Here is a 72,089-nt window from a genome sequence, read left to right as displayed (position 1 = left end):
CGCTGTTGCCTCAATTACATATATATATATGTATATATATATATATACACATTATTTGTTACAAAGTTAATATTTGCATGTATCATGCACTTAGATACACATGTACGGATCAGTAATATGAGATTTTTCCCATGGTTCAGCTGTCGTGTGAAAATAGTATCTACTTTAATAATTAAAAAAATAGTCGTGTGAAAATAGTATCTACTTTAATAATTAAAAATATTAAATAGTATCTACATTGATACTTAAAATATTAAATAGCCTCTATTATAATAATTAAAAATATTAAACGGTATGCACATTAAAAATATTAAGTATCTACTTGAATAATTAAAATATTATCTAATTGAGAGGAACTTTATGGTAAGTTTTGATTTCGGGTTAATTATATTTCCGTGCGCACACAGACATCACTGCGCAAACACTGCTGTTTTTCACAAAATTGTTGGCTCTTATTGGAATATGAAGAATGTTTAATCTTTTTCATTTGCTCTTCTCATTCACCTGGATTTTTTTTATAGGGATGCCTTCAATTTGCATATTTGTGTTTTGGTAAAATTAAATATTCAATATTAATAATTAAATTAATATTAAATATTCAAATCCAAGTCAATGGACTATGTCTCTAAACGCTCAGGGTTGGTTTTCTGTACCTAGGATGTTACAGATTTCTGCGTATGCGTTCTAAACCTTGCCTATTCAACTTATTTGTATGAACTGATCATTATCAACATTATTAGAAGTTGGTAGCTTTTGGGTTTTTTTTTTTTTTCAGTGTTTTCTGGGAGATTATCACCATAGCAGAGAAACAAAAATATTGATTTATGGGGACGGCTAGGTGGCTCAGTGGTCGATCATCTGCGTTTGGCCGGGGCATGACCCTTGGGTCCTGGGATCGAGTCCCACATCAGGCTCCCCGCAAGGAGCCGGCTTCTCCCTCTGCCTGTATCTCTGCCTCTCTCTCTGGGTCTCTCATGAATAAATGAATACAATCTTAAAAAAAATTGATTTGTGTATTTAACTTGTATTGACGTTATTTTAGCTGCTTAAGATTTACTTAATTTCAGATTGCTTGTACTCCTCTCAAGTAGACTGCAAATAGCAATAATTTTGTCTCATGTTCTCATATTAAAAGAAGATTTTAGCAACTTCTTTTGTGTTTTATTATCTAAAGTAGACAAAAGGAGTTTAACAATAGCGATGAAAGCTCATTTCATCATCCTGTACTAATTGGAATAGACGTTTTCCAGAATCACTATTACACTTCATTGTTATTTTAGGTCAATAATATTTATCACTTATAAGCAGTTTCTTTCTCCATCTGTTTCATTTAGATTTTTTGGGTTTTGTTTGTTTGTTTTTCAAGTAGTCTCCATGCCCTGTGTGAAACCCAACATGGGGCTTCATTCAGATGTTTAACAGACTGAGCCACCCAGGTGCCCCTAGGTTTTATTTCTAAGGGCTGTGATATTTGTCAGCTATCTACATGACGTCAATAGATATCCAGTTACATCCACGTTGCTCATTTTCAATATTTATGGTCATTAAATATAGTGATATCATTCCCGAAGTTGAGACTTTGAAAAATGAAATTTTACTCAATTGTATTATTCTTTGCAGCTATACCTATAAAATACCTGCCAACACTTTATATAAAATGTGGTCCATGAAGAAACGTGGTCCATAAAGGACACTTTTCTATTTTGTCGTTTTAAATTTCACGATCCACTTCTTTAAATTAGTGTTAAACTCGTGTGTAAAATGGCAGGGACAATTTGCATATTTTCTGTTGGAGGGTAGCATATTGGGCAACCCCAAAACATGCCACTTTGACATAAGGATTGTTTTAAATTGAAGGTGACTGAGAAGGAGCTCCCTTCGATCCCCTATTAGGGTAAAAGTAGGACATGAATATGCAAAGACAAAGGCTTATCCCTGTAGAGGCCACTGGCCTGAAGAAAGCACCAGAGGAGAAATCTCTAGAAGCTGAAGCCCTGAACGCAGTTTCTCCTTTGCCAGGCTGGCCGGTCCTCCACGAGACACGCTCTTTGTTGAAGATGCTACACGGCTGGAGTCCTAAGTGACCTGAGGGGGAACTCATTTTCCCTCGGTATCTCCCCTGTACACGGGAGCTGTACGTGTTAATAGACTTTTTGTTTTGTTTTGTTTTCCTCTTTTGATCTGCCTTTTGTTTCAGGGGTCGGAAGGGGAGGCAGAGAGGAAATTATTTTTCCTCCCCTACACTGCTGTCTGCAATATTTTAAACGGGAGCCTCTCTAACTTGAACGTGGGTTAAAGCATCACTTGGAAGGCTTCTTAAATTATAGATTCCTCTTTGCCGCATCTCTGCACCAAATGTGTTCCGTTCAGTAAGACCGATGGGGACCCATTTCTAACAAGCTTCCAGGTGGAGCCCACAGAGCCCATCCCCACTCTTAGAAATGCCGTAGATGGCCCTGGAATTGTTAAACGTATAAATATAAATTAGCCATTAAGCCCATTAACTGCAATTTTTAATAGATCAAATTTTTTTTTTAAATTCATGAAAGTTACCTACATTGTCCACATCAATTTTGAAAGTTTACATCTTCTCAGAAATAATCCATTTCGCCTGTATTCTCCAGTAAGTGGCACTTAATCTTGTCCTGCAATTCACTGAACTCGTGAGATTTTCTTGAATTAACGCACATCTCTGCATTTCCATGATTTTCCAAATGGTTTGGAAGGTCTGTGCTACTTCAGACAGTTCAAAGAAAATTTGGAGGGTTTCTTTTTCTTCCATTTTGCCTTTTTCAATGATTAAAGACTGTATTTCCCAATCAGTTAAGTCATCGGTTATTATAGAATTATTATTATTATCTGGATAGATGCCACATTCAAGAGTTGGGGAGAGATTTCTCACTGTTCATTAGTAAAAAGGGAATCCATTATTTTCGCAAAGCATGTTTTCAGTCCCAAGAATGATGAGATACAAATAGATGCATTAAAACCAGAACACCGTTGACTGGAAAATAACGGCACGAGTTTTGTGCTACCAGAGTCCGATGTGGAATCTCATGTCTGGATACTACGATAGAACATCGTCAAATCCTTCACGTCATGAGCCATCAAATGCATCCTGGCGTCACCCCCACTGGCAGAGCTTACCCCCCAACAATCTTCTGCAGAGAGTAGGGACTGTGACGGCCTGGTGCTCTGCAGCAACACCACTCAGACGCCTGCTCAGGTTCTGAAATTGAGCATCAACCCAGCCACAGCAGGTGGATTTGCCAGACGTGGTTCGTAGCCTCATCATCGTGAACCGTGTCCCGCTATTTTCTTGCAGGTTAAAACTGGATGCAAACTGTTTCTGTGGATCTTACCAACAACGTTCCATGAAATACGCTGTTCTGGGCTTTTCAATGAAATACGCTTCCATGACAAAATGTGGCAAGAGACCACACAGGTGGTTTCCATGAGAAGTTCACCATGAAAATATACTGCGGTTAATGACGCGCATTTTAAGACGACTCTGGAGCCATTCGCACCCGTCAACATCACCCTGATTAACACCTACCTGCAAATGCATTTCCTGATTAGTTTGTGAGAAACCGCCAGTCAAGATTTCCTTTGTTTGCTTCTAACTGGTGAGTGTTCCAAATTGTACGGAACACGTGGGTTCAGGAATTGACAATCCCTGCCTTGCAGCTTTAAAAAAACGAAATGGCTCCAGAATCTGCTCCAATTTACCCAAGATGTCCACTGACTTTGCTTCTGTCTCTACAGAGAGGTCGTCAAGATGGCTTTTCGGTGCGATGCCGACTGTTGTCTTTGTTAAAAAAAATAATAATAATTACATGGCAGGATGTCTGGGTGGCTCAGTTGGCTGAGTGTCCCACTCTGGTTTCCAGCTCAGGTCACGCACGCTCTCAGGGTCATGGGATCGAGCCAGGAGTCTGGCTCCACAGTCAGCGAGGAGTCTGCTTGAGGATTTTCTCTCTCCCACTGCCCCTCTTCCCCTACCCTCCTCTCTCTCTGAAATAAATAAATCTCTTTTAAAATCAGAATGCCAATTTGACCCATTTCCTTCTCCTCTTCAGACCTAAAATCCCTCAAATCACTGCTGAAACGATATAACTTGCACCCTCTATTTCCTTTTGTTACTGAATGTGTGATACAAACCCCGATTTTTACCTCTTAATTTGTTTCTGTCACTAACTGCTCCTTGTCTAGGACCCTTTGTTCTTAGTTCCCTGAGAAAATGCTACTTTATGATCAACATTTTATAGGACATTTCTAACTGTGCCTGTCTCCAGCTATCTGACGCTGGACTTGAACTTCTTGAAAAAATAAGAAAGCCACAGTCTATACATCTTTTTGTCATAATCATGAGGCAGCTCAAAATTTTTTTGAATCAAATTGACCCTTGGGGGATTTTTTTTTTCCAGGATGTATTTCTGTTTCTCAAAGATCCTTCATTACAAATCTTTTCCTCTGGAATTATACCTGAATCATGCTACCAAGTTCTCACGCCACCACGATTCACCATTATTTCACAGCCTTTTTCTAGATTATGAAGCGGACTATCGGTATATGCTCACTTCTCAACTTTCACAGTTTCACGTTAAAGACAAATAACATAGGAATTACAAAGAAATTATGTCTTTTAAACTGTATTCCATGTTTCCTTTAATTGAAATGACAGATTTTAACAAGCTGTTCTTGTTTACTTGCAACTAGTTTGGTAAATAAGAACATTTGTGTTTCACGCCTGGCTGAGTAAACTGAATGCAGACCAAAACAGGAAAAGAGAGAGAGAGAATAAAAAAGAAAAGCATTTTATATTCCGAGCATTTGATCCAAGCAACAGGATTGCAAGCCCACAGAAAACATGTGCCATAACATAAAAGACTGATTTCTACAGTTGAAAACATAACTTAGCAACCAAGACCCACGCAAGAGCAATGACCGGGCACATACAGGTTCCCAAAACACAACCATGCCCACTTCTATTTGTCAATCAAAAAACCAGTAGGGGTAGAAAACAAATTGTCGCTTCATTTGAGATTTCAACACATGCCTGGTGCAGGATGTGATTTCAATTTTACCTGCAGAGTTGATCACACACGAACCCTAGTTAACTCACTGACCATCACTGGAGTGAAGACCATGACCCAGAAGTAGAGTGTTGAGGAGATGTGGCCCCAGAGTCCATAGGTGTGAAACTCTCCAGCTGATTTTCATAAATATCTTACGTTTCAGGAACACCTCAAAGGGGCGGTTCTCAAACTCATGGCCCCAGGGTTCCTTTATTCTTAAGAGACTACGGAGGATTCCCAGGGAGTAGGCCTCTTGTCATTTCCCAGACTGGAAATTAAAACTGAGACCTTTTCCTACTATTTACTTAGTAATGATGCTATGTCAAAACATCAGTAACAGATTTGTAGAAAATAAGCATATTTTAGAAAACATAAAGTTAGAAGGGGGTCATTGTTTTTACAATTGTAAAACAGTTGTTTTGCCTGGCCTTTGTAAATGGCTGGATTCTAGTATCTGCCCCCGTTTTCAATCTGTGATCATATGTTGTTTTCCTTGGAGTGTCTGAAAAAATCTACTCTTGTATAGCTATGTGGCTGGAAAACAGAGGAGGTATTTTAATAGCTTTTTCAGATAACTGTGTACATTTTTTCCTTGACGTATCATCCACATTCTATGAAGAGTAGTTTCTTAAGGATTACTTGAAATTTGGAATCTGTAGTCAGTAAATGTTTCATATGCTGTTACATATATTAAAATCCATGGGCATATCTTGCATTTTATTTTATTTTTTTTAAGATTTTTATTTATTTATTTTTCTTTTTTATCCTTTTTTTTTATTTTTTATTGGTGTTCAATTTACCAACATACAGAATAACTTGCATTTTAAAAGGATCTTTTAGCCATGCATGATTTTGTAACATGATGCATTATTCATATACAAAATATTGCTTCAGTACGTTTTGCACATCTTCTAAATATTTGCACATTGTACTCTATAGCATTAAAAACCTCAATTGTTAAAATCACTGATGTCCTCAGAAGAGTGTCTAAGCACTGGAAAGCTGTCAAAGATTCTTGTCACTTGCTGTTCTTCTTGAGAGTGTCTAGGTCACTTTGGTCACTTAAAAAAAAAAAATCTTCCAAACTGTGCAGTCCAAAGTGTATCTAGCAGCCATTCCTTCAAGTAGAACTGACGTTCCGCTTGAGAAACGTGTCCCAATTAGCACAAAACCCACATAATGGGACGAGTGCTTACCCTCACGAAAGCCACGACATTCTATTACCAGGAGAACCAGTTTACGCACGCTTCCCATTTTATCACACTGACTATTGATAAGACTTAATACCCTAGTATTGAGATTTAGTGTCATTAAGACTGTTCCCCCACTTTGTCAAGGGCATCAAGTGAAACAGGATTGTCATAAACCAGCAACGTGTATCACAGGCGAACAATGTGACAATTCACTGCCATTATTTGCACCAAGGTGCCAGCAGTTTTGCCCTGCACTCCTTTTTGTATTATCAGTACAAAGTCGATCCAGCAAAAAAAGGCGAGCAGCATTGTCAGTAGAGTAGTTCTGACAACCCTTTGAATTTGGAGATGCCCATGGGTCTGAGAATCACACTTCAAGAGCCCACAGTTTAGTATCTTAGGGGACGTTGGTTTCCACCAATATTTTTTCACTTTATTATATAAGGTGTGTGTGTATGTGTTTTTTTTTTTTCTTTAAAATTACTACCAAATAATTGTTCTTGATTTAACAGATTTTTAAAGGTCCCTGTCTGATGTGTGGAAAGCTGTCTTCAGTTATGCCTGGTCTCCTGCCATGTATGAAACATCTGTATTTGCAAAATGTGCTACAATCCCTTCAGGCCAAGAGGAATCTTGGGAAAGCAACACGGTGAGTGCAAAACTGTTGCAACGTATAATCATCTTCCACTCTCCAGAGTGAACAGTGGTAAGCTCTCATGAATTGTTGAGTCATGAATTATAACAAAATGATTGATCTAGAGGAGGTGCTAGGTAGAAAAATTGCTTGCCTGGTGAAATTGAATTAAGTTGGGTTCAGGAAAGCACAGAATGAAGAGAGGCAGTGTTCATGCCAATCCATCACTAGACGTCTGCACGGAGGCCGATGGTGCCAGGAGAAAATCTTAGAATCAAGTTCTTAAGAGGAATTCAAAAGGCAAGAGAAAAGAAAAGAGGTTCAGAAAAGAGAAAAATGCAGAGCTAATAACTTGATCTCAGATCGCAGGTCAGAACAGCCAATTGACAACTTGCAAGACACACCTATGAAGGCAAGGGAAACAAAAGCAAAAATGAACTATCGGGACTTAATCAGGATTAAAAAGCTTCTGCACAGCAAAAGAAACAGTCAACAAAACTAAAAGACAACAAAACTAAAAGACAACTAAAAGACAAAACTAAAAGACAACAAAACTAAAAGACAAAGGGAGAACATATTTGCAAATGACATATCAGATTTTTGCTGGTGACAAGGAATGCCTGAAAAGAACATTTCCTACTTCCCCATCCCAACGGGAATGTGTGTAGCCAGACTACATCCCCTCCACTTCCCCACTCTCTTGGGGAATAGACCCCACAGAATGCTTCCCACCTCGAAACGTCATCCCGTATTGAAGACATAAGCTGGACTGCAAACAAACTTGTAGAGATTGCATGTGCTCTTGGGGGGTCTTTTGTGCTGACCATACTATGCTGGTATCTTCTACCTCTAGAAGCCCCTTGGAATAAAAGATCTCATTGGAATAGGGGTGGGTTCTTCCTTCCAAAGAAATAAATTCCTTTGAGAATTTTAGTGCATTGCTTCTTTAAATGCACACCTACATGCACATAATTTTACACCTATCAAGGGATTCTTAGACCCTCCACAGTTTATCCATGATGTCAAGTTAAAAAAAACAACAACAACAAAAAACCTATATAAGGGCTATCAAATTGAGGTTTATTCCAAAGTTTGATGTCCTTAGAACATTTTCAAAGCATCTTTAATAGAATCATCCTTAACTGATGATTGTCGAGATACCGCAGCCCTCTCTTGAGTGCATGAGGATGTTACTTTCAGCTCCTTAAGCTACAATATGTATCCTTCAAATTCTGGAAATTTCAACTTGGAATACCTAATGTAGTTGCTGTGAACTATAGTTTAATCAGAAGGGGCAGCCAAAGCAACTCTGAAGTAGCTCAGCACCTCATTTTCCCTGCCAGTCTTCAGCTCATAATTATGCAAATGAAACCTTGCCTTTTGCTAGAACTCATAATTCACATCCTAAGGGCTATTGGTCGACAACTGTTTATTGAAAAACTGCCATGCATCCAGAGCTCCGCCAGGCTCTCCCAATCCATGGCGTGGTGTACTATCGAGGAACATGCAATGCAAATGAAAAATCAAGGCTCATACCAGAAAGGATTAGTGAAAAGGAAAAGACTAGGTGTAATCAAGTCCTGAGCCAGGAATATCAGTTGGAAGTGCCACAGAGTTCAGGGAAGAGGGATGTTTGAGTAAGGCACGTCACTCCGCTGCAAAATTGGGTCTAGGGTAAATGGTTGGAGACAGAGTTATGTAACTGGCTAATTTCCATGTCCGGTCCTTTTGGGTGAAGTCGTGCACCATCCTGGACCTCTACATAGATACACCATCTAGGGTCTACAGATCATAAGCTTGGTAAATTCAAGGACGTTTGGCATTTCCCCCAAAGTGTGCATTCTGATAAGGGCAACAGGAAATTCAAGATGAAAAATAACAGAATGGCAAGGAAGTTATCTTAAAACTAAGGAATTACCTTACAGATAGCTCTTTTTCTCTGCATCTTTCCCACTGCTCATCCAGACTCAGCAAGAGATAAGGCATATTTACACACCTAGCTGGGCCTGTTATGGTCTACTGCTCTTATATCAGATCATAGATAAACATCCAGAGGAAGGGCCACACTCTCTGTCCCTGCCATTATCCAATGGTTACTGGGTGTCTTCTACTAGTGGAGAAATGCAGTCAGTATGTATGCAGATTTGTGTATAGGGGCTTGGGGGAAAACAGATGGGAGCAGAAGATGCAAGAATAAATATCCTATGCTCGATTCCCATGCCTAGTTCACAGGCTAGCCAACAGAGAGCTGCAGAGACGAACCATCATGAAACAGCATCCTTAGGCTACGACGGAGCCATGTTGAAAATGCTGAAGGAGCACGGATACGCCGTGCGGAAGTGCCAAGCACCCTACTGACACGCTACAAATGAGAATTTAATGAAAAAGAAGCGCAGATTGAGAGCCAAAACGCATTCCTGCACTGCAGAAAGTACCACATCAAGTGGAAATCAATACGGAAGACAATACTGACAAGTTGACGGTGATATAACACTTAACTGACCCTCCGACGAGTCCAACTGCTAATGAACGTGTGTGTGGCGTGTTCCAGGAACGCAGAGTGCTATACTTTCTTCTTTAATGGCCTCTGTAATTTGGGGAGTACGATATGTCAGTCAATAATAGAAAATAGGCAAAATACTGCAAGTGCTAACAAAACAAGTATAAAATCTGTAAGGCTTTAAACTGACAGCAAGAACAAAACCTAACATATATGAAATAAGTAAAGGGTTCCATTTAAAAGGCAAATTAAGCCACACACAGCAAACCAACAGACACATCTTTTTAACTCATTACACACATAGGATACAAGCATTACCTTCCATAACTAGCAGTATGATCTCAAGAGTTGATTTCGCCCCTGCGCTATTGCACGGATATGCAGTGCGCCGTGTTGTTCCCATCTCTAGGTTTCTTGGTGGAAATGCCCTCACGACTATACACCTTGGTCAATACGTAATCCCACTGGAGAGATCATGACTAATGATTCCGTAGCTCTACTGTACAGCTGACTTGTATTGCTGACCCCATATGCTTATTTAAGGACAATTTTAATGGGATAGTCACTGAAATCAACAGAACATGAAAATGTTCTTGGTGTACAGAAAGTGCTGGAAAAGTGTAGTGGCTAGTGGTTCTCTATACTGTCATTCTGTGAAAGACCAAAGGGCTGAGTTAGTAGAAAATTCCTTTGATCCAGGAAGTAAGTGGGGTTCATGCATTTTTTATTAGCGAATAACTAAAATCCAGCACTTTTTTTATCCCCCCACAAAGTCACTTATGGAATAATGTAACCCAGTCAAAATAAATTCACTCTAAAAAATAAATAAATAAATAAATTCACTCTACATCTGAGTTTTTAAACTTGTTAATTTCAAGTTTCTCATTAAGGCCCTTCTTACTCTCCAAGATCTGAGTCTGCCATAACCTCAATTTCCACTAAAATAGCATCCTTCTTTCTCCGTTCATTGTCGTCGTCTCTGCCTGTTTTCCTGCCTGGAATGACACAGGATGGCACAGCACGTGAGTGGCACAGTTGTGGCTAATTCGTAATGTTGACGGTTAGCATAATGCTTGTTCTCTTGTAATACAGAATTCCTGTATTTTATGCCTCCTCATCTACAAAGTCCAGACTTTATGACTCTGAAATCCAGGCTTCCCACAAGTTCATTGTGCTCATCTTAGGTCTTGGTTTTCATCCTCATGCATCCCGATTGACAAGCCGCATACCTAATTGGCTTAGGAGAGCTCTGCCTTAATGCCCTTCCTCATGACTTTCTCAAACACAGGATGCATTTATCTCGTAGACAGAATGAACCAAATGGGCCTTGTCACTCCCTGGGACCGACACCGCGTCCCCTCTTCTCTCCGGATTTCAGCACTCCGGTAGTGGACAGCCCCACACCCGCCATCATCCTAGCCCGCTCTATGGTCTCAGTGCACTCCAAGCACCGAGGTTCCTGCCACAAAGTCAACACCCCTCAAATACAGGACTGTGGGAATCACTGGATCAAGTTCCCTCCACTTCAGATCCTGGTATACCAAAAAATTTTACCAGAAATGTCTCAATGAGCTCTTGTGAGAGGTTGAACAAGCGCCCCCCGCCTCTTTTTTTCTGTTCCACGTTTAATATGAAATGGTAATAAGATGGTTAGCTACATGGATACAGGCCTAATGTCCTACAGGCATTTCTTTTTATAAAGAAACACGAGATTAGTGTGTTTCAGAGATACCTTTTCTGTAAGCAGTGTTTCAAAGTCAATAGCTGAAGATTTGGGGTGACTTTATATCCAGAGACTGGTTAAATAGGAAAGCAAGCTCCACTATAATCTTGTCTGAAAAAGTGGTTGAAACAGAAATGGAAATTGCCATCAAACACAGAAGATTGCTTTCGTGCAATTTCCCTGTTTTATGTTCAAACACATTTATTTTCAGAAACATTGTCTCTTCCTTTCCAAGGGATCAAATTCACAACTTATTCTTGAGTCTCTTTGCTTAAATGGCCTCAGAATTAAGCTGTACAATGCCTTGCTTTCTTCAAAGCACCCACATCCTGCTCCAGTGAAATTCCTGGAGAGACCACAGGGTGTCTCTTAGAACAGACAACACCAAAGAGGCTTCAGAGTTCCTCAGTGAAGCCTGGATGGCAGAGCAACATCACACATGTCTAACCGAAATGCTTCATCTTCTATTCCCTTTCTTACAAACGCCCATAGGTAAGAAAACCATATTATACAGAGAGAGCCTTCAGAGGTCTGTGCCTAGGATCACAGAATGCAGTAGGATAAAAACCCAGATCAAACAACCTCACAGAAAGAACTCCTGGAGTTAACTACGCTGGATCTTCCATTGGCTTCGCTTAGATGTAGCAAATTGCAGAGAAAAACGTCTATTCAGCTCTACCTACTTTCCCTGAATCTCATCCTTTCTCCAAAACCATCCGATAAATTGCCTTCCAATTGCTCCAATCTCCTCTGCTATCACAGATCACTCTCAGGGTTTGTTTCTACACAAAAATCAACCCTTAAAATGACGGATCATCCACTTCCTGCTTTCCCCTCCAATTCTCAGTATTCAGAACTTGTGTTTACGCTTTGCCTTGTTGACACAAGTTCGGATATGCCAGAGAAAAACAGCAACAGTGAAAACCCACCATGATGGGCTTCCTGGGAAAGTGGCTCTCAATTATTAATAAGAAGCAAACAAAATGCAACATCACTCTAGTGTTCTTTGAGAAGTTAGCATGGATTCTTCTCATTTTTCACCAAATAGAAACATCTACAGCACAAAACGGAAATAAACTTGCGTCAACTACAATGATGGGGATGTGTTCAGCTTGCACCCACGGCATCTACCTATATTAGAAGCCGTATCAAGCTGGTTGGAAATAAACAAAGACGTCCTCCCCTTCCTCAGGTGAAGGCAACCAGAGGCTGTTTATTCACAACTTGCTATAGATAGGGAGTCAGTCACCACTACTTCTGACATAGACCCCAAGGCAGGCTTCAGATGCGCAGTGACTGCAGGCTATTGGCCAGGGGACCTAGAAGTACTCTAAATACAAGTCCTCAGTTTGGGGAGCATATTTCACTTTCTCTAGTTGGTCCTGAACTAGAAGAGAGGCCAAAGCATCCTGAGGTGACTGCTAAAAAGCCTGGAGTTTGGGCTCTAGAGGCAGTTGCTGAAGAGGTGAAGGTCTGGGTATTATGGCCATATATGGTCTGTCCACTGTCCATCTGTACATCCCATCTCTCCACTTCATTTGCAAAGCCCCACTACTTTAAAAAAATGTCCAAGGGCACTTGGGTGGCTCAGTTGGTTAAGCTTCTGCCTTCAGCTGAGGTCATGATCTCAGGATCCTGGGATCAAGCCCCAGGTTGGGCTCCCTGCTCAGCAGGGAGTCTGTGTCTCCCTCTGCCTCTCCTTGTCCACCCCACATCCTCTTGTGACATCTCTCTCTCAAACAAATAAATATTTTTTTAAATGTCCAGTTAGGATTAGTCATGAAAGATTTATTTATAAGAACAAAACAGCATTAAAGAAATTATAAATTGCAAATCATTTGAAGGCCAAACCAACAGAATTTTATAATGATCATGAATATAAGTTACTAACATGATTTTTATGTATTTTTTTAAAGATTTTATTTATTCATGAGAGACACAGAAAGGGAGGCAGACACATAGAGGGAGAAGCAGGCTCCGGGCAGGGAGCCCAATGTGAGACTCGATCCCAGGAATCTGGGATCATAGCCTGAGCCGAAGGCAGGCACTCAACTGCTGAGCCACCTGGGTATCCTGATTTTTATGTATTTTTTAAAGATTTTGTTTATTTATTTGCCAGAGAGAGAGACTGAGTACATACAAGCAGGGGGAACAGCAGGAGAGGGAGAGGCAGGGAAAGTGCCGCAGGGCTCCATCCAAGGACCCTGGGATCATGACCTGAGCTGAAGGCAGATGCTTAAATGAGCCACCCACGTGCACGCTAACATGAATTTTATTTTATTTATTATTATTATTATTTTTTTTTTTACTAAGATGATTTTTAAAGGCTTGTAGGCATTGGAAAGGATCCCAACAGTACTTGGGCCCATTCTTTTTCTAAATCAAGAAACTGAAGAATAGAATGACAACTAGTCCAAGGCCATACAACTGATAAAAGTCATGGTCTGGACCAAGCATTTGATGCTCAGACTGCATCAATGACCATGCGACCTCGAAAGTATTTTCCTGCAGGGTGTTTTGGGGGTGCTTTTGCTTGGCACTTGTTCACTTCACATAAGCTATTTCACTCCTGAAGTAAAATGGCAATGTCCGATTCTACACGAACCCACGTTAGAATGGGCCATTCAACAAACGCACAAACAGGACTTCTTATATGATCAATAACAACACATCTTGACAGGTGTATCGAATGTGCCTGCAAGGCCCCAACATCAATATTCAATGAAGAGGCTAACAAAGAAAGTATGAATCTGTTATAGCTCATACTTTGAGAAAATTAAGGTGAGCCTGTCTTACAATTACAGACAAGAGCATCTTCAGGTAATTGTCTCTGTGAGGGCGATTCTGTGATTTTTGTCTTAAGCATGATTGCTGCACTGCAGTTTTTTCTTCCCCATCCTTTGATTTAGTGTGCATTTTCAAAGAAGTGAAGTCTATTTCTAGAGAGGGAATCTTGCAAACAATGATCAAAGTGTAAATGTATGCAAATTCAGTGTTTCACCTTAATTACCTCACTAGTGCCTGTCAGCAGCCACTTCCAAGGTTTTGCTGATTAGCAAATGATCCTAAATAATTATTATTTCATCTACAAGTACAATGATTCTGAGCCCTGGCTTCCAGCCCAGCAACTGTACTGCCTTCCTCCCCTCCGTCTGCTCCTCTGGAACTAAGCCACATCATATAGCCCAAATTAGCAGCGACCCTACCCCATTTTAAATAAATCTCCACACGCTCGTTCCTTTATGATATTGTAAGCCAGGATCTCTTAGGGAGCGCTACAGGTCATGATGGTGCGCAGAAGTGGCAAATGGGTTTCATGATGTGGCGATAAAGACCTTCTATGTCCCTGTTTGAATTCCACTCCCCACCAAATATACGTTTTCCAAAATATAAATTTTTCCAATGCATGCATGTGTTGGCTTTCAAAACTCACATTTGCTGACGAAAACTGGAATTTTCAAAAACACTCGACGCAGTGTTTCAAGAAAATAATTTCAACTTAATTACACGTTGGAAGTGGCTGGATACACATGATCCGTGTACTGTTAGCTACGAGGAGGACTGCACTTCTATCTCATACTTGAGAGGAGTAATTCCTAATAGCAGAAACAATATGGCATGTGATTTAAGACCTCGGACACTAATATCAACTAATAATATCAACTAAACGCAGTGAGGTGTACCAGTGTAGCAGAGAATGGGACGTCTTCCATTTAAGGAAAATCTCCCTTCTTTAAAAAATAGATTTATTTTTTCATGAGAGACACACACAGAGGCAGAGACACAGGCAGAGGGAGAAGCAGGCTCCATGTAGGGAGCCCGACATGGGACTCGATCCCGGGTCTCCAGGATCACACCCTGGGCTGAAGGCAGTGCCAAACCGCTGAGCCACCCGGGATGCCCAGAAAAATCTCCATTTTTAAAAGAAATCCTTGGGATACCTGGGTGGCTCCATTGGTTGAGCATGTGTCTTTGGCTCAGGTCATGATCCCGGGGTCCTGGGATCCAGCCCCAAGTCAGGCTCCCTGCTCAGAGGGAAGCCTGCTTTTCCTTCTGCCTCTCCCCCTGCTCCGCGGTCTCCATCTCTCACTTACTCTCTCTCAAATAAACAAAATGTTTAAAAAAAAAATCAAAGAAATTGTTGTCTCTATTGCGCTGCCGAAAGACAAAGCTCCTGGGAAGTACACGTTACACATTTGTTGAATGAGGAATGAATGAAGGGTTGCATGCATGCATGAATGGCTCCAATGAGCCTGGAGAAGAAATCCATAAATACCAGACGAATGAGCGGGTCACCAAAAGGAAGGGGTATCTGCATTGGTAACTTCTGTCGGCCAGGTTGTGGTCAAATTTAGAAATCCTTCCACCAACTGTCAAGGATTCAAGTGGTCTATATCCACAACTGACCTTCCCTAAAGCACGTCTCCCTGGACAAGGGGTGCTTCATATAAGTGGCCACAGAAAACGCCAACAGATGATGTGCGGAGGGTCTTGGGTGAACACCTGCCACTTGCCAGCCCTGCAGCAAATGCCTTCTGTAATGTGAGCATCCATTTTCTTTTGTAAAATTATGCGGTTCAGATTCACCTTGCAGAATACCTGTTAAGGATTTACAGACAATTTTGGTTGAGTCTCTCAGACACAGTGGCTTGCCAACAAAAAAATGGCTTTTGGCATTAACACTGTAGGAATAAATGCCCTTTCTGTTGGCATAGGTGACTTCATGAATCTTGACATCTAGTCTAGGAATCTGCTCTATCTCTTCCACTTAAATGAATAAGTGGTTGATAGATAGCACACTCTGAGTCTTGTTTGCCTTATCCAATTATAGAGCTAAAATATTTTGAGTCACTCTTGAGAATGCACATGAAGCACTTTTTGAATGCGTGAAACATAAATTTTCTGCATTTAATACACTGCTCTATTTATTCTATTGTTATATGGACAACTTACATGTTTATGAATAGAAAAGTACAAGAACGGTTTCATGTCTCCCCATGCAATTGTAGTTTTGGAAATGTTGAATGCTCATCAGTATTCTTACATTTGTTTCCAAGGAAGAATTTTTTTTTAAGATTTTATTTATTTATTCATGAGAGACACACAGAGAGAGAGAGAGACAGAGACATAGGCAGAGAGAGAAGCAGGCCCCATGCAGGGAGGCCGACGTGGGACTCGATCCCAGGACTCTGGGATCACGCCCTGAACCAAAGGCAGATGTTCAACCGCTGAGCCACCCAAGCGTCCCTCCATGAAAGAATTTATTAAGACAGAAAGTATCAAATAAACACAGAGTAGGAGATTTCAGGTCACGGAGCAACTTGATTTATAAAATAGACTTTCAGGAATTTCCTTTAAACATTTAAAAAATATTATTTAATGTAAAATTCCAGAGGTTAAATAAGATTATTGACCAAGAAAGTGGACTATGTCCTGGGATAATAGGAAATTATTGATTTCAAAATGATTAAACAAGATTTTTAACTAATTACTTATGGAGCTGCTTAAAACAAATCGATCCCATATACGTGCCTCGAGCAGGCTCTAAATGTGGTGCATGAGTCTACTGGAGCTAGCACCTAGGCACGGAAACATGTTTATATTAGCCAAAAATTTTCCTCAGTTCAGAGTTTAGGGGGGAAAAGAAAGTCGCTTGTAGTTTTCGAGGCCTTAATTTTACAGATGAGGAGGTACGCTGAAGAGATCGTGTCTCGCCTGAGGTTCTAATAAGGAATGGAAGACTCTAAATGAGAATCCAAATTATACGAGAAATCCAGGTTCACTTATGACTTGTGTGTCTTTTAATAAGCTATGAGTAGGAAGAAGAGGCACCATAATTAAAACCACTAGACATGAGAATAGGGTTTGGAATCTTTTTCCAACCAAGCTTCGGTGTGGAGCTTTGCTCCCCACCATATGGCATCAAACATTTTATTGTTGTTCCATGGGCTCTGAGCACCAGCCTTGCTCTACTCAGAGCTGAATTTAGATGCAGGCAAGCTCCTAACCCATTAACTTCTGATCCAAATTATGCTCTTATTTCAGTTCAAAGTAGATTAGTTCCATTCTTTGCTAGATGAGGTATACTGAACTAATTCAAGAAAGTCATAATTTGGGTGAAATGCCTTTTCTGCTAGCACTACCCATTGGCAAAAACTACTTATAGTTGTTGAAGACCACCGGTGAGTACATCTTCAAGCGCTGACATCCTAGGTTAAATTAATTCAGAATATTCATCGATGATGGAATAGTTAATAAAGTATTTCTCTTATTGAAATAGTGCCATTTCTAAGAAACTACCATAGTTTCAATATAGTCTATATTTTGCTATTTTTGGGGAAATGCTCTTACTAAGTGGCCATTTACATAAAATGAGATGTGCTTTTAAAGCACTTTTATGAAGATGAATTTGCTTCCAGCTTCATGCCACCTCATAAATGTAATAGGAAAACCTCCTTATACTGTAAATGTCTGCCCTTTTATCTATTTCAAAGTTTCCTAACAAAACTAGGAAATCCAACTGTGAGAAATAGCTCAACATGACAAAGCCATGTTCTTCGTTAAGTGTGAGGAAGGGTAAGAACTTGCAAATGAAGTGATGTTTACGGCATGTTCATTAGTGGAAACAGAATCTGCCCGAACATAACACTTAGGCTTCCTGAGAAAGACAAGGTCGATCGGCTGCTAATAATAATTACACACACCCTGTGTGCATAGTTGGGCTGGTAAAAGAGAGAAAAAAAAAAGTGAGGTGGAAGGGAAAAAAAGAAATGACAGAGAAAGATTAGTAAAATATTTGAAAGCACAATCTCAGGGTCAGGAGGTCAAAGACTATATTCTAAAATCGAAGTCAGAATGGAATTGGATGAAGGTCAAACTTCTAAAGACGTAAAAAGCACTGAGAAACCTGGCCATTTTCCAATGTGGTCAAACGTGTTTGGGGGCCAACAGATACAAACGTTGTTCGACCACACAGAAAATGTAAAAATCACAAAACAATCTCTGTAAATCTGGGATATTAAATAATCTCTGATCATCTAGTTAATGATAAACATTTTATTTTATTTTATTTTATTTATTTATTTATTTTTTTGATAAACATTTTATAAAGGAAATTTTAAGAAGCTATATACTGTTTGGCCAGTCTGGAAGTTAGCTAATAACTTGCAGATGGAATTTCTAGTTCAATACAGTGTCTTAAGCCACACATTAGCCTGCCTCCCTCCTTTCCCAGGATGCTACTGAAATGACAGTCAAGTCATAAAAGATATATGCTAACTCCATGATAGGGTCAGAAAGAAGACAGGGTATCTCTAACCCTTTGGAACATTTTTAAATGGAAATGAGACTATCTGAGTCTAAAAAATGATAATTGGAGCTTGGAAATTGATGTGTGTTTGATCTGTAGACGGTATGCATCAAAAATCACGGGGGTAACAGACACACATGTATATGCAGGTCTACCAGATAGCCCCTCACACCAATGTGGTTATGGATCAGCTGCTGAATCTGGGCCCAGCCAAAGGCCTCAAGGTCTTGCTTTCTAAATAGGGAGAGATTTTCATGGAAGAGCCCTTCATATAGCCATGGAATTGAAAAGAGAGAAGATGGACAGAAACCAAGGAGATCTGAGGTCATTCTTTGATGGAAAAAATGAAATGAAAGGAAGGCCTGCCAAGGGACGAAAAGGTCAGGGTCCTCACTTTGCAGGATGAAGGCATCCCTTGGTTTCATTGAGACCCTAAGAGTGCCATTGTGAACCCCACATGTCCTCTCAGAAAAACCCATCTGTGGACAGGACCTGTCATCCCCACATCTATGAAGAAAGCCGGTTAGCAACAGAGTCATGTGGCTGGGAGGCATTCGCTCCACCTACCTTAGTCTACTCACTCTTGTATTCAGCACTAGAAACATTTGAACAAAGACAACCAGCTGGTAGAAAAACAAGCACATAAGCCAAATAAAAAACACCCATAAGTCATCACCAAGATGTCAAAGAACAACTAAAAATAGATGAGACAGGTAGAACAGAAGAAAGAAAATCCTCTTAAAGTCCAATTAGTATCTTAACAGACACTCAAGTGGATGTTCAGTAAGGAAAATGACTTTATGTCACCAAAAGGACGGTACAGGAAACGATAGCTACTAGAAATAAATAAAGTTCATGGAAAACCTCAGGACAGAATGAAGACAGCTGAAGAATAAATTTGTGATCTATAGGATAAAACTAAGCAAATCTTCCAGAACGTAGAACAAAAATTACAGAGAAACAGAAAGTAAATTGAAGAGGGACAGAGAGGTGAGTAAGGAAGTAAATTAATAAGCTCGGAGGATTTCTAGGAGGTGGGAACCCAGAGCAGAGAGAGGCAATATATTAGATGGAGTAATTTAATCATTTGTAGGAGAAATTATTGTACCTTCAGAGTGAATGGCAGTAAGGCAGCCTAATGAAGCCACAGCCACCCCACCCCACATGCCGGTGGATGCCCAGAACCACAGGAGGACAAGGAAAAATTCTGAAAGCTTAAAGAGAAGGAGGGGGTGGGTGGTGACCATATTTTTGAAAAACACAGATCTCATCACATCCTTGGAGACTGGAAGGCCTACAGCTCGGACTTCAAAGTTCTGAAAGAAACTGTGTTTGCACCAGGATCTTGTTTAAAGCAAGCTTTACGCCCATCTTGGGGCTGGAACTCATGACACCGAGATCAAGGGTCGTAGGCTCTACCGACCGAGCCGGCCAGGCGCCCCTGGCACCAGGATTTTACGTCCACAAACTACTGCACCGCATGAAGGGCTTTTTTTGAATAATCAAGGTCTCACAATGCTCACGGCACACATGCTTCTTCTTTGAAAAACGAATCCTTAGGATACATTGGGCCAAAGAATTAAGGGGAGAGACAAAAGATCCAAAGAACTACGCAGTGGATATGCAGTGAAGCGCTTCACAGCAATAAAAGCAGATGGTCTGCAGGTGTATTGACCACGGATGAAGCTCAGCCACACCACGCCGCGTGGAAGCAGCCAGGCCCCCACACACCAGACACACCAAGACTCCTTCCCACATGGGTCCGCTTTAATAGAAACACGCAGAAGGAATGCACCTTGGTGGTGACGACCCACGTCGGTTCATTTTGTGAAAATCCACGAAGCCGGACACGGGCTGCTTGTGCTCCCTTCTGTGTGTTCTTCTCCGAGAAGCAGCTTCACTCCAAATAGCAGTAAGTAAAGTGATTGCCTCTTACGTGCCACGAAATCTCTGAGGCTGTCGGGGTTCACGGTGCTCGTTTTACAGGGAGAAGGCCAACCACTCAGGCGTGAAGGAAAAGGCGGGCCCAGCACGCACAGCAGCTTTCCCTTCCCTGGTCTACAGGCTGGAAGCCCACTGGGGATGGCCAAAGGCTACTGGCCAACACGCAACTGTGCCCCGGCAGCGGGAGAGGGCAAGCTACATGGTCATCGTGCTGCTCTCTTGGCCCACAGAAAACCCCCCGAAATCAAAAACAAGCACGTTCCAGGCAAAGAAAGGGACACGCTGGCAAGAAGGCTGGCATCGAATCCCGCTGTCGGAGGAGATACCTGGCTGAGACCTGTTCCACGGGCTGGGGGGCTGGGGCGCCAGGGGCTGGGTGCTGAGACAAGCGGGGGGCTCACCTCGTTCCTGCCAGGCTTCAGCTCTGCTAGGACAGGGAATCTTCCTGATCTGCATGATGTCACAAACGTTGGGCCAGACCCCAGACATGGGGTCTCCGGAGGCGGACCCCTCAGGAGGGCCGTCACAGGAGCTGGAGTCTGCCCTCCAGAGTCGGCAGGGCCGCATTTCACCACCTCGTATTACCTGGACAGGGATGATGCTTTAGATCCGGAGTCTAGTCACTTGGTTATAATAGTCTCGGACTTTTCCTTTTTTTTTTTTTTTTTTTAAGATTTTATTTATTTATTAATGAGAGACATACAGAGAGAGAGAGAGAGGCAGAGACCCAGGCAGAGGGAGAAGCAGGCTCCATGCGGGTAGCCCGACGCGGGACTTGATCCCGGGTCTCCAGGATCATGCCCTGGATGGAAGGTGACGACAAACCGCTGAGTCACCCGGGGATCCCAAGTCTCATACTCTTCCGACGGGCAGATGAGGAGAGAGCCTGTTGTTGTAGGTACGTCTGACACGTGGGCAAAATGTGCCTGATGGAGTTGGAGTTGCTTAGAGCAGGTATCTGACCCGGGCACGAGGACTCCGGAGCCCAGTGTCATGAAGGGTCATGATGCGCTGAGTCTGGATGAGAGAAAAGGAAGGGGGCGCGTGGCCAGTGTGCGGGTCTCTAGTTCTCTGCACTGAGGAACAGCCCTCATTCTATTCTACATTGCTCAGGTGAGGCCGTCAGGTGTACGTATCCACCTGTCCTCCAGGATAGCCTATCAGCCCCTGCAGGACTCTTGAGCCAAGATATCCCCCCATCTGAGCCCTAACGGGGCTCTCGGGCACAGGTATGCACCTGTCTCCCCCACATAAGGATGCTCCGAAGAGCTGGCCCTGGCCCATGCTAGTCTCATTCATCAGATACATTCATCTGTCCCGGGGTGAACTGTCACCTAGCAGGTCTGGTCAGTGTCCTTCGGAGTTTTGTGTAAAACTCGGTGATGAACTAAACCAGAATCCGCCAAAAAAAATGGGCCTCTTTGGAAAGAGGAATTTTTTGAGCTGATTATTCTGAGCAACAGCAGGTGCCGGAGCAGCTCTGAAAACACAGCGGAAGTTACTTTGTTGAAAGGGAATTTACATTTATAAAGGAAACTTCATTTGTGAAGGTGCATTCATCTCAGCACCAAGGAAAGCAGGTGAGCTAACAAGAGAGTCTCACCGTGGAAAAGACGCCAACTTAAATCTGCATTTAAAAAAAAAAAACAAAAAACGCATCCTGGGAAGCCTGGGTGGCTCACTGGTTGAGCAGCTACCTCTGGCTCAGGTCGGGATCCTGGGGTCCTGGGATCCAGTCTCCCACCCCCACCTCTTTTGTTAGAAAGTATCAGAGAGGGTAACTGTGACCTGCCAGTGGCCGTCTTTCCAACCAAGTGCAAGAGTTGTGTCTACCGGGGACAGACTGACCAACAGCCTGCAGGTGCAGGACGCAGAAGGGGAAGTCAACACCTGTCGGAGCCACCTGGCCGAGTAATCTGGCCCTGGGAGCACACCTCTCCATTTCTGGGTAAGCCGCCTTGTGCTAGGTATCCATCCCTGCCCCCCCCCAACACCCCCCCCTCTACTGGCCAGGCCGCGGTAATGTAAATATGACAAATGAGAACGGGCTACCGCTTGCTGCGTACCCTGGAGGCCTGTTTGAGTAGCCACGTCCTAATCCCACTTTCGATCGCGGAAATCACATTTCTCTCTCACAGGGGATACATCTTATTTACTAATCCCACGGAGATATGGAAATTTGAAACTAAAGAAAAACAGTAGAGGGAAAAGAAGATTCAAAGCAGATTCTGAAGCCTGAGCAGGAATTAACACATGAAAGGAAAGCTGTGGTTACAAGTGTCTACAAGCGTCCTGATGAACCCGGGTCAGGGCAGAGCCGCCAAGTAGCTACACACACACAAAAGTCATTTGTGATTATAATCTGTCCCTCTGTGAATAAGATCCTCCTCCACAAACGCACAGCGGTATTAGGTCTGGGAGGGATTTTTATCTCCATGTGTGTGATGCACAGTCCCGTGCGTCTACTCACGTAGTAGGTGCTCAATAAAGGTCACGTCGATGGCATGAATCCTATAGGATTCTCCATGTATTCCATTTGCCATCCAGTAATTCCCACACTCTACTTACAAGCCCCCATACTTTGAGTTGTAGGGCCCTACAACACCCAAATATTGTCATATAGATTATTTGCCATGACAGCAATTCCCCCCCATTTTCTAAAGGAATTTGATAAAGGAAATTTCCATTTGTAAGGATGGAAATCATTCATCAGATATGTTCATCTGTCCCAAAAAGAGAGCCAGTCGGGGAGACACCAGGTGACCACCGGAGAGGCTTATCTGCGTCACAAGGCAGCGGCTACATATCTTGGATTTCCTCCCTTCCCCGTCCCCCAACTTGCCGTCCCCCAAGTCCCCCAACTTGCCTCCCGTGCCAGAAGCCTCAACCCCTTTCTTTCTTTAAGATGGGAAATAACTCACAAACACGTGGCCACTTCTTGTGCTGCGTCCATGCTTATGCATGCAATTAAAACCAGACTTTGTCCCGTTAATCTGCTCCATGGACAGGAACCACGTGTCCTGAAGGGGTCTGCTTCACACACGGGCAACGAGGCACACGTCAGTGGCAGCATTTACGCATTTAATCATGCACAGGGTCACCTAGACAAGGCCTTAAAAGCAAGGAGGGAAAAAAAAAAGCAAGGAGGGCCTGGTGTGATCCAGCATGGAAGGATTCAGTCTCCAGCCCAAAGAACCCTATCTGCTGTGTTCTCAGAGAGGATGGATTTATGCGGGGGTGGGGGGTGGGGGGGGAGGAGTGTAAAGTAAAGCCCTGGATGAAAATTTACAATAACAGTAACAGGGAGGACATGACAAAGCAGGAAGGAGGGCAGGAGGAAGAAGCAGCAAGAGAAGGAAGGGGAGGAGGAGGAGAAAAGGAGAAAGGGGAGCTGGAGAAGCAGGTGCACTGAGGAAGGTGTGGGAAGATAAGATGTATTAGGGGAAGAGTGGGAGGAGGAGCAAGAGGAGAAAAAGGAGGAGAAGGAGGAAAAGAACAAAGGAGAAGGAAGAGGAGGAGGTGGAGATGCAGAAGGAGAGATGTGTAGGAGGAGGAAGAAGAGAAGCAGGAGGAAGAGGAGGCAGGAGGGGAGAGGCAGGAGTTAGAAGACTAGGGGAGAAGAAGTAGATGAGGAAGAGGAGGAAGAAGAGAAGGAGGGGAGGAAGAGAAGCAGGAGGTAGAAGATGAAGAAGGAAGAAGAGGTAGAAGAAGAGGAAGGGAGAAGGAGGAGTAGAAGAGGAACTGAAGGGGAGAAGGAGTGGAAGAGGAAGAGAAGGAGAAGGAGTGGAAGAGGAAGAGGAGAAGGACTGGAAGAGGAGGAGGAGTGGAAGAGGAAGAGGAGGAGGAGTGGAAGAGGAAGAGGAGAAGGAGTGGAAGAGGAGGAGGAGGAGTGGAAGAGGAGGAGGAGGAGTGGAAGAGGAAGAGGAGGAGGAGGAGGAGTGGAAGAGGAGGAGGAGGAGTGGAAGAGGAAGAGGAGGAGTGGAAGAGGAAGAGGAGGAGGAGGAGTGGAAGAGGAGGAGGAGGAGTGGAAGAGGAGGAGGAGGAGTGGAAGAGGAAGAGGAGGAGGAGTGGAAGAGGAGGAGGAGGAGTGGAAGAGGAAGAGGAGGAGGAGTGGAAGAGGAGGAGGAGGAGTGGAAAAGAGGAGGAGGAGGAAGAGTGGAAGGGGAGGAGGAGGAATGGAAGAGGAAGAGGAGGAGGAGGAGTGGAAGAGGAAGAGGAGGAGGAAGGGAGGAGGAGTGGATGAGACAGAGGAAGAGGAGGAGGATGAGTGGAGGAGGAGGCAGAAGGGGACTAGTGGATGAGGAAGAGGAGGAGGAGTGGAAGAGGAAGAGGAGGAGGAGGAGTGGAAGAGGAGGAGGAGGAGTGGAAGAGGAAGAGGAGGAGGAGGAGGAGTGGAAGAGGAAGAGGAGGAGGAGGAGGAAGGGAGGAGGAGTGGATGAGGCAGAGGAAGAGGAGGAGGAGGAGTGGAAGAGGAGGAAGGGGAGTAGTGGATGAGGAAGAGGGGGAGGAGTGGAGGAGGAAGAGGAAGTGCAGGAGGAGGCAGCGAGAAGGAAGCGGGGACGAAGGCAGACTTGTAGGCTCCGTCGCCCGAGGGGGACAGCAGGGCACGCGGCCGGCGTGTCGGGACACCCGCCCAGGGCCGCAGGAACCCAAGGAGCGCAGCCCCCGGGCAGGGGCACCGGGTGTGACCGGGGCGGGCACCGTGGTACTTAGCACGAGTCGCGGAGAGGCCTCCGTGTCCTGCACCCGGCTCCTGTCCTCAGGGCCCCCGGCGGCCGGGAGAGGGGGCTTGGGGCGCCACGGGCCTGGACAAGGAACAGCCCCAAATATCCACAGCAGAGTTGCACACTGTCCTGTCACTAGAAGGTCACAGCGGAGACGCTGGGCGGCGGGCGGGCCGCGATGTCGGAGCACAGGGCCGGCCCGGCCCCCGGGAGCCCCGGCCGCTGCACCTGCCCGGGGTGGGCACCCTCGGGCCCGATCCGCTGGGAGGGCAGCTCGGGAGCAGCGGGGCCAGGGCGCAACCCTCCCAGGACGCCAGGCCAGCACCACCGGCCGCGGCCCCTCTGTGCGCCCTTGGTCCCCCGGGGTGAGCGCACCCACACGGAACCAGCACACTGCCGGGTGCACCCTGCACGCCGAAGGGCTGCAGCGCCCCAGGGCACCCTGGTGGACAGTGCGCTGGGTGCCACCTGGGGTCACCCGGGCCTGCGGCCTTCACTCCTCTGCGAGCTCGGTGACCCTTCTCGACGCTGTCAACGCACAGCTTAGACACGACCCAAAACGACAGAAAATTCATTTCCCTAACAGCCCTTTTTTGTTTTAGAAAGTTACTTCTACACTTGCCATCTTGGCCGCGTACGTAAGAATCAACCTAGACCACGGATTATCTCAAGGGCTTCACAGACCTTGGGGAACACACGGCTTTCAGTCACGTATTTAGATCAGATATTCGTGTGTTCGCACACACACAAGCATGGAAAGCATTATACAACGGGACGCCCGGCCGGTGATGCATGTGACCCCTGACCCCGGGGTTGTGAGTTCAAGCCCCATAGTTTGACGTAGAGATTACTTAAAAATAAAAAAAATCTTGGGGCACCTGCGTGACTCAGTTGGTTGAGCATCTGCCTTCAGCTCAGGTGATGATCTCCAGGTCCTGGGCTCAAGCTCCGCGTCGTGGAGTCTGCTTCTCCCCGTCCCTCTGCCTGTGCCTGCTGCTCCCCCTCCTTGTGCTCTTTGTGTCAAATAAATAAATAAATGAAATAATAAAAAAAAAATTTAGGGATGCCCGGCGGGCTCAGCGGTTGAGTGTCTGCCTTTCGTTCAGGGTGTGACCCCGGGGTCCTGGGATTGAGTTCCGCACTGAGCTCCCTGCATGGAGCCTGCTTCTCCCTCTGCCTGTGCCTCTGCCTCTCTCTCTCCATGTCTCTCATGAATAAATAGATAAAATCTTAAAAAAAAAAAAAAAACAAACAAGTTTGAGAATTTCTCTAAGCAGCTGAAAGAGGTTTACCTTCCATTATTCTCTGTACACAGAACCAGTATCTTGTTCTCAGCACTTTGCTAATGGAAGTCACAAAAATGAAGACAAAAATCTAATAAAAATGTCTTCTTTTTACTTTATTGTTTTGGTACTTCTACACTGCAGAAAACTTTAAATCCTCTCCGAAGCACAAGAAATGCTCTGCAGTGGCCTTCCCTGACCTCATCCCCGCCCCCCTTCCCCCCAGTGCTTTCCTTGTTGGATCTGAACAAGCAGAGTTGATACTCTGCACCAAGGAAAAAAAGAAAAAAAGAAAGCAATTTATTCATCTTCCTTGTTCTAAGGACATTCGATGAAATCTCTGGACAAGTTTTAAAAGATTCATATATCCTCGAGGAAGACCTGCTCCTGACAAAATGAAGCAGAGACTTTTTTTTTTTAAGTGAGGAGAGAAGAAAACACAAGCCAGTAAAATTATGTAAATTATGCAAATATCTGTTAAGATTCAGGCAGAGTGAATTCACATTGTGGATTACTGCGGCTTGAACGTCTAAGGTCTGCAGCCCAATGGGGAGGAAAACCGCTTTTCCTTCCAGGCTGCTAGTTTCAGAGCAGATCCCGAAGCCTTCCATCAGCGGGACTCTGCTGGGCAGCTCTTGGTAAGCTGAGAGATATCTGGACGGGAAGTTTCCACGGAAAGCCAAGGCCAGGGAGTGGCCGCCACATGCCTTTGTCACGCTCCGTCCACAGCTCTAGGGGAAGTCTGCATCCTGAGTGTGCTTCCTCCAGACCGATGAGGGAGGCGCTGTATCTCCGTCACTTCCCTGATGAGACCTGGCTCACCATTTCCCATGGACGAGATGCAAAGGGTAGCGGGCATTTTCAGTGGGGTCTTCTCCCTGGATGCCCCCGTAATTTCGTCATTAATGCTCAGGTTTACCTGAAATGATCATATTTGCTCGTCTGCTTGCCTGTCAACTAAAGCCGACTCCCCCCGTAGGAGGAATCGGCTTTGGTTTCCATGACCCAGTCTGACCCTCGCTCCAAGGAGTGACCTCGACGTTGGCATCCCACCCGTTCTTTTCTCACCAGCAAGTCAGCTCTGGATTCCGATCCTGGCCACACGTACACTCCCTCTGTAAATCGAAAAACTAACACTTAGCGGGCTCTGGCCCCACGTCCAGGATCGTTCTGTCGGCCATACAACTCCTGTTGCGCGCTTCGGCATCCCCATGACACAGCTGCACCATTTGCACTGATGCCCAAGAGCAGAAACGCAGAGGTTGAGATGGTAAACTGAAGTTGTTGGCTGCTGCTAAATTTGTGATAATTTGGTCTCTCACGGAAGCAACAGAAATGGGACAATCTTAGACAAACTAGAAGCGGAATGATTGCTTGTTGACATGGAAGGTTCTCTGACCTGCCCTTGAAATTGAGAAACACTGAACTTGGCAGGATCACGGTACTCACCTCTCACCTCCTGTCTTTGCTGCAAACTCCCAGCCCTTCTGGGATTCACCCCCTCACCCTCACACACGTCCGTCCCCCTTCTACTTCCCGCCTTTCCTAAGGCCAACCCTTTCGGTTCAATGTTTGCAGAGCAAAAGGGAACGTCTAAATTCTGAACCCGAGTTGCGATCTTGCTTCCCTTCATCAAGGTGAAGATTAAAACCCTGCACTCAATCATCTTGTCTTCCTGGCCTCTTTGTCCTTGATATTACCAAAACTGATATATTCCACCGTGAATTTTTATGTTGGTCTTTCAACTGAATCATAACCCAGTGACTCCATTGTCTGAGCATCTCTCCCTTTCTCCGGCTGACGGTTTCTTCCAGTTTTGTGAACAAAACAGAAACACTGGAGATAAATACATAAGAAAAGTTGACAGGGGGATAAATGTATGTGGATCTTATTTCATAGCAGATTCTCCTTCAATTTGTACTAAACTTCAAGCTCCTCACCATGACCCTAGGGCTCCCCAGAAACCTGCCCCTGCTAATGCCCACCACATCATTCTTGACCCTCTCCCTTTTATCCACCGTCTTCTACACAGAGGACTGGCTTTCCTGGTTAGCCAGTCAACAGCAGCACCCTATAATTATGGAATTAATTCACTAACATAGGAGGGGCACTCCTGGGAATTCCTCACCTCTCCCCCTGGGACTCTACTGGTCTTACGAGGTTCTTGTATTTTCCTAATAGGGTCAAAGATGAAATGGGGCCATTATAATATGACACTACTGGGGCTAATACCATGGTCATCAACATTTGAGCCACAGGCATGCAATATCTGTGCACTAGGAGAGTTTTAGTAGGGCTAGCTGGGTCATCTCCATTTATGTACCAACGTGGGAATTTTTTTGAAGATTCTATATTTATTTGAGAGAGAGAGAGAGAGAGAACGAGTGGGGGTGGGGGGCTGACACCCCGCTAAGCAGGGAGCCCCATGTGGGGCTTGATCCCACAACGCTGGGATCATGGCCTGAGCTGAAGGCACACGCTTAACCGACTGAGTCACCCAGGTGCCCCAACATGGGCATGTGTCAAGAAAAATTTTAAAATACCTGGGGAAGAAATCAGTCTGTGAACTGGGTGTAGCAGTTTAACAATGAAATTTTAAGAGTAAACCTACAGGCATACTTCAAGGAAACTATCAATGCCTTTTGACCAGCGTTCGGTCTTTATTCTGGGGACTTGGGCTCTCCCCGCTCTGGATCCAGAGACCCAGTCATGTGAGTTTTCCGTGTAGGGCAAAGGTGAGGTGGTACCTGGATGATGATGTGAACTGCTGTCAAAAGATCCCGCGTCCAAGTGCCCTGGCATGACACGGTTTGACATCTAATGAAATCTAAACAGTAATGGTTTCTACCTCTACATCATACCTTTTGTTACCTTTTCATCATATTTAGTATTCAGGCTAGGTTTACCATAGAGTCTGTGAGAATTACAGTTAATATAATCAAATTAAATAATAGCTGTGATGTTCATTTGCAATTATCATCGCAGATTATTAGAACAAGGTCAGTTGTGGATAAAGTAGTTGTTCTTCAACCAACCTCCACTTATCTGGCTCCCCAGGGGTTGATTGTTGGCTCTTTTTCTCTGTTAAACGTGCCAGTTTTAGATACATTGACAAAATCTAGTCTCTGACCTGCTGGCTGAAGACCCTGGCAGGAGAGGGTAATTATATCATGAGATCACCAATCTCAAGGCCCCTTCTTAAGACCCAGACCACTGCATTTTTGTTTATCTTCACATTGGCCCTATAGCTTACATATTCTACGGCGCCTATGCCACTAGTTCAGTGACAAATCAACCCTATATCCCAGTTAAGCGCTGACCACCAAATGCCAAGGAGCGTTAGTCAGAAAATAACTAGCTAAGGAAATGTTCCAGATAAAAGGAAATCTAAATACAATGAGTCATCTTTGGTTGCTGATTGGGAAAGAGAAGTAACATTGGGGGAACTGACAAAAATGCGAATGCAGAAGTAGATTAGGGAAGGGCATTGGATGAAGGTCAAATTTCTTTTTTTAAAAAAGATACCATTTCAAAAATAAAAAAATAAAAATAAATTAAAAAAAGATTTTATTTCATTTTTGGGGAAAGGGAGAGAGACAAACAGAGCAGAGGGAGGAGGAGAATCTCAAGCAGACCCCGTGCTGAGCACAGAGCCTCAGGTGGAGTTCAATGTCATAACCCTGAGCTCACAACCTGAGCCAAAATCAAGAGTGAGATGCTTAACTGATGGAGCCACCCAGGTGCCCCGTGAAGGTCAAATTTCTTGATTGTGAGCAAACCTAGTTACATAAGGGGAGGTCTTTGTGCTTAAAAAACATACACTGAGGGAGCTCCTGGGTGTCTCAGTGGGTTAAGTGTCTGCCTTCGGCGGCTCAACTCATGATCCCAAGGTCCTAGGATCAAATCCGGCATCGGGCTCCCTGCTCAGCGGGGAGCCTGCTTCTGCCTCTCCCTCTGCCTGCTGCTCCCCCTGCTTGTGGTCTGTCAAATAAATAAAATCTCACAAAAAAAAAAAAAAAAAGGAAAAAAAGAAAAAGAAACATACACTGAAATATTTAGGAGTAAGAGGGCCTGTAACTTACTTTCAAATGGTCAGGTGAGAAGAGGCAGATAAAAAGGAGGCAAATGCATAAAATTGATTATATGTACATAAAACGGATACAAAATTCCGTGTACTCATTTCCCAAGTTTTCTGTAAGTTTAAAATAATGTTAAAATTAAAATATTCCAAGGGATTAAATGGGGACACATATAAGCATTTACCAGCTCAGAAAAGGTGGACTCCCAAGGAACAGGATATAAAATCTGGTAATGAGCGTATACAGCGAACATATGAAGTGTTGAGTTGCCATCTTTGAAGGCAGATATGAGCTATGGATCGAATGATGAATACATAAATATTGAATAGACTATACAAACCCATACATATGAGGCTGCAAGACTGCAATGAAAACAAATTTATTTCCATTGCATTTGTTTTAATCTCCAGCTGCCAGTTTTATGAGATTCACTACCCAATATATTTTCAATTAATTCAACATACAGAATGCATCTGTAGTGTGTTTACTGTAGTTTAAGACCCTAGTAATCTTCTTGATGGTTTCACCATCCAAAAGAAAAGAACAAGAAAGCACAAAAAGCCTCCCTCGGTTGGCTTCGTTGTTTCCTTTTATATGGACACAGACCTCTTAAAAGACTTTTTCACTTATAAAAATATGTGTTTGAAGAGGACATACACTTACATAAAAAGGGAATAAAATGATGGAATGCAGCATTGATTCTCATGAAATCAAAAGTTCCGAATGATGGATTCTCAATTTTCACAAACCCTCCCCCCCCCCCCCCCCCATTGCCACATCCATGTCTTTCAATGAATAGAGATTTGGGAGAATCTCACATTTCGCAATCGCTGATAACCACTTTGGAATAAAAACCGTCCAAAGTTAGAAAATGATGCTGTAACTCCCAGCCCAGTGATCCCCCAGCCACGCATCACGTTTCGGGGATTATGTTAGACTTGTGGAAGTTCTCTTTCTTTGCTCCTACACCATGAGGCTGTGGATTAAGAATTATTTAAATTCAAAATCCACTGTCTTTGCTTTTGCTAGTTTATCTTACCGAAGTTCCGTGATGATGTTACATGTTCCCGAGAGTTCTATCTGCTGTGTCCTGACTTACCAATGAATAACTAAAATATTGCTAGAAGAGTTTCCTCTGCCAGAGCACTTTTCAATCTCCCATGCCCTCAGGATTCGCATTTAATGTTAAGATGCCTCTGTATGAACAATGCAATCAAATTGTCTCCGAGGTTAGATAGAAAGGCTCTTACACTCTTGCCTCAATTCCACAATTGCTAGACAGTAAGTAAACAATAAATGGTTTTGTAGTGCCAAGACGATAAAGCAGCCAGTAGAAATGGGAAATGATTTTTATCATACCAAACTCCAAGCAAAAAAAAAAAAAAAAAAGAATGACTGGAGATATAAAAAGTCTCAAATGTTTCTCCTAAAATCTACCTGTACTTTAAAATGTTTTAGATAACAGATTCACAGGTTTGAAGCTTCCTTGGGAAAAGCAAGGAAGCAAGGAATTACTGTCATGAATTAAAAGAATTCCTAGCTTTTTGTAAATTGAGCCTTGCTTCACCTTTATCTTGTGCTCCTGTTACAGAGTCCCACCTATATTATGAAATAAATCAGATCCTGCAGACACAGTGGTTGACCAAGACCTTACTAAGTTAAGTTGAAGTGACTCCATCATTAAGAGCAGAATTGCAAAAAAAAAAAAAAAAAAAAAAAAAAAAAAAAAAAAAAAAAAAAACGAGAATTGCTAGGTGAGACAGAAAACAAATACCAACAATGAACTTGGTCCTAAAGTGAGCCTGTGTCCTGGCAACAGATAGAACTGGGGTAAATGTTATGATCAAAATAGGGCCAGTTAGAGTTCTCCTTCTGGGGGTAGGAGCTCAGATCTAAAAATATGTCATGCAACTATGTGATAGTTTCTTGAAATAGGAGACATCAGCTCCAGAGCTATCTGGAGGAAGACAAAGTACAACAAAACAAGAATCCAGTACATGGGCTTGTCCAAAGACACATTTTCAGGAGAAGGTGGTGAAGTCATGCCCGTGATATAGATAGATTTAATTTTACTCTTGAAATAAGAGGGCAGCAGGCTTGGACGCCTGGGTGGCTCAGTGGTTGGGCGCCTGCCATGGGCTCAGGTTGTGGTCCTGGGATCGGGGATTGAATTCCGCATCAGGCTCCCCACATGGAGCCTGCTTCTCCCTCTGCCTGTGTCTCTGCCTCTCTCTCTCTCTCTCTCTCATGAATAAATAAAATCTTTAAAAAACGAGGGCAGCAGGCAGATGTTAGCATCTGTGGGAAGGCCATGTCAACAATGCACCCGAATTGCATATGGCGGCAAACCGTTCTTTCTGCTGGGAGGGGGAATGTCTACCTGAGTCTACAAAGTCTGCAGATCCATCAGTTAGCTACAGGGTAGAGACACAAAGCAGTAAAAGACAATGAAGTGGGCTGGGACCAGACAGCCCAGAAGAGTGTGCTCTAGGAAATGCAGAGATTTCTACTACAGAACACCTGGTATGTTCTTACCTCTTCCCACCCACACCCCCACGTCACCACACCCCTATACCACTCACCACAAGTTCCAATCTGGTCTCTTATTCAGGTCCACATGGACTGCTAGGAGAGCAGAAAGCCATACTTAATTCCCTCAACCAGGATGCCATGGCAACGTCCTCTAGACTCCCAACAACTTTATCTGTCATTTTTTTCCAGTACTTATCACACACTAATTTGAATTACAGTCTGTTTTGCATCCCCTTGATCTAAACCAGAGCCCCTAGCAAGCAAGGGCTTTACATAACACACATAATTCAATGAAGTTTTATGACATGAATGAATGGATATTGCTCATCCTGGTTGAAGGTCCCCCCTCTCCCTTCCCACAGATACCCCAATTCTGTAAGGCATGTATGAGTCGCTTTTACAGCCATTACACCTACAGGACTCAACAACTTTGAATATCTGCTCTGGGCAAGAACCACTCCCAACCACCAAGAGTGCACAGCTGCACACACAGACACACACACTCTGTGTCTCACTCCTGAGAACTTCCTCCCCGACATTTCTAATACAGGGCCCATTAGACATGCGGGCAGTGGGAGGTCTCACCCTCCCGCCACACCTAACCGCACAAGGTGCCAGCTGAACACATACAAACACACCCTTCTCTATCAGGAATGTGTAATTGAGATTTAGAGGCACTGTCCCTTTGAACCGACATCGTGCAAAAATCAGCATGGGATGAAACAGCCACGTTGCTGGCCGCATGCAGAATCAGAATCAGTAAAAGCAAGAGAGCAAAGAGGATTTAAAAAAAAAAAAAGGTGAAGCACAACTCATACAGATGAAAAATGAACACAATGGGGCGCCTGGGTGATTCAGTCAGTGGAGCGTCTGCCTTCGGCTCGGATCATGATCTCAGGGTCCTGGGATGGAGCCTCGGAGCCAGGCTCCCTGCTCAGCAGGGTGTCTGCTTGTCCCTCTGCCCCTCCCCTCACTCATGCATTCCCTCTCTAATATATAAATAAAATCTTTAAAATTATATAGATCTATAAATAAAAATGAACACATTACAGATTTTATTGTACTCATTAATCAACAAGAGACCCAAACACACATTATATAGCTGGTTCAAAAAGGGAAAAGCACACATTCATATGGTACAAAGGAACTGAACTGGGCAAAACTTTTTTTGATGGCCAGGGGGGTGGGGAGGGTCAGTCAAAAGTTTCTTGAAGGAGACAGCGTTTGCATCTCTGTTACTCCCCATTTGCAGAAACGTCCAGCACGGTTGAGAGCATGAACAGGCTGAGTCAGAAATCGGGTGGGGGCGGGGGGCACATGGGAGCCAACACCAAGTGTTCCAGGGAAGTACAATTCCTTCTTATAAGGCCATGTAGTAAGAGGGAGAGAGCTACTGTCTGTGTTCCAGGGTCTTTGCTGTGCACGGTTTCATTCCTCAAGAGGCCCAGCCATACATCCTCCCAGGGGGTTTCTAATCGATGTTACGCTGGCCCTGTAATAAATTCTGTTTGCTCATCCAGTTGAACTCCTACAAGCGGTTTTCTGTTGTTTGCCAACAAAAGTGCCTCTGATAAGATACTCAGATCATCAGGAAGAAAAAATAGGTCAAGACTTGCTGATGAAACTCTGAACAACCCTAATTTCCTTCCTTTTCTGGTACAGGGTTTCCAGAATCGTTTTGGTCTAAGCAAGACCTAGGGAGCCATGGATGGAGACCCTCACATAGCTACACATACCCTCTGAGGGTCTTGATGCTGCTCTGTGGTTCAGAAAAACATACAAAAAAAAATAAACAATGGAAAGAACAAATGTAAGGGTCGTATCTCCAGAATCATTACCGAGGACATCTATCTTTTCTGGAAAAGGCGATGGTTGCGTACAACCAGCATTTCTACTCAGCAACCAAGGACTGAAGCCAGGTAGGGCACACCTGCCTCGCCCCACCTGGAGTTGCCAGCCCGCCAATCCTACCCAATAGGGTTCCCTGCATGCTTCAAGCCCTGCCCCCAACCCCTGCTCCACCCGCTGCAGGGTGTGGCCTGTAGGAAGACCCTCAGTACTTTATTATGCTTCCTTCCTAGGACACGGGCCACCCCGGTCTATTTCCTAGTCCCTTTCAGGCCACATTACAGGTTTCTTGTCTTTCGTTCACCTGGGGTGAACTTGTACCTGCATGCAAGCTGGCACAGCTGCTGGGGTCCCCCAAAGTGTGCTCTGCGTGTGGATTAATGACACCCAACAGATTCCCGTGAGATTGCCATGCAGGCTCAATCTTTCTAAGAAACTCAATAAGGTCAAAAAAAAAAAAAAAAAAAAAGCTTTTTGTTTTATTTCTTAAGCAGGCTCCACAATAGACGTGGAGCTCAATGGAGGGCTTGAACTCAAAACCCTGAGATCATGACCTCAGCAGAAACCACAATTCTGATGCTTAAACAACTGAGCTACCCAGGTGCTCCCAAAAAGCGTTATTTAAACATATTTTGACCCTACCACATACACAGATCACTACAGAAATTCCAGGTTAAATCCATTTCTCTCCCAACTGAAAACTTTTTTAAAAACATACTTCAAAACTAGAAAAATTTTTGAAAACTAGAAAACTCTTTTTAAAACATTTCAAAATTTAGACATCGGTTAATTCCATTTTGCTTTAGACTGATTTTAGTTGTTTTTACTTCTCAGTAATAATTCATTTGCTTTCAAAGAATGAGTTAGCTACGTTTATTCTTTTCTCATAGACATGCTTGATTAAAAAATGAATGACTAAAATAGATAAAACAGTCTTTTGTTAGGAAAATTATAAATGCTAAAGTCACCGTAATTTTTGTATCTTCTCATTATAATCAGGAGCTCAGTGGAGAATACCGAACACAAAAGCCTCTCCTTTTTGAGCTATATTAAAATTTTTGCTCAGTTCCCTGACAAATAAAATACTCCTATGGATCTTAAAGCTTTCACCATTCCTTAATTAGGGACACTTCTTTTCAAATAAATCTTATCCAAAAAAGTTTCACTATGATAAAAACAGACTACAAGATCAGCAGAACTCATTAGGATATAAAAGGTGAAAAAAAAGGCCACCTATAGCAAAGGAAGAAAATATTTTAAAAATTTTTTATCTTTTTTAAAAAGAGTTTTAAAAAGTAGTCACCTGCTATATCTGGACGAAAAAAAAGTCTTTGTTTCAACAAGTAGATCGACCAAAATGAAACGGAGTACTACCTACTGTAGTATACGATAGGTGGAAAGACATCAAAATCTTAAATGTTCATGCCTTATCTATTCACCAGTTCCACCTAGGAAAGTATCCCAGGAAGATCATCAGGCAAATGTGCAAACACATGTACAAACATACTTATCCCATTTTTATTTAAGAGAGAAGAGTTTAGAGATGCATTAAATATTCATCAAGAGGGCTGGCGATCCCAGATTATAGTACAATTTACACAACGAAATACCAGGGAGCTACTTCAAACGATCCTAGATCGAGACAGATAATGGACAGATAAGACAAAATGTCCTTCATCTATTCTAATAGGGGAGGACAAGCAAATACAAATTTTATATTTATTAGAGCAGCCTTGTGGTCACGGGCGAAAATCATGAGTTACATTTTTTTTTTTTTTAATTCCAGGATCAGCTGATTTCTAAGCTGATAACCATCACCAGGGTTTGGAGCGATGAAGGAAGGGTCTATCATTCCTGGAAACGCTGGTGAAGCCAGATTCCTATCGGTCCCTGCAATTACGTAGATTTGATAATTTATCACCGTTCAGTGATGGGACTTTCCATTCAGTTAACAGGTGGGTCTGAGCTGGATAAAAGGAGAAGGTACTAATGGCATCTCCTACTTTTCTCCTGCTGTGGCTTGTACCCAGCTCAGGGAACTGGTATTTGATGCGGCCCAAGGAACAAGCCCGAGGAGAACTCTGAAAAAATTATTCTCCTGTGTATTTGCACATTTAGGTCTCTTTCATTCGATGGGTCTATTATCCTCGGGACTTGGGACTCAAGGGCTGCTGCACAAAATGTAGAATTTATAATCCTAGGTCATTTTTCTGCACTGTGACTTGGAAGGATCTTAGTCAATCCTCATTAGAGTGATTTTCCCCCCTCTCTTTTCTTTCAGTGAACAGATGGACAGAGACAGACGTTTCCCCCTATAATATCAAATGGAGTTTGTTCAACATTTGTAAAACTTGCTGCCTCGGAAACTTGATCAGACAAGTTTGGAGTTAAACCAGATATATGACAACAGAGCAAAATCGGGCCTCTCTCATTCTAAATCCAAACCTGCAACAAAATTATTAGGAATAATAACTGCCCAGGATCAAATCAAACGAATATTAATTAAAGGTTGAGGAGGTCTCATTCCCAAAATCCTTCATGCTCTTTCACGACTCCTACTAACTTAGAGGAAATAGAAGCAACAGAAGAATACCCAAACCAGAACTTATTAGTTTTATTATCACTTAAAGTTCTCTGAAATGACCTCGATGCAATTATCCGGTCAAACTAATCAACAGAGAGCCCATTCCTTCTGCAAAAGGTTCTGGCAGATGTGCCTGCGTGCTGAATTCCTCGTGGCAAACGAGCCAGCCTCTAAGTCAGGGAAATACATGTACACATAAAATATGAAGACTGGAGCCCATGAGATGCTCCACAAAATGTAGAAGTTAAAAACTTCGATCGTTTTCCTGCGCTCGGGAGTTACAAATCTGTATATATTCATTTATTCATAGTGTTTAAAGTGTGCATACATCATTTTATACAATTCCTTATTTTAATGGGCTGTTGATTAACTGAATGATGATAAGCCTTGGTCTTTTTGGATAATAAAAAAAATGAGGAAGCTCATCGCAATCGTCTGAAAAATGCCCTAGGAAATACCTTAGCTCTGTTTCAAACACTCCCTGCAGTGCCAGTAAGTAGAACAAGACCCCCAGCTTTCTAGTAAAGGCTAAACGCAACACCAGTGGGGCTCCCAACAGTGCCCCCTGGACTTGAAGATGGCCAAGGCCTCTCACCAAACCAAGGTGCATGAGAATACCCAGTCTGCGCACTTGCCAGCAGGAGACCGAAGGTGAACAGGACGGCACTGGCCCCCCAAACACCTGCCCGGGGACCAAGCAATTCTCCACTGGGGAGTAGCTGTGAACCAGGGCGGGGCGTGGAGAAGAAAGGCGGAAGAGGGGTACAGAATTATGGGCCCCTAAGTGGAGGCCTGAGCAAGTTATTTGCACGGCCCCGCTCTACGGTTCAAACTCGGGGTAATCAGGGGGAACCGAAAATGCTATTAAGTCCATTAGATGCCCGTAAATGAACTCAATGAGACTTATAAACGCCATCAAGGTCTGAAAAAAATATTTATAGTATTTAGCTATGAACCAAAGTTTTTAAGATAATTTTCCCCAAAATAATGTTTAGATTTTTTTTTTTGCAAATTCAGTTTTTTTTTTGTTTTTTTTGTTTTTTTTTTTTTTGCATTTGAGAAAGAAGATCCAATATATTGGATAGCAGATGTCTCAAGAAATATTTGTCAGGCTCCACATACCCTTGAAGCTAGAGTTATTGATAAATATACCAAGAAGCGTCTTTGGTTGTCATATTATTTTTAAATCAGGCTGATATGTTGTTTACCAAACTATTCAAATGGATTAGTTCCACGAACACAGGCTCCCTTTCTTTTGCAAATTATAGGCACTATTGCAGGATGGATTCTTCTCCTCAACTATCTAGAACCCCACTCCCACTGTCTCCCAGACCTAGTGCTTTGGGGGTACAGAAGAGTGACAAAAACTTACTTTTTGTCCCTCATGCACTTGACCGAAGCCTTGACCTTCCTGTGAACCCCGCTCCTCTTAACACACTGGACACAGAAAGTTAATCACTTTCCTATAAACGCAACACAACAGGCAACACAACAGGCAACGGGTTTTCTGAAAACACTGTGTTCCTAGGAAATGAAACTTTTTCCCCCCCTCTTCAGCGTGAAATCAATAATTAGCAAGTTCCAGCGTCGAGTGTGGTGAGCGAGATAAGACCGTAGGAATTCCAGACAGAAGCCTCACATCTCAAGATTTAGTTCAGCTGTTTACCTGCAGATGGCATGGACTTTTTGACTTTGGAAGGTCTTTCACTTGTGGACTCCTTCACCTCCGGATCGGGCAAGAGGCAGTCGTGAGCACGAGCACATGGAGAAAGCCTGGGGTGCACCAACAAGCGGGGGGGCCGAGACCCACCGCCCCTCTGCGGGCTCTGTGGCAGGGAGGTGCCTTTGCACCTGAGCCAGGGAGGTGCCTGACCCAAACCAGTGGTGGCCGCTCGCAACTTGAATCCTCGCCCAAGACCACCTTGCTCCCCACTAGACACGACAGCAGAAGGCAGGCTTTCTTAATTCCCTTTGACTAGAGTATTTCCATCAACCTCCACGTCGGGTTAACCCGCACTGAGCTCCCACCTCACTGCCGCCAACGCCGTCGGAGCAGGGCCCAGCAGGACAAAGGGACCATATGTGGCGCCCCTCACAGCGTAGGTCTGTCCCTGTGTGCGTAGGCCTGTCTCCCTGTCCCTGTGTGTAGGCCTGTCCCCGTGTGGGTAGGCCTGTCCCCCAGTCCCTGGGTGTAGGCCTGTCCCTGTGTGGGTAGGTCTGTCCCGGTGTATGGGAACTATAGACGGGGCACGCTGGGCCTTATTCCTGTGTATGTCCCCAACTCTAAGCCCCAACCCGGGACACAGCAGGTGTTCAAGGAATACACCTGAGAAGAGGGGAGACAAGCTGCACACCTTCTTTTTACTAACAGCCCGTTATTTATACCTACATTTAGCCCCACATACACTCCTGCAACACCTCATTCTACTGGAGCATATCCTGCCGGGTAACAAGTGACCCCCTCGTGGCAATGTAGACATTTCCTGAAGCTCTCGGACTTCCTCGGCTTTTAGTTCTTCTCTCCAGTAGCTTCTCCCATTTGTGCGCAGGTGACTTAATTCAAGCTGCCGTCGGCCTGGTTTTCTGGCCGCGCGGGACTCGAGCCCATGCTGGGCCGGGGCCAATCGCACCCCGTGGTGTCCCCAGGGGCCCGCTGCAACCCCGGGACAGGCAGGCTGGGGTCGCGGCCGGAGTGGCAGGGAGGCGGGACAAGGGCTCCCGGGGGCCTGCACTCGGCCCAGCCCGCCATCCCCCGCCGTCCCAGCCAGGCCCCTGGCACATTCCCCATGTCAGGGACGCGCTCCTCTCAGGTGTCTGTCACTGAAAGCTAGAAAACATCCCCAAGAGGCCTGAACACCCCACTCGTGAGCCGTCGTGACCTTTCTCCTCTTCCCTCGGGCCCTAAGAGCAGCCAAGCCAATAGACGGACGTTGGGCCCACTCAGCCTGGTTGACCAGATGTTTGCAGAAATGCCCAATTCCAGGCAGTCATCGGAGGCTATTTCACAGGGTGTCTTCCTCGGGCCACACTTCTTGGAGTCGCATAGTTGTGTGACAGGCCTCCAGGCCCTGGTATGCATTAGAACAGGGCAAACCCGGAGCCTCTGCAAATTCCCTGCCTCCCCAGCCCAGGGCTTCTCAACCTCGGCACTATTGGTACTTGCCACTGGATGGCTCTTTGCCCAGGGGCCATCCGGGGCACTGCACAATAGTTAGCGGCATCCCTGGCCCCGACCCACTGGATGACCATACACCGTACTAGCCTCCTGTTGCAGCGATCAAAAATGTCTTGCCAAACCGCATCCCCAGAAAAAGCCGTATGTTACCACCCTGTCCTGAAAATGCACAAAGAACCACCACCCGGTAAACGCTCTGAAAAGTCCTGCGGTACAAAAACAAGTCATACCGACAGCAGTCTCCAATGTATTTAGCCGTTTGCTAGAGGACACACCATTTTCTCTCACAAGAGGCAGACTTGAACAGAAGACTACTTTGGAACTACCATTCTAGAAAATATTCTTCTTAACCCTATTCTAAGCACATGAGACAAACACTTGACCTAATTTAGGCACTTGTGAAATACGCCCCACAATCAAACGTCTATTTAAAACCTCCAATTATTGACTTATGAATATGAAATCCCACCTAATAGACACCTTTATAACAGAGATGATTACTCTAAGGTTATTTAATTACCATACGATTATTTGTGAGCGTATTTATCTAGAAATACATATTTTTACCAATACATAGTGCCCCCAACAGGAGCACTTTGTACTCTTGTCATATTGGTGACGCATTATTTACTTATATGTACACACCTCATGTTTCAAACGCAGTTAGTAGTTGATCATTTTTACAACTGGAATGCCACGGTCACCAGGAGCATTAAAGTCAGTTTGGACCCCAACTGCCTGACAACTCCCAGCTTGCCTGGGAAAATTAAACTCTTCCGAATTAAGAATGGGAATATTTAATCCAGAAAACTAACATCATAAAAATAAAAATAAATATAAAATAAAAAAAAAGAAAACTAACATCATGTAAAATTCTGGTCACCACATACAACGTGTGGGGTTTTCTTGCCCACACGGCAAGTCAATTCTCCAGCACCAGCTGGGCGGCCTACAGTTCAACTCAGTCTACCAACCTGGTGAGAGACCCCGATTCCAAGGTAAGAGCTCAGTCCTACAAGACTGCCCCCTGCACCCTCCCCCCGCCCCAAACACAGACTTCAGATGCCAATGGCGAGTCCACTCTTACCTGTGCTTCTGACCAAAGGGTCCCCACACCTGCTTCCTTCGGTTCCATTAATCTGCTTGAGCGGCTCACCGACCTCAGAGACACCCGTTCCTTGCTAGATCTCCGGCTTACTGCGAAAGGCTAACTCAGGAACAGCCAGCTGGAAAAGACCCGTAGGACCAGGTGGGGGGAAGGGCACGGGGCTTCCACGGTCTCTCCAGATGCTCCTCTCTCCCCAAATCACCACGTGGTCACCATCCCGAAAGCTCTCCAAACCCAGCCCTTTTAGGTTTTTATGGAGGCTCCATCACTTAAGCCTGATTGATTAAATCACTGCCCGGTGGCAACCGACTCAACCTCCAGCCCCTCTCTCAAGTCAGGGTTGTTTTCCGGGTTAGTGGTGCCCCCCTGACTCAGGTGCATTCCAGAAGTCATTCGTTATCATTACAAAAGACACCCCTGCAGCTCTCTTTACAGGAAATTCCAAGAGTTTTAGGAGCTCTGAGCCAGAAACCATGACAAAGACCAAATACATGTTTCTTACAGAAATCACAGCATCACACCATGCTTATACAGGAGACGTAAGATTATCTAAAGCGAAAATGCTCATTAAATGTTGTACGTCCAAGACCCAAATGTACCATCTCCTGACCAGAGCGGGGTGGGGCGGATTCTCTGACAGCTTTTACAAGTTTGTAGCTTTGCCAGAAGAAATTTGTTTCCCTACCCATGAAACTCATATGACAATGTATGATAACTATACTGAAATTAAAATAAAAATTTGTGTTTTCTGGGCCCCCGGGTGATTCAGTGGTTGAGCATCTGCCTTCAACTCAGTGCATGATCCTGGAGTCCTGCATTGGGCTCCCTGCGGGGAGCCTGCTTCTCCCTCTGCCTGTGTCTCTGCCTCTCTCTCTCTCTCTCTCTCTCATGAATAAATAGAATCTTTAAAAAAAAAGAAAATATTCGATATTAGAACATGTTGTTTTTCTTGAGATCAATTCTGACCTTTCACACTCTCTGGGGATATTGGAAAACGCAGCTGAGGAAGGAAACGAGGGCTGGGCATTTTGGAATTCCCCATACCCTAATGCAAAGGGACCAACAAACTTCTCCCAAAAAGGACCAGAGTAAATATTTGAGGCTTTGAGGCCATATGGTCTCTGTTGCAACTACACATCTCTGCTCTTACAGCACCACGGACAACACTTAAAAGGATGGCCATTGCTCGGTTCTAGTAAAACTTTATTTACAAAAGCAGGTGGTGGGCAGGATTTGGCCCACGAGCTATAATTTGCCACCTCCTGTCCTGCAGTGTGAAATGCTGATAAGGAATGAACGGGTAACAGAACTTCAGAAAAATAAAACAGCACCTGTCTCTAGCTGCTGGGACAGCTCCTATTCCGTAATGACAAAAAAGAAAAGAAAAAAAACAGCGCCAAGGTGAAACCTCCATCCAAGTATGCGACTAAATGATCATTTGTTAAAACTTTTTATCGGGGAAAAATCGTGCACCTCTGAATTCTTTTCAAATCGAAGGTCTGTCATTGCTGTTGGACCGCGCTTCGCAGAATGTTGCTTTACTCTCAGGCAACCTGTTCACTGGAGTATTGATCACATTATAATCCCTCTGATTCAGCTTTTTCTGGCTGTTTTCCAAGTCATAACCATTTCTGCCACTACATAAATCTCCTCAATAATTTTCCCCAAATTAAGTCCCCTCTGTCTATTTTGATCAACCAATTTCCCTCCTACCAACTCCAGATTCGATCAGCCACACATGGCTGATGGAATCTGTTTTTAAAAGGACATTCTGTGATTAGGCAATTTTCTTCAAGGATGATTGCTGAGAAAAGCATCAACAGCAATATCATTTTCCAGGCAAGAAATATCTGAGCTGGAGATGGGTTTCCTTCCTTCTTTCCTTCCTTCTTTCCTTCTTCCTTCCTTCCTTCTTTCCTTCTTCCTTCCTTCCTTCCTTCCTTCCTTCCTTCCTTCCTTCCTTCCTTCCTTCCTTCCTTCCTTCCTTCCTTTTTTCCTTTCTTCCTTCCTTCTTCCCTCCTTTCTTTCCTTCCTTCTTCCCTCCTACCCTCCTTCCTCCCTTTTTTGTCCCTGAAGTCTTCAATTTGCCACCGATTGAATTGCTGCAGAATCTACAGGCAGACAGATTTCCAATTCAACAAATCCTCAGTGTCCACGCTCGCCCATGCTGCTGTGGCTCTGCAGGTTGCAAGCACATCTTTTCCCACTTCTTTGTACCCGACATTCAGTTTTGGGGTGTCCTACCTCCAGCAGCATCCTCAGGGGACTGCCTGGGTTTGGGATAATGGAACAGAGAAGGAGGACCAGGCGCCCAAATGCCCTCCTCTCTGTGCATCTCCATCATATCCTTCCCCCACATCCCAAATCGTAGCCAGCACTTGCATACAGGGTAAAGATGAATGCTCATCTCCCAGACCTTAGAGGTGAAGGAAAAACAAAACCACGAAGTCACTGTTTCTGCTGCAGGGCCCTCCAGAAGCCGGGCTGAGGCTGGGATTTTGCAGAAGTCACATTCTCTGGGCCCTCTCTTCCTTCCTGTCCTGTGTTCTCACTCCTTGGCTGGCTTTCCCTCCCTGAACCCCAGGAATCCTAGCCCAGAGTCTGCATGTGGTGGGGGAATCTGACCTGAGTCTTAGGCTGTAGGAGGCACTATGCCGGGTATCAGGAATGTTCCTTCTTCACCCCTAACTCCTAAGGGCCCCTGCTCACGTAGTTGGATACCGTCCTCTGGCACAAATATCTTAAGCCAATGCACCAAATATCTGCAGTAAGAAAATTGTATAAATAACATGCACAGAAAAAGTAGGTCTGTAGTCACTTACATTCTCTCTAATCTTCCCAACTGGCTATAGGCCATCTCATGTTTGGGGTAACGGGGGTGGGGGTGGGGTCTCCTGCAGGACATCATAACAATTGCCTGACACCTAAACTAACCAAAGTGTTCCTTCAGGACAGGATATTTCTCTCTGGTTTCATCCAGTGATTGAGATAGCAAATGAGAGTAGGGCCTGATTGATTAATACGACCACCTCTGCTCTCAGATCAATACAGTCTGAACTGCCTCCAAAATACAATTTTTATCTATTTACCCGGCATCGATCAGACCCTGGTAAACTGATTCAGAATGATACAGAATAATTTATGAAACAAAATGTCAGCGTACATGACAGGCACGAGGAGGAAAGTCACAGGGGCCTGTTCAGCTCAGCCCACCTCGGCCACTGAGGAGGTACCTGGGAAGCCAGGCATTTTATCACATGGTAATTTCTGTTGGAATTAGCGAAAAGTGATTTCAGACAGGTCCCAGCTAGGCTTCAGCATAAACGTCCTAAACCCTTCTACAGGAGGGATTTGCATGTGGAATTAGCTGGAAGCTTTCCTCCCTTCTAGCTCGCTGTGGTGGAGCGCTAATTGCTTGCATAATGGCAAGTGGCTGATATCAAAATGCTTTCCTTGTATTAGACTTTGTTTCACATCTATGTGTGCTCCTGTTCAGGTTGTTAATGATACTTTAGAGTTACACTGATTATCTTCACTTTTATTAGCGATTAAGCCTGAGCCTGTTATGTACATTTTATTTTCCATTCTTCAACTCTGATGACACGTCTTGCATACTAATTATCTCACTGGATGGGTATTAAATACTTCGGAAGCCAGATGGTTTTGAAGGAGTGCTACTTTGAAAGGAAATGTAATCCACTGTACCTACATGTGAAAAAAACGACACTTTAAAACTTCAACAAGAAAATATATTAAAATGCGGTTATGACTTTGAGTAGTAAAAGTTTTCTTAACTGGTACAAAGAATACAAATCAAGAAGGAAATGACTGATGTGTTGATAACTTCGAAATTATACAATAAATTCCGTAGCCTTAACTGTAACGACCAATAATAAACAAAACACATAAAACACAGCTGATATTGTTTTTTTGTGCATAAAACAGATGAAACTTTTATATCGATAATATATAATTAAGATACATATTATATAACCACATATATTTTAGGACACAACTTATATAGAAGTATATACAATAGAAGATATTTGGCATCACTAATATATGCATATATCTGTGTACGTGTATAAGCTTCAATAAAAAACAAAAGCCACAGAAAACTGGCAAAGAATATCAACAGGAAATTCTCAGAAAAGGTTATCCGGATAGCTAATAAATACACAAAAAGATATCTGAATGCACCAATAGTCACAGGAATGTAAATGAAAACACCAGCGAGGTGTTCTTCACAACAAGATCAACAACTATTAAGAAGTCGGCCACAGTCCAATTGTCAGAAGCTGGTTCAAACTCTATACCATAGGGCGATACAAGGACGTTCCTGCCCCCTGAGCCAAAAGTTTCATTCCCAATTACATATTTTAAAGAACCACTTGGATCTGTGTTCAAAACAACCATGTATAGGCAGCTTCCTTGAGGCATTTCCTAGAACAGCAGAAAATTGGAAACAACTTTCCATCAACAGAGAAACCAAGTCATATGTTGGATATTCTTTTTTTTTTTTTTTCACATGTTGGATATTCAAGCAATGAAAGAACTGTCCAGCAGATCAAAGGAATCAACTAGAGATAGGCCAACATTCCAAAATCTCTAACACAAATGGGGGGACACAGATCATAAGTACCAGAAGGCTATGCTCACTATGATGCCATTGATGTAAAGCTTTAAATCGTGCAAAACAAGTCAAAATATTATTTCTGAAAAGATGGCACCCACAGCAACATTTTAAAGACAAATAATGAAAAATATATACCAAATTTAGGATCCATATTTTTCTGGGGGAAAGATAGGATGGGAATGAGTGGGGAAAGCATACAAAGACTATGTCAGCTCTGTTACTTTCTGTATACTTTAAAAATTTATTTATTTATTCATGAAAGACAGAGAGAGAGAGAGAGAAAGAAAGAGAGAGGCAGAGACATAGGCAGAGGGAGAAGCAGGCTCCATGCAGGGAGCCCGACGTGGGACTTGATCCCAGGTCTCAGGATCATACCCCGGGCCGAAGGCGGCGCTAAACCACTGGGCCGCCCGGGCTGCCCTGTTACTTTCTATAATTAAAGATGATGTGAGTTTGTCAATAATTCTCTGAGAAGTTACCCAACATAAATAAGTCATTACATATAATTGTATGCCAGACACTATTTATTTAGTGAAAATAAAAAAGCCTCATTATTTTCTCAAGGCAAATGATGTGTATCTAAACTACCCATGTCGGGCTCAGTGGTTGAGTATCTCCCTTCGGCTCAGGTCGTGATCCTGAGGCCCTGGAATTGAGTCCCACATTGGGCTCCCTGCATGGAGCCTGCTTCTCCTTCTGCCTGTGTCTCTGCCTCTCTCTCTGTGCCTCTCATGAATAAATAAATAAAATCTTAAGAAAAAAAAAACTATCCATGTCATAGGTTAGCAATGAACTGTCTACCAGCCCCCAAATTTTGCTCCATTTCTGTCCAGATAAATGTGTTCTGAGTAATTAAACATTCATTTGAGGTCGCTTCAAGGTAGACATGAGTGGAAACTTGACTCTGATGCTAAAGATAAAGATGAAATCAGAGTGCAACCAAAGACAGCATTTTCTTCTGAATTCTTGTGAGCCCTGCATCGCACCATGAGTGCGGATGTGAGAGCGTTACATGAGGGTTTCACTTAGAACTCAAGTTCCGGGCTTTATTTCCATACACTTGGTCTGGAGTGTGGAGATGATCACATGTCAGTATTCTCTTTCCTGTTTGGATTCACAAGGTCATCTCAAGTGACAGAAGTCCTATCGAGTTTTTAGTGAAGTAACTCCAACTTGGAAGGACACACATAGAAAGAAATATGCAGAAGAGCGGTTCTCAAAAGAGAAGAAGCAATTAACTTCCTGCTCTGTAAGAAAGTCTTTGCAAATCATTTTCAGGAATTGTAATAAGAAGGTCAGTTAAGTCTCAGGTATTAAGAGAATTCAAATCCTGTAATGTTTAACGTCTATGAATCTCATCAACAGTCACGGAATTATTAATCTGATAGTAAATATCCCAGAGTTATAACAAGTTGATATTTTTGAACTCAGACTTGCCTGATTTGAAACAGTTCCAAAAAGTGACTTCAACCAAAGCAGCACAGAGCTGCAGATTAGAGAGTTTATTCATAATCACAGCTGATTCTATTAAAGAAATTGTGCTTCCATCCAGAGCTAATGGCCTATGACCTCTGTGGACACATAATTTGAGTGTCATGCCCTATTTAGATGACTGACATACACAATGCTTCATGTCACTCATGAAGGTTGATATCATTTACTCTTAATTCTAAGGCTTATTGAATCTTAAAGATGTGACTCATGCAGAATAAAGGTAGCAAAATGAAAAGAAAGAACACAGCATCCAGGGTACGGCTTGGTGGACCGTGTTACACGGAAGGGAAAAGACACAAAGAACATTCCAGATGGAACACAAATGAGAGCTTCATGTCTGGCACCAGCACCAAGAATTGTTTTGTTGGATACCCTTTATAATACAAGCACTGGAGTATTAGGAATAGAACACACACATACCCAGTCCTCTTGCACACTACAGGTAATATGCACAGACACCTATATCGTTTTACGGATGGAAACCTCACTGTTGTTCTGCTTCTAGAGTAGTTACTAGAAGATTCTAAAGAAATATCATAAAACCAGAGCACTTCTTCTTTTTTTTTTTTTTTAAACCAGAGCACTTCTTTGAGGGTCAAGGTGTCCAATTAATAGCATCTGTCTGCCCCATCGAAGCTCTAAAGTAATTCAGAAAAAAAATGATTTATGGAGACCAAAGTGACATCAAAACAGCAGAGATTGGAGAAGGTTGTTTCTCTCAGGGGCCAACGTAGTGTTGACCCCAAAATCACAGTCATGCCTTCAGTTCCAGCCAGCACTGGATGGAAGTAGGCTTCCCTTTAAGGCTTTCCCTTCCACAACATGGAAAAGCAGACAGGATGGACTTTCCCCACAGGCTGCTGACTCCCAGAAGAAAGGGGAACAGCTGCAGCTGCTGGAAGCATGCCCCTTACAACTCAGATAAGGCACCGCACTTCCCATGGGGATTGGGTGGGAGCAGGCAATAAGGGAAAAGCAAGAGAAGTTCCAAGCTCTACAACCACCACTAGAAGGACATCGACCATGGTGAAGCATTTCCTCCTTCCTCAAATTCGAAGGAAAAAATTATTTATGCAAGGATCTGAAATCCACAGTTACTCAACATGACATCTCTCTGTCACACAGATATTTGTTCAAACACCTACTATGGGGATCCCTGGGTGGCACAGCGGTTTGGCGCCTGCCTTTGGCCCAGGGCGCGATCCTGGAGACCCGGGATCGAGTCCCACGTCGGGCTCCTGGTGCATGGAGCCTGCTTCTCCCTCTGCCTATGTCTCTGCCTCTCTCTCTCTCTCCCTGTGACTATCATAAATAAATAAAAATTAAAAAATATATATATATATAACACCTACTATGCACCATGTGCATAAATGCAGAAAGCGTGCACTCCCGTGTTCACACTCACTGGAGTATGTGGATCTCATTGACACGTGACGTAGCAAGGATTTCTTTATGCCCACGGTGTGCTCATAGAACAAGAAGAGTTGACAACCAATGAAACAGAGACTGTGGTAGCTACACAAGATTTAGATGTAGGTTTTACCCGTGAAATGAAGCAGAACAAACCAGTCTTGACAAAGCTGGCTGGGAACCTTAGGCTCCTTCACATGGTCCCAGAACTACCACGGTTTTAGAGCTACCCAGTGCATGGCCTCATGTTCTGGGGATGGGAGCAAGGGAGGAAAAGAGGAAGGAAAGGAGAAGGAAGGAAACAGAATACCATAAAGGCTGGAATGTCCACCTTGCTAATAATGCCAACACAGGTGAAATGGACATCTCCAACGGTTTTCAAGTTTTACCAACCATGGCCAACAGTTAACGGAGAAGCTGTGTAAGAGACACAGAGAAGTACTTACTCCAAGTCAGAAATATTTGAAGAGTTAGTGAATGGAAAATAAAAATATGAAAATATGATTTATAACAGTGATATTACTCATTGAAGAGGTAATGTTCTGAGCGATCGGATTAATCACCACTATTACTGGAACACAGGGACTCACTGGGCTACAAAGATACCTTTGTCTATAGAGAATAATGCTGCTAAATTTTTATAAAACATTAAATTAAAAATAACTTATGTGTATCTCTATGTATTTGCAATGTAATTTTAAAGTCAGTAGGCTCTATAAATTTTAATTTGTTAGAGATGCATAGCCCTTTCTACAAGAATAATTCTATGAAATCTTTTCCACTTACCTCTAGTTACACAGGTAAGATGAAATGATTTTCTTTTTTGCTACATACTTCAGTAAATTTAAATCCAAGCCAACTTCCTCTGAGAAGAAAATTCAGATATTAATTTTTCTTCAGTTTTATAAATATCCTTCTGTAGCTTTGAGTACAACTACTTCTTTTCATTTAAAGCTCTAGTATTAAAGAAATAAGAAGAAATTATAGTGGGAAAATCCAGTAACTACATGGTATGCTGTTACCTAATAGATTATAAAACTTAGGAACATTAGTTAAAGAACATTTTTTAAACCCGAGAAGTTCCATTTCCAGCATTATGGCCGATTGGATGTTGCAGGAACCCCATCCAGTACAGAAACTAAGAAAATGACAGATAAAATGTAAACTTTTTTTTTTTTTTAAGCAGATCTGTGCTGGTGACTGAGATTCAAGTACTCTGAAAGACAAGTCCCTGAGGTGAGCTAGCATGGAGGAGTGCCAGCCCTGAAGATGCTTCTCAATCACTGGCCACCACGAGCTGGTCATTTAAGGGGTCTATGTGCTGAAGACAGCAGTCGAAAGCTCTGGTCTGAAAAATGAAAGCACTGCTTGAAACTCTTGCATGGAAGGGAAGACTCAGGGTTACCAACTGGTATATCAATTCAATTCAATCCCAATCAAAAAACAAAACAAAACAAAACACCAAGGAGACTTTTATGGAAAGTGAGAAGCTGGTTCTAAAGTTTATATGGAAAAAAAAAAACATAAAAATAAAGTTTATATGGAAATTCAAAAGAGCTAGCAGAGACAAGATGTCCTTGAAGAAGAGCAAAGTTGGAAGATGTACACTACCACATTTGGGGACTTAGAATTGTGGAAATAAACAAAGACATCCCTCACTCTAAGTAAGAATAAGCCAAGGCTCTTCAGTCGGTTGAAGAAGCGGGAGGCATGCTCAGTAGAAGCAGGATATCTTAGGTGATTGGTCTGGGGAGCGTAGCTGTCTTTCCTAGGTTGGTCCTGAGTTGCAAGAAAGAAGAAAAGTTAGGGCTACTGGAAGACACTGACCAGGTCGTGAGCATTCCAGGCCAACTGCTGCAGAGCCTGGGGTTTAGCTTCTGCGCTGGTCCAAGCTCTATTTTCATATTTGATCTGGACATTGGCCATCTGATACTCAGTCTCTCAATATAAAGCTCATACTCATTAACATGGTATGGTCATGGCTCAAAACTAGAACCACAATGAGAGTCCTCAAAGAAACCCACGCTTAATTTAGGGTGAGACTGTGAATGCGGCTCAAGTGGGGGGAAAGAGGGTCTTTTTAATACATGGTGTGGGATCAGCTGGAGATTCTCACGGGGAAAAACTCTGATTAATATTAAACTTTAAAAGAATATTAAATATTAAAAGAATAAAAACTGGACAACTTCCAACTAGTTGCAGACACAATGGGAAGGGGATCAGAATATGGTACCCCAAAATACATCACTTTGGCATGAGGATCATTTTGAGCTACAGGTATGGAGAAGTAACAAACGCAGGAAGAGTTACTTGCCACCCAGTATCTACCTAAAAGCAGGGCGTACATGGCCCTCGGAGGACGTTCACCACACACCTGTCCGCCCAGAAAAGAGTGGCATTCCTTATCATCACAGGGGAGTGGACACCATGGTTAATTTTCAAAAACAGACCTTACTAAAATAGCCTGTACCTTGCACTAGTGGCCCCCTGCCCCTTTCCTAGTTCCTTTCACACCCCTGAGGCCCAAAGGGTATATAATCTTTCTTAAAAGGGTATATAAGTCCCTGAGTGAAATCATTTGTTTTCCTACCTTGCTGTGGACATAGAAATTAATAAAGATTCTGTGCCTTTTCTCTTGTTCATCTTTCTTTTGTTATTTTAACTCACACAGTCGCTTTGGCAGCACGTATGCTAATTCTCACACGCCCACGTAATGAACCTAAGAGGTGAGAGGAGAAATTTTTCTTCCCTAGTAAATGAAGTCAGGAAAGAGAATTAAACCTGGGTCCCATCTGAGAGCAGTTCGGGTTTGCATTTTCTTTCCTGTGCATCAATGAATGCAAAACTCATGGTTATAAAAAAAAAAAAATTCTAAGGGATCCATATTAATGAGCTGAATCTAATTATTAGTGTTGCAAAATAACAATAAGCAATCGCTAATGGAATACAATGGCCTGGCTTTTTAACGTGAGGCAATAAAAGAAGGTTAATCTGTGAATGGAGTCTGAGTTTGCAGGGGTGTAACTGTTCTTTCAAATAATAACCTCAAAATGAGTTTGTTCTTCACCAAATTTACTCTACATAAGCATCCAGATATGGGAGAGAGGGTAAGTTCTGAAGCTTGGATTCAGCAGTTAAAAGCTTGAAAGGGTTTGAATAAAGTGACATGACTTAATGCGATAATTACTGCGGTGTGCTCCCCACTACAGCAGCCTCAAAGCTTCCATGGCTGGCCACACATGCACCTGCCCAGAGCAGAGCCTCACACAAGAAATGCTCCATGGTCCCCATTGAGTGGTGTGTAAGGGCCCAAATCAGGCGGAGGCCCCCAGAAGGGTGCATTATGCAAGGGGACATTAAGAAATTAGTATCTTTATGAAATGACGGTCACAGCGTTGGCAGGTCAGAAGGAGAAGGATGATGGCTGTTTCTTTATCTGCAGGCAGACCCGGGCACACTTAGGCATCCGGGAGGGTCAGATCCTCCAAATACCTAAATCCACTCATGCAAAAAAGGCATTGGGCACATACATTCATGAGCACTTCGCCAAGTCTCCGAGAGGAGGGCCCCATGGTTCTCCAAGAGCCCATTCAGGCAAGTGGACCATGCCTGCTTTGACAGCGCTACGAAGAATTCGATGAATGTACTTGTTGTCATACCCAGGAAAGCCGAGCGAGAAACAATCCAAGCCTGACAGAAATGCAATCATTGCTTCAAATGAAACACTTAGGCACAAATGTAGGCCTCTATGTCCTGGGTCAAGTGCTCTAACTAGGGAGTCAGCGCCATCCTGTGTGTTTGGCAGAGACGTAGATTTCAAAGAGAGGAAAAGGATCTACGCTTTTCTGCAATAAATATTCTAAGCAGAGGGAAGAGAGAACATCTCAACCCTTATTTTTCTCGGGGACAATTAAGCCTCTTATTTTTTTATTTTGTATTTGCCCTTACAGCGCTGGGCCGGGGAGTCAACAGGAACGTCAAAGAGGAAGCTTCTGATGGGCTTCATATCATCCTTAGAAGCCCTCCGTCATTCACAATGTCCTCACATTTTCCAAAATGAATTCAGTTGCGCTAAGTGCTGAGACCGTCTTTGGAAACCCAGTTGGACAAGGTAGAAAAAGATATTTTAACTCTGCAGCCAAATTTAATGGTGTTTAAAAAAAAATCCAGTCCGTTCTTTGGCTCTGTGTGTGGGTCACTGCTGCTAGGATGGAACGGGGTTAGGGGTGTAAGGGAGATGAGCAGTGTTTGTGTCTGTCTGCTCGGTCTCCAAACCTCTAGAATGTTTGTTGACCTCTAGGATGTCAATAGAGACGCATCATCCAATGTGGCCCACACATTATAACGGTGTCAGGCTACAGGGATACCAATTAAGGAACTGATTTCAGAATTATTTTGACAACATGAGCACGTGAGAGAAATAAAAACTTATGGCTTGTCTTATGATTTAATGAGCACATCATTTATGCCATGCTCTACCCAACACAATATTCTCCAAATTCCGATGCTGAGAGCTATAACCAGAGATGTAAAATCAGAGAAGTACATGCTTCTTTCACCTAGGCTCCATCTGCGCTGTCATATAAAACACTTTATATTTTGTCACAAATAATCATCTGATTCAACCCGCACTTTGTAATCCTGACAGGAGAAGCTGCGCTGAGAAGTAGGGTCGGAGGCTCGCATGGGGCCTATGGCTTACTGAAAATCCGTAAGGAGGAGGAAGAAGACCATCTCCTCAGATTTGTGGAGTCTCAAAGCCAACAAAGCCACGTGTGCTGACTGATGCCAATGCTGACCATTGGTTCCATTTCTTTCCTTTGTGTTCTGGTTCTTTTATTTATTTATTATTTATTTATTTATTTATTTATTTATTTATTTATTTATTTATTTATTTATTTATTTATGATAGGCACACAGTGAGAGAGAGAGAGGCAGAGACACAGGCAGAGGGAGAAGCAGGCTCCATGCACCGGAAGCCTGACGTGGGATTTGATCCTGGGTCTCCAGGATCGCGCCCTGGGCCAAAGGCAGGCGCTAAACCGCTGCGCCACCCAAGGATCCCCTGTGTTCTGGTTCTTACAGCCGCTACGTAGAGCTCTGGGGCTGGCTGCGCGGCATAGGACCTGTAGAGGCAGTCATACAGGACCCCATGCTGGTTTAATGCCCTGCTGTCCTCACTGAAATTCTTGATAATTTTTTTTTCCTTGTACTTGTGTCTTGTGAGGGAAGTGCAATGGGACAATGGAGCATGCATGTGAGAAGAAATGCACACAGGATGTGTGTTCAGTGTTCCTCACTGCCCTGTTCACGTATAGCACGTGCAATGTTCCAACAGCACAGAGTTCTGGGGGACCCCCCAACAGATGGGAATCCATGAGGCTCAAAGTGAGGACGAGGTGAGCATGTCACATCTATAAGGAGTAAGTGTGAGTGTTGAGAGCTCAGAGAGGCCATGCCTTCCATATGAACCACAGTGTGCTTCAAATGCAAAAAGAAGGGAAGTGAATGACGTCCCGCAGAAATACAACCCTGGAACTCATTGTGGCCTTTCTCGTGGAACCTCGCAATCACTCGGGCTGAGATTGCTAACACTGAGGGAAAGACAAAGCTAGGTCAGCGCAGGATTCTTTTCCTACACCGTCCTTCCTCATCCGCAAACCAGTGGTGGGAGTATTGGCAGATTGGCAGATTGTGCACACAGAAAGAAAGCAAGATACAGTTTTGTGCAGGGTTTCCCCTTTTGTATTGTTCTGGTGAGAACAAAACACATATGAATGTACCAGCGATGAAATATAAATTGGGTAATTTCAGTGGTTCTGTATATAAGTTAAATGCTCTTATATTTGCATTTAAAACTGACATTGCGCAACAGAAAGATGAATGGTAATCCCCAAGCTAATAATTTAAAATTTTAATTTCCTTTACTTAGAACAACGTTGCATAGCGAATATAGAACACCATGACAAAGCAAGAGACAGAGTATGGAAGAAAGGACACAGCTTTACACCTCATTCCTTTGATAGCGTGTTTTTCCTACTTTTTGAACATGGGGCCTCACATTTTCATTTTGTGCTAGGGCTCCACACATTATGTAGCCAATCCTGTCTGGATCTGTATTCTTTATTTATATATTCCACCCACCTTTCTATTTTTTTTAAAAGATTTTATTTATTTATTCATGAGAGACACACACAGAAAGAGAGAGAGAAAGAGAGAGAGAGAGAGGCAGAGACACACGCAGAGGGAGAAGCAGGCTCCATGCTGGGAGCCCGATGTGGGACTGGATCCCAGGACTCCAGGTTCATGCCCTGGGCTGAAGGCGGTGCTAAACCGCTGAGCTACTCGGGCTGCCCTCCACCCACCTTTCTAGAAGCTAGATGTTATAAAGAAAATTCTTCCATTCTCTTCATGGGCAGCTTTTGTTTTTTAAGTAACCCTCTACACCCAACGTGGAGCTCGAACTCATGACCCGGAGATTGGGAGCCACATGCTCTACCGACTGAGGCAGCCAGGTGGCTCTTCATTGGCAGCTTTTATTTTTTTCACTTTGATATTCAAAAATATTCAGCATACGTATGCTGTACATACATTTACCTTTTGGGACATTTTACAATCAATCCCTTTAACAAGTACACTTGAAAGATGAACTGACAATCTTGCTTTCAGGAAGTCAGTCTTGTACATTTTTGCTAGAACATTAATTGTCTCTATATCCCTTCTGCACTGGAAACCTAGCACGGATACTTGACAATCTTTGCCAGATGCTTGCGTTGAGCTTACCCTAAGTCAGCAGTTCTCAATTCTGACTGCACATTAAAATGGCCTGGGTAAAAATAAATAAATAAATAAATAAATTAATTAATTAATTAAAAAATAATAAAATGAAATATAATATAAAAAATAAAATGAAATAAAATAAATAATAAAAAATAAAATAAAATAAAATAAAGAAAAAAAGAAAAGAAGAAAAGAAAAGAAAAGAAAAGAAAAGAAAAGAAAAGAAAAGAAAAGAAAAGAAAAGAAAAAATGGCCTGGGTAGCATCTATTAAAAAAAAAAACCGAAACTGAAACCAGTCCTAGGGCTTCACTGTAGACGAGGTACTCCAAATTCTCCAGAAGTCTAAAATACAATCAAAGTCAAGATAAGTTCCCTAAATCTGTGACATGTTTTGTAAGTCTGTCTGTGCACAAAAATATCATGAGCACCTTGCTGAAATCCCAGACTCCTAAACCAATTAATTGAGTCCTAAAGGGTAGAGACTGCACACATTTCAAAAGCACTCCCAGGTGATTCTTATGAGTAGGATCATTTAGAAAGCACTGCTCTAAGAGAGGAGACAGAAAGAAGAACGTGAAAAATGATCAGCAATGGAATTGCCAGTGATAAAAGGCTTTGAGGATAATGCTGTTTTTTTCTTTTTTTTTTTTTAATGCTGTTTTTCTAAACATACAAATGCTCCTGCATTGTGTATATATTTGCAACAAATTACTGTCAGCCTATGGGCTTCCACCAGCACGATTATTACCTTGTGGTTACTGGGGGTCAGGAATCCAGGTGTGCTTTAGCTGGGTCTTCTATTTCAGGGCCCCTCACACCGCTGCCAGCGAGGTGTGTCGGTCAGGGCAGTGGTCTCATCTGAGGCTCAACCGCTTCCGAGCTCCTATGGCTTGTTGGCAGAATGGAGACCTTGTGAACAACTGGACTAATAAGGGCCTCAGCTTCCCGTTGGCTGAACAAGGCCCTCAGTTCTCAGGGCGTCTGCAACATGGGAGCCTCCCTCTGCAGAGCCGGCAAAGGAGACTGGCTCCAAGTGATACGGGAATTAGAGCCTCATGCCGTATCATCGCAGAAGTGGCACCAAACCTCCTCTTTTGTGTTCTGTTGGTGTGAAGTGAGTCTCAGGTCCTTCCCACATGTAACACAAGGTAATTACATGAGGGTGTGGATTCTAGCAGTGGAGAACATTAGGAGCCAGCTTAGAGTCTGATAAAAGGTTGACCAGTGAAGCCACTAAGAGTGTACATCGTCTATAGGGAGAGCCCCTAGGTTCACGTGCCTGGCATCCCATCGTACCATCATGTAACCTTCACACCCCCTTAGCGTCACTGGTCCTCAGTTTTACAGATCTGCACAAGGGGGTTAAAGTGATGTGTTCTTTATGGTTATTGTTGAAATGGTCACCTGAATTACTATGTGCAATGAGCCTGGCAAAATGGGCAGCATGTATTAACAGCTCCGTGAATAAGAGGTTGGTATGGTAAGCATTTCCCCAAGAATATGGGTATGCCATATTCAAGGCTCCTTCTCTCCTTTGTCCCATATCAGCGAACGAGAAAATGTGATCTTGTACAGTGGGCTGATGATGCAGTGGTTTAGCAAGGAAAAGCGTGTTTGACCCTCTTAAGTGTGTACTCATAAAAGCTTGGTGCAAAAAAAACCAAAAACAACAAAAACAACACAGCGCTGTGCTTTTATCACATCTCTGCTACGGCGGCTCAGGACGGGGGGGTATAAATGCTTCAACGTGTACTTGTGCTTGGTGCAAATTGAATAGCATTGTGCGTCCATCACACCCCTGCTACTGGGGTTCAAAATGGCTTCATTCACACGTTCCCTGAACACGGATTGTGTCAGGCACTGTTTCCTAATGCGCCGATAACCCCACTGGCCAAAGCAAGGCAGCACACCCACACAACTGTAATAGGAGGAAGAGCGCAATCAATCGTTCAAGGCACCGACAAGCACAACACTGTGGCAGCTCAGAGGGGAGAGAATCGCGTCAGGCCCCAAATTCCATGTACGTAGCATCTAAGGAAAGGGCAGTAAATAAAATATGTCACTCCTGGAAAGTCTACAGGAAGCCTGTTACTCAACGAATGATGGGCGAGTGCATTTTTGGCTCAAAGAAGCGAAGCTTTAGTTGTTGTGCAGAATCCTGGCCTCTTCCGTGGTATTATTATTGCTCACGGCTGAGACTCAGCATCTGTTAGAGTCTTTCCACGGGGGTGGGTTGGACTCCCTTTTACTCACAACTTGGTTTAGAGGTCAAGATTGGTAACAGCACAAGCACCAAGAATATATGAAAAGATTCATTACTCATGTAATGAGTAATCTTTCCGGGGGAGAGCAGGGCAGGCTCCCAAACTGGTACAAAATGGCTCTAGAGAGGATGGAAAGAGGCAGCTGAGCTCCCCGCTGGGCAGGGCACGGGGTTGGCCCGATGGTTCCTGACACAGGCTGGGGCTTGCACAGCGTAAACCTCCCACCCTTGCCCACGGAGGCTGCCCCTGCGGCATTCTCATCATCTTGTTTGCAGGTAGGACCAGGGGGAGACCTTCTCCTTAAAAGCTGCCAGCAGGCAAATGTCAAAAATGGACACAGACCCTTTAGTACAGTATCTTATTTATGCACGTTCAGTGACCAGGTCAGAAGACTTCATCCACTTGCCCAGGGTCAGGAGCCACAGCAGGAATTCCAGAAATAGCAAGAATCCAGGCTACTTGTGCTCCAGGTTAAGCTTATGCCTGCTTTCCATGCAGAACAAAGGCTCTTCCCCTGCATGTGACCTCCTGAAATGCATAATCCAGGGTGGGGGATCACAGCCCCTCCTGACCACGTCGGAGAAGAAGATGAGCAGAGAGACCAAAAGTCAAAGTCTGGGGATGAGGGCTCAGCTATGACAAGATATAAAGCATCACTCACTTCCTCTTTTTTTTTGTTGTTATACCCAGGGATTAAATACAAGGATTCTACACAAGGATTTCTCAAAAAAAAAAAAAAAAAAAAAAAAAAAAAAGGCATTTTTATGTCTCAAATTAAACACAAGTATTCTTTGCAAAGATTCTCTAAAAAAAAAAAAAGGTATTTTTATGTCAGGGTTATGAATTCTGCCTCTCTAGAGGAGACAGCTTAAGGCTCTTTGTTATGACAGTATTATTATTTAAGAACCAGCGATCGGTATCATCCCCTCCTCTTCAGAGAGCTGGATTTCTTAGCAAACTGTGAAGAATAACACAAGTTTTCAGACAGGAGGGTCCTCCACTGAAGAGTCGGCCTCTTAGAAGATGTAAATAGAGGTCAAGAGGGATGGCCAAGGACGTAGCTTTCTGGGGTGCCTCTTACCTCCAGTTAGCAATGTCTTTCAAATGCGGATGAGAGAGTTTCAATTCCCGTTCTCCAGAACCCACTTCTCTTCCTCAGCAGCCAAACCCAAGTAGTCAACATAAGTGACAGAAACATCACATAGCAGATATTCTCTCTTGTAATTAAATCTTCTTTTAAAGTTTGCAAACGACCCTTTAAATAAACCTGAAAGGGGAAAATACCAGGCGATGCTTCCACTGTCTGAAAGGTTGTTTTGTCAGAGGTTTTTTTTTCTTTTTTCTTTTCTAGCAGACAGGCACTCATTTTTTTTTTTTAAAGAAAGTTTTTTTTTTTTTTTTTTTAAGATTTTATTTATTTATTCCTGAGAGGCAGAGACACAGGCAGAGGGAGAAGCAGGCTCCATGCAGGGAGCCCGACGTGGGACTCGACCCCGGGACCTCAGGATCACACCCTGGGTGGAAGGCAGGTGCTAAACCGCTGAGCCACCCAGGCTGCCCTCCAGACACGCACTCATGTGTCTACAGGCATCTGTTCTGGGCTGGGCCCTGGGGGTCAGGCATGGAAAATATACTGACAAATAGCCAGGAACATAAAGAAATAAGTTCAGGGTGCTAAGACATATGGTGAACAAAAATAAAATGCATGGTGTAAAATGAGCCGAAGCAATCTCAGACGGGATCGGGGATGTAATTCAACACATTCTTCAATACTGAGCCCAAAGGACACTTGCTTTATCAAGACGTCTTCAACATTTTCCTCTTTAGTTTATTGTACATGGCCATTTGGGCTGTTCCCTGGGTGAGATGATTACAAACAGTGCTGCTAAAAACCAAAAAAACAAAAAAAACATTCTTTTCGGATACCTGGGTGGCTCAGCGGTTGAGCGTCTGCCTTTGGCTCAGGGCATGATCCGGGGAGCCTGCTTCTCCCTCTGCCTGTGTCTCTCATGAATAAATAAATAAAATCTTAAAAAAAAAACACACACACATTCTTTTCTGCATGGACAGTAAACAAATGTGTGGTTTCTTAGACTGGAATTGCTAAGCCACAGGCTGTGCATGCACCGCGCTTTGGCAGGTGCTCTCCGTTTTACGGGCCAACCGGTGTGCACACCCATAAGAGTTCTAGTTGGTCCACATCTTCACCAACACTTAACATTGTCTGTCTTTTCCATTTTAGCAACTCCTGGAGGTTGTGTAGTGACCATCCCGTGGGCTCAGTTTGCATTCTCCTGATGGTTAATAAATTCGAGAAGCTTTAATTTTTGGTTATTTAGATGGTATCCTCTCAAGGTGCTTATTCACTACATCTTTTCAACTGTGTTTTCTGCATATCTGGTATTGATTTAAAGGTGTTCTTTATATATCCAGTATATAAGTCTTTTCTTTGTCATGTGTCACAACTACCTTCTCCACAACTGACCTCCTCACTCCGTGAATGTTGTGCATTAATGAACAGAAGTCATAAATATTTTTGCTTTTCACTGTGGCATGATTTAACTTTCCCTGATAAGGGCAGCCCCGGGTGGCTCAGCGGTTTAGCGCCACCTTCAACCCAGGGCATGATCCTGGAGTCTCGGGATCGAGTCCCGCGTCGGGCTCCTTGCATGGAGCCTGCTTCTCCCTCTGCCTGTGTCTCTGCCTCTCTCTCTCTCTCTTTCTATGTCTATCATAAATAAATAAATAAATAAATAAATTAATTAATTAATTAAAAAAAATTCCCTGATAACTACACCTCCCACCCCAAGCACTCAAAGGCACACATTTTCTTTCTTTCTTTTTTTTTTTTAAAGCACACATTTTCGTCCCAGTGTTTACTAAATGCATCCAGGACAGCTCCCGACAAGCTGCATCTTGAGTATTTGTTCATACACTTAAATCATCATCCACAGAGCATATAATCTTCACCACAACAGGACTATCCTCTTCATCACAGTAGGAGCATAACGACACTCCATTTCTATTTCTATAAATGTGAAGATTTAAGCAACACCATTTGTTTACTGTAAGAAAAAAAATCAGCAGGCAGTTTACAACATTTGAAATTGTAGAATAGTTTCGTATCCAATGAACACCCTCTCGATGCATTACAGGGGGTCTTTGTTCAATAGATTAATCCCCAATTTACCTGTGTTAGTCATTAGAGTTGCACTCAGTTGAGCCACATTCCGTTTATTTTCGTTCTGACATCCATCTGGGTTTGCCTCTGGGAAAGTGTAATTAGGAAAACGGTACGTCTTAGAAAGCTGGATCAAAGCGGCATGTTAGCTTCATCCCTGACAATCACGGTGGTTGAAAGGCCAGTTCAAAAAAAAAAAAAAAGAAAGAAAGAAAAGAAAAGAAAAAAAGAAAGAAAGGCCAGTTCACCGGGAACCTGCCTGCTTGGTGCAGTGCTCAGCAGAGACAACAACTCAGGGCGGAGAAACGTGGGCTGATGTCGAGTCGAGTAGGACAACATCGGGGCCGAGGACACGGCCGGGCCGGAGATGAAGGATCTGGGGGGCAGAGAAGGATGGACGGTCTTGTAACGACGAGATACCCCCGACTGGGAGGAAGACAGATGGATCACTAACGTGCCAGCGAGGCCCCAGGCCAGCTGTCAAAGACACCCCGGGTTTAAGGGGTGGGATCCCGAGGCCAACAGAGGCCCGCGGCCTGTGTCCACGTTCTACAAACGTCTCAGCCCCGACTTCTGATGGTGGCGTAAGTCCTCGCCAGCAGCTGCTGCCCTGTGCTGCCCGGGTCAGCGTTCACACACAACACCGACTTTCGAACTGAATGAAAATGCCAGGATCCGGGCTGCAGTCGATCCGGTTCCCAGGCATGCTGCTGCCGGCATCGCGGTAACCCTAGACGTGCCAGCAGGGGAGGAGGCCTCGAGCATCACAGGCGTGTCCAGGGCTTCACACAGACGAAGGTTCCGGAACGTTGCACAGGCCGCTGTTTCCTTGGTGGGGTCGCTAAGAGATGCATTTTATCTGATTTTTGGAAACCTCTCATCACGTTGCTAAGTAAGAAATAAGTTGTTTTCCTTGGATTTCTGCATGGAGACAGGTAGCATTCGCGTGCGCGAGAAATTACCTGGCCACCCCGTCCGAACCCAGATTTCAAATCAACACGTCTGCACGTGGCCCAAAGCTCTGCATTTCTAACAAACCCCCAGGAGACACACGCAGCTGGGCCGCAGATCGTATTTTGTGTCATAAGGGGCAAAACCCCCCGAAGCCAATGGGCAGCGTGCCACCGTTACGGGACATGCACCTGCATCCGTTTTCTGTGGCTGCTGTAACAAAGTGCCAGAGGCTGAGCAGCTTCAAGCGACACGCACTCACCAGCTCCCCGTTCTGCGTTTCCGGAGCGCAGTTCAGAAACGCCAAGTTGTCTGTTGAGGGTCTCCCAAGGCTGGAGGTACGCTGTCACCCAGGCTGGCTCGCTACGTGCAGGCTCTGGGAAGAATCCGTTTTCCAGGCATGCGGGTGCTGGGCAGGGTCCAGTGCCTGGAAGCTGCAGGGTGGAGGTCGCTGCCGCCCTTCTGGCTGCCAGCCGCGGGCTGCCCTTTGCTCCCGGGCCCACCTCTTCGGTCCCTGCATGAAGTCCCCTACGTCCCAGACCCAGAAGGGCGCCTGCAATCCAATGCATCCCGCTGCATTGCTTCTCTGCTGCTGCTGCGTCTGCCTCCCTCCGGGACTTTATACAGGTGATCAAAGGGGGCCCGTTCACACAATCCAGGATCGTCTCCCTAGTTCAAGATCCACAACTTTAATCAGATCTGCAAAGTCCCTTTTTGCCATGAACGTGTCACCTTCACGGCTTCTGGGGTCAGGGCGTGGAAATCTCTGGGTGGCTATCTTCCCGCCTGTCCTAATGCCAGACATTATCATTGTGTGATGGCCTCGAGGTCTATATCCTCATTGCTTTAGGGGGCAGGTGTGAGATAGGTCTCTGGGTCGCTCTCGGAAAGACTGCTACACCCAAACACATGCATGTGCATGCATACACACACGTGAGCACACACATACACAGCGTCCTTTCAAACTGCGTTCCTGCGCTCTAGCTGCCATGTACCACAGTCACCAAGTACCACAGTCACTACGGAGCTTAAGTAACAGAATTTCATTTTCTGACACACATTTTTTAAAAGATTTTATTCATTTATTTTAGAGGCAGAGAGCAGGGGCTGAGAGAGAGGGAGAAGCAGACTCCCCGCTGAGCAGGGAGCCTGACACGGGGCTCGATCCCAGGACCCCATGATCACGACCTGAGCTGAAGGCAGACGCGTCACCATCCGAGTCACCCAGGGGCCTCCTGACACACATTTTTTCCATCACCTGTGCACGTACCTATGTGCAAATGTCCTCTTCTCACCAGGACACCATGCATAGGACCCCCTTTTATATTAATTACCTCCGTAAACACCCCCGTCTGCAAATAACAGTCCATATTCTGAGGTGCTGGGGGCCAGAGCTCCAACACATGAATTTTGGGGGCACACAATTCAGCCATAATTCATCACACAGGAAGGGCCTAGTCACTGGTCCCATTGCCAACACTCATTTTTGCCTGCTTTTGAGCAAATCTAAGCACTAATGAAACTGCCCCGGAAGCTGAGCTTCCATTGTCTGCTCTCACAGCTCCAGGTATCTCAAATCTTTGCTCTTGCAAATGGACCCCCTCCTGCTGAGGGGACAGGGAGGCACTTAGAGAAAAGAGCTAGTCTGAGCAAGAAATAAAAAACAGATAAACCTGCATTCCTCATAATAGCTTTGCAAAAGACCTGAAACGGTTTCAATTATACGGTCGTGCCTGTTCCTTATTTGTACTTGAGTTATGCTCTGATGTCAGATTCTAGTAAAGCAAAGCAATTAGCTGGAAAGGGCTTAGCAGAAAGCACAGAACAGAGGCAGGTATAAAGAGTGAGAACTCACTCTCCAGTATTCAAATGCAAACTCCAACTGCAACAATCAATAGTTTGCATCTTTGTCAACAATAGTCAGAGCTGCTTCATTTTACATTTTACGTGTGGGTTGTAGACTCTTGTGTCACCAGGTTGGCTTTGTTCATGAGGCTACTGACCCAGCAGGGACGGGCTGTTTCCTGCCAGGTAGAACCAAATTGTCCTTATTCCACATATAGGCACACCCTGGGCCCTGTAGCAAGGCCTGCTGTGTGCTGAAAGGGAGATTCCAGGGTTAGCGGTTGGACTGTGGGCAAGGACTCCAGCCAGCACTCGCAGGTTTCTGATGCTCAAGCCTTGCTACTTCAGAAGACGGCTCTGGCCAGCTGTTCAAATCAGAAACAAGTGAAGGTCGCTTCAGACACCAAACCTATCCCCGGCTATCAAAATACCCTTGACCTCCACGTCTGTCACAACACACTGATTTTCTTTCTTCCTTAAGGTTAAATTAAGACTTCGTGCAGGATAAGGTCAGGCCTCTATGAGATGCGCAGTGGAGCTGTGTCTCCAAAGGTAGCAGCCTTCTCCGTTAGGGAAACCAAGGAGTAGGGCTGACGGATGCTGAAAAGAGAGACTGTCTCATGAAATGCACCAACAAACAAGATCTTGGGTAAGGCGATGGTATTTTGAGGCAAGTGAGCAAAATGGAGGAGGTAGGCCATTGGAAATAACTTGGCATCGAAATGAGTTAGAGTCACACATTCTGCCCACATTGGCTGAAAAAAGCACGTTACAACGGCATCTAAGCACAGGCAAGACTCCATGGATGACGCACAAGATGGCTCCAGGATGCCGGCAGGTGCATCTGTTTCCAGGTAACGTGCATATCTGGTGCAAGGTGCCGGGCTCTTCTTAACTCGGCCCAGGTGGCACCCACCTGCATGCACTGGAATGTCAAGGCCACACGCTAACGAATATGGCCTTCATTCTTGGTCACGGCCTTTGCATCCCTGTCCCATCTCTTATTCTCCCCTAATTTCTCACCTCCGTGTTCATCTCCCTGCCTTCAGGTTTTCACAGAGCAGTACCTGGGCCAACAGAGACATTCTTCCAAGTAGCATCAAGGAGGAGACCTTCCACGATCATTTCACCACCTCCCAAGATCCACTTCCCAGCAATGGGAACGTGGTAGAGAGCATCGCTCTCCAGAGTTCCAGGTGGGTCCCAGTTCCTGGTCACGAGTCACAGCCCCTGTTAGACCTCAGAGCTCTGAGGACCAGCCAATTCCATCACTGTCCTGGAATCAGCAGACTGGTTTTTAGAGCAGGAATCTCACCCAGCATCATCCTAATTGCACCAAGAAGGGACTTGGGAAAGGGGAAAGAAGAGAGAAGAAGCAAGACGGCAGGACATGGAAATGCAGCTTTGGGGGAACCCTGGACTGTTTAGGGCACAGACAATGGGGAGCACAATGAAAAGGAAGGGATGATAGAAAAAAGAAAATCTGCCTGAATTAAAATCTCGACCTCCCACACAGGATCATGAACCTAACCTCTCTCTCCTACGTTATGCAATCACTTAATTTTCATCACCCAAAGCTGTGAATCAGCTAAACTTTTTTTTCTAAATTTGACACAAATAACATAAGCATTTCCAACTATTATTTCTATTCAAAGAAGTGATTAATTCTCCTTATGCAAAATCAGATTTTTTTTTTTAAGATTTTACTTATTCATTCATGAGAGACAGAGAGAGAGAGACAGAGACACAGGAGGAGGGAGAAGCAGGCTCCATGCAGGGAGCCTGATGTGAGACTCGAACCCGGGACTCCAGGATCATGCCCTGGGCCGAAGGCAGATGCTAAACCACCGAGCCACCCAGGGATCCCATAATATCATATTTCTTGAACAAGAAAGCCAGGTTCATCATCCACACTAAATAATTCTGACTCGCTGTAGGCCCTCTTTGTCTCATGTTCCCTTAATTACTCTTATTTTAATTCCACATTAGAGCGCGGTACAACATTATGCTGTAAAACAAATGCTGTCAATAGGCTTTATTGTCACCAAACAAGAAGTCAAGCAGAAGTGCATTGTGAAATCTCCGGCCTGCTTACATACAGCAGCAAAAAATAAAAAAAAAAAGAAAGAAAGAAAGAAAAAGTGGCAACGCTTACTTCGTGCATATTTCTGGATGTTTGGGGAAAAGGGGTTTTATCCGCCCCAAACTATGTAGCTTGGGCTTCTTTCTATTGTGTCTGTTGTCAGATTTCGTCTGCTGAGTTTCTTATAATTGAAAAGAGGATTAGACTACATTTATAATTGTATCTATAAATATAATGGTTGAAAGTTTCTCTCTCCCCGTAGGGATAAGAGGAAGATTTGGAAGATATGCTCTGCATAAATTCGTATTTTCTCCTAAGATCAACTCTTTCCTCTTTCTGTCAAGCCTACCTTTTAATTTTTCCCCGTGGCCATGATCCTAAATTTGACTCAAGCCCTCAACCACGTTAAACACTGAAATGACAGCTGAGCTTAATATTACTGGAATTTAACAAGTCGAAATAGGCCTACTCCAAAAGGATGACATTTCTGCATATTGGCTCCGGATAGTCCTGAGTGCCATTTATTATTAATTGCTAGGGATATCAGGAATGTTTGTGAATGCCCAAGATGTTTTTAGTACAGTTCTCTATTGCTCCGACAAAACTAGGAACCGTGTACCACTCTGAAAACCGACATCCTACCCTCCCGAGGTTTCCGACTTAATGAAGTTTGTCAGAGCCATATATTAAGCTGGCAAGGGTCCAACCACTTCCAACCTCATAATATCAGGAGTTTTGATAACCTCCCAGGAAAAGATGCTTCCAAATAGGACTTCTAGTGGGGTTGTGATCTCTGGGACCAGCCAGAGTTTTGGCAATGGCCATTTATACCCTCCCGTGATTAGCAGAGAGGCTTGCTCATCCTTGTCACTCACGGACTGGCCGGTGGAAGCTCTGTCATCTTCTGATGTCACCATGCCAACACGAGGTGTCAGGCTTTCTAGCCGCGGGGAATACACAACTGGAGAGGCAAGTCAAGGTGGCACCTCAACTCAGAAGTGACACACATCCCTTCTAGTTACGCCGCACGGTGCAAAGTCATCTGACCACGTCGGCCTTCAGGGGCATGGCCTTTCCTCCGTGTTCCCGGAAGCAGAGGAGGACCAGCTGCAGGAGTGTAAAATGCATCCCACAAGCGCATGGAGTACAGAGCATGCTCGACCCACGATGCCAAGCAAAACCCAAGTCCCCCGATGTTCTCCAGGCCATCTTAAAGAACACCCAAGCGTTTCTCGGAGTTAATTCAATGCACTGGTTGAGCCATATTATGAACAAGCAAAATTGCCATGACTGAATAGTGCCTATTTCCGACCCCTCTACATATTAATATTTATGGCATGGCACAAACAGGTCTGAAATAACATGTATTAAGTAAATGACTCTGACCATGTCTGCATCTGGGGCAGGCAGGGGGTACATCAGGCTCTGTGTGGGACAATAGCAGACTTTATAAGGGAGACACCAGAAGTTGAGGCTAATTGTGTCTCTTTGAGGCATTGGGGATTTACTTGTATTTATCTTGTGAAAAGCATAGTGTACAACTATAGGGAAGTTAGAGGAGAGAGGAGGGAACGCTAGAAGCATGTTGATGTCTTATTCTGCTACAGTTTTGCTTCCCTCTCCTTCTGATTTTGTAGCTTACAACTGACCTGCAGAGCTCATGCAATCTGCTTTGTTTCACATGGAAAACCGCGTCCCAGCAGGATGTGTGTCCTGCCCAGGTAGGTGCCCACCAGCTAGGAGGGTGGCTGAAAATTACTCCTATGGAATATACGCATACACAAGATCCCTCCGGCGGGGGGTGGGGGGGGGTGGGGGGGTGGGGAAGGGAGCCCTGCTGGACACAGGTCACAAGATCCATTTCCAAAAAATTAGTTGTTCAACGTCATACAATCTTCTTTCAAAAGGGCAGCACCGGGATCCCTGGGTGGCGCTGCGGTTTGGCGCCTGCCTTTGGCCCAGGGCGTGATCCTGGAGACCCGGGATCGAATCCCATGTCGGGCTCCCGGTGCATGGAGCCTGCTTCTCCCTCTGCCTGTGTCTCTGGCTCTCTCTCTCTTTCTCTCTGTATGACTATCATAAATAAATAAAAAATTAAAAAAAAAAAAAAAAAAAGGGCAGCACCAAATGTTTCCAGAACTTTTCAAATTCTAATAGCAATTACATTCCTTTACTAACACCATTAATCTCAGCATGGTTACCAAAAAATAAAAAATAAACTAGTAACGGGTTTTATTTATTTTTTTTTACTAGCAAAGGATGGTAAGCAAAATTTGGTTTTCCTATACTCTAAATGTTAGTGTTTTGAGATGAAAGTATTCACATTCAGATGCTCAGTGGTTGAGCAGCTGCCTTTGACTCAGGTCGTGGTCCTGGGTCCTGGGATTGAGTCCCATGTCTGGCTTCTCATGGGGCGTCTGCTTCTCCCTCTGCCTGTGTCTCTGCCTCTCTCTCTCTCTGTGTCTCTCATGAGTAAATAAAATATTTTTAAAAAGAAAATATTCACATTCAAACACTTTGCACGGATCATGAGAATGTGAGCCGACAATGCCAATGAGATCGTCTAAGTTAATCCTGCAGGTATTTATAATCCTTTGGTCCAGAAGGCCAACATCATTCCGTTTTGCCTTCTGATGTGGAGTGTCCACGGTGGTGTTCTGGGTTGATGAATTATAAGTTTACAGTGTGCAGCACAGATGCCCAAAAATGTATACATTCACAGCCTTATTTTTATTTTATTTTATTTTTTTTTTATGATAGTCACAGAGAGAGAGAGAGAGGCAGAGACATAGGCAGAGGGAGAAGCAGGCTCAATGCACCGGGAGCCGGACGTGGGATTCAATCCCGGGTCTCCAGGATCGCGCCCTGGGCCAAAGGCGGGCGCCAAACCGCTGCGCCACCCAGGGATCCCCCCATTCACAGCCTTATTATGCAAGTTTTCCGCATACGTAAAGGCATGTGGCTGTGGTTACCAAGTAGGCGCCTCTGCAGATATTAGAGAGAAACAATAAAAAAATATATATATGTTCAAGGAAAAAAGGAAGCCACTACATCCACTTTAATTGTCCATATTTGGGAATGATTACACACAGATGGAAATGGGCATAAGAGTCTAATTACATCTTCCAGCCTCTGCCTTCCTGAGCTTGTAGATTAATGTTCGCACTTGGCACATGTCCATGTTTTTTACTTAATTCATATACAACGTCATTTTATTTAGGAAGTGGCAAGAGAGGGACACCTGGGTGACTCAGTGGTTGAGCGTCTGCCTTCTGCTCGGGGCGAGACCCTGGAGTCCTGGGATCGAGTCCCACACCGGGCTCCCTGTGAGGAGCCTGCTTCTCCCTCTGCCTGTGTCTCTGCCTCTCATGAATAAATAAATAAAATCTTAAAAAAAAAAAAAAGAAGTAGCAAGAGGAATCAAAACTCCTTGGGCCACACATAAAGGACAAACACACCTGACAGGTTCGATATCACACACTCACAGACCTGGCATGTTTTCCAACACCTCTCAGCTCACGCATGTCTTGGTAATGACGGAGTCCACCCTGCATTTCCATGACCAGACCAATGCTTCCTCATGCCCCGGCGCAGCGGACACTTCTAAAATCACACAGATTCTTATCATGTGGTTTCTAGCACCTCTCATTCTGCAAAAGCTGGAGCCATGCCTATAGTTCGGGCAAGGAGAAAAATACTTATAAGGAACACTTCCTACTTTAGCTTTCTTGGGATAGTATTGTTTGAGACACCGGGCAACTGTTGAAATATTTCTCCAACTACCCATCTCTTTTTGGACCATATGCTTACAACTTTCAATCATGCTTTTTTTGTTGTTATTCACATGCATTTTTGAGTGTCTATGTTTCCTGATTGACCTGACTGCAAAATATCCTCTTTTATATGCATTTCTCGGTATATATGATCAAGGACTGATCTTTCTGCGGAAGCTTTTCAATGGAACGTTGGATGCACAGGTTCCTGCCTATATTTGCGAGGCAGCAGCTCTCAGGAGGTTAGCCTGCTGCATGAAATGATGCAATGTAGTCAGTGGCGTGGATGAAAACTACTTTTCCTAACATCCTTCCTCTTTCTCATCAGGAAACAAAGCATGAAATATCAATTATTCCTCTAATATTTATATCCCAGATGTTGACGTATGTGTGTATATATAGGTGTGTGGACACCTGCACACAGAGAGAATCGACTATTTTATAGGAATTCTATTTTATAGAATATTTTATATTCTTTTCTTCCTGAATTCATGATACTACCAGGACTCCATTCTACATAAACCAACATATCCCTCATTACGCCATAAATATGTCGGAATGGCTGGCATTTGCTAAGCACGGTTCTGGCCACTGGGAATAAAAAACGAAGCCCCGCCCTTACATATTATTTATTTGATCTTCTGGCCAAGGAAACAATCACGATCCATACAGGTAGAGACATACATGTAATGAAAGGAAGATGAAAGGAAGAGAGTGCCAAGCTGCAATTCGGGATCGGCACTTGATACCGATCGCCACCATATCCTGCCATTTTATATACTTTGGGAAAGCCTTGCCAAGGAGAGCATTTTTTTTTTTTTTTTTTTTTTTTTAGGGAGAGCATTTTTGAGAAGAAAAGCGAACACCACGACAGAGCCACACAGCTTTCTACCCACACAGAGCCAACAGCGAGGACGACTGGCGTATCTGAAGGCTGTGTGGATGGGGAGGAGCTGCTCCAGGTTGTTCGGGGGAAAATACACATGGAAACCGGGATGATGGCCAATGGGAAAGGAATCTGAAAAAGGCGGACCAAGACTCTTGGAGTAGAGGCTCCCCCGCAAAGGAAACATAGGATGTCATTGCTCAAGGTCAGTTATCCAAGACTAAAAGGATGACCGTGAAACCAGCCCTGGAGCGTGGCAGGCAAGCTCTGCATGATGGACAAGCGCAGACAGGTGGTGGCAGTCAGCCTAGGCCCCCTCCGTTCCTAAAGGGGGGCTCTCCTACCAGGGGGACCCGGCTCCGTCCCGCCTCTGCAGTGCCCATTCTCCCCTGCTGTCTAAGTCCACACTGAAGCTTCTGGTAACGCTCCTAAGAACCATGGCTTACTTACCCTTGGTCCCTCAGGTGTGCTTTCACCCTTTCTCTGGTTTCTTACACCACTCCCTTGAAGGGGACGAAGAGCACATGCTCACCATGCACGGCCAATTGCACGGCCCCTCTGTCCCTAATGCCCTTTACTTGTGCTTCCGTCTCAGCAATATTCGCCGCCCCCTACACCATGCAGGTAACTCCTCCTTCATCACAGTCACATACCTCTGGGGCCTGCTGCACGAGCGTGCCATTGCTGCTGCACCCCTCTGGCCCCAGATCGGCAGCTGAAGACAACACCGAGTTATTCCCTCACAGCCAGGTCGTTCAGAAGTCGAGCCAGGCTCAACTGGTGCTTCTGCTCACGTCCTCATGGGCCAAAAGTAACCTGTGGGCCTCTAGGGACTTTCACCTGGAGACTCTGAGAAAGAGTCACTCCTAGGTTCATTCAGGTCATTGGCGGAATCCAGTTCCATGGGATTCTCGCACCGAGGTCTCAGCTTCCTCACTGGTTCACACCCAGGGTTGTTCTCAGCTCTAGAAGCTGTCTGATTTCTCTCTTTCTTTCTTTCTTTCTTTCTTTCTTTCTTTCTTTCTTTCTTTCTTTCTTTCTTTCTCTTTCTTTCTTTCTTTCTTTTTCTTT

The 72,089-nt window shown here is 44.1% G+C and overlaps 1 long non-coding RNA gene across 2 annotated transcripts; it reads right to left on the bottom strand.

Moving 5' to 3' along the window:
* Positions 1–43,745: 43,745 nt before the first annotated feature.
* On the bottom strand, positions 43,746–61,966 carry LOC112652476 (uncharacterized). 2 transcript variants are annotated; one of them, XR_003131495.3, is made up of 4 exons: positions 61,490–61,966; positions 50,041–50,119; positions 44,340–45,419; positions 43,746–43,984 (listed from the first exon to the last, which is right to left on the bottom strand). It is a non-coding gene; the product is annotated as an uncharacterized LOC112652476 (long non-coding RNA). The 2 variants fall into 2 exon arrangements; XR_003131490.3 differs by having other exon boundaries at positions 43,746–45,419.
* Between the last annotated feature and the right edge of the window lie 10,123 nt (positions 61,967–72,089).

The sequence above is a fragment of the Canis lupus genome, chromosome X, assembly GCF_003254725.2.
Source record: "Canis lupus dingo isolate Sandy chromosome X, ASM325472v2, whole genome shotgun sequence".
Taxonomy (NCBI): domain Eukaryota; kingdom Metazoa; phylum Chordata; class Mammalia; order Carnivora; family Canidae; genus Canis; species Canis lupus.
Note: the sequence above shows the minus strand (reverse complement) of the source record. Positions and strands in the feature narration are given on the sequence as shown.